Source organism: Pelodiscus sinensis, chromosome 31 (assembly GCF_049634645.1).
Source record: "Pelodiscus sinensis isolate JC-2024 chromosome 31, ASM4963464v1, whole genome shotgun sequence".
NCBI classification, from domain to species: Eukaryota; Metazoa; Chordata; order Testudines; family Trionychidae; genus Pelodiscus; species Pelodiscus sinensis.
In genome coordinates, this window is record NC_134741.1 from 4,669,929 (window position 1) to 4,738,387 (window position 68,459).

At 54.0% G+C, this 68,459-nt stretch overlaps 3 protein-coding genes, 1 long non-coding RNA gene and 1 pseudogene across 14 annotated transcripts; 2 read left to right on the forward strand and 3 right to left on the reverse strand.

Moving 5' to 3' along the window:
* The first annotated feature begins 1,045 nt into the window (after positions 1–1,045).
* LOC142821645 (uncharacterized) lies at positions 1,046–6,324 on the forward strand. The gene is made up of 3 exons (XR_012898332.1): positions 1,046–1,831; positions 2,468–4,398; positions 4,733–6,324. It is a non-coding gene; the product is annotated as an uncharacterized LOC142821645 (long non-coding RNA).
* A 167-nt stretch (positions 6,325–6,491) lies between these two features.
* Positions 6,492–16,261, reverse strand: LOC142821630 (zinc finger protein RFP-like). Of its 2 annotated transcripts, XM_075913194.1 has the most exons (7): positions 15,713–16,223; positions 12,413–12,508; positions 11,370–11,600; positions 11,042–11,064; positions 10,217–10,332; positions 9,215–9,274; positions 6,492–8,343 (listed from the first exon to the last, which is right to left on the reverse strand). In XM_075913194.1, exons 1-7 carry the CDS (start codon positions 16,127–16,129, stop codon positions 7,835–7,837), a joined length of 1,452 nt encoding a protein of 483 aa, XP_075769309.1. In that variant the 5' UTR covers positions 16,130–16,223; the 3' UTR covers positions 6,492–7,834. The 2 variants fall into 2 exon arrangements, with proteins under 2 accessions (XP_075769309.1, XP_075769308.1); XM_075913193.1 differs by lacking the exon at positions 12,413–12,508 and having other exon boundaries at positions 15,713–16,261.
* A 3,934-nt stretch (positions 16,262–20,195) lies between these two features.
* On the reverse strand, positions 20,196–21,264 carry LOC142821642 (butyrophilin subfamily 1 member A1 pseudogene; annotated as a pseudogene).
* A 6,697-nt stretch (positions 21,265–27,961) lies between these two features.
* On the forward strand, positions 27,962–47,771 carry LOC106731977 (uncharacterized). 7 transcript variants are annotated; one of them, XM_075913036.1, is made up of 10 exons: positions 27,962–28,457; positions 28,804–29,264; positions 29,790–29,885; positions 32,046–32,276; positions 32,587–32,609; positions 33,311–33,426; positions 33,981–34,040; positions 36,717–36,917; positions 39,602–39,715; positions 40,002–47,771. In XM_075913036.1, the coding sequence occupies exons 2-10, from the start codon at positions 28,893–28,895 to the stop codon at positions 41,327–41,329; spliced, it is 2,541 nt and encodes an 846-aa protein (XP_075769151.1). In that variant the 5' UTR covers positions 27,962–28,457; positions 28,804–28,892; the 3' UTR covers positions 41,330–47,771. The 7 variants fall into 7 exon arrangements, with proteins under 7 accessions (XP_075769151.1, XP_075769149.1, XP_075769152.1 ...); XM_075913034.1 differs by having other exon boundaries at positions 27,963–28,411; XM_075913035.1 differs by having other exon boundaries at positions 28,410–28,487.
* Positions 47,772–50,415: 2,644 nt separating this feature from the next.
* LOC142821596 (uncharacterized) lies at positions 50,416–64,171 on the reverse strand. Of its 4 annotated transcripts, none has more exons than XM_075913056.1 (9): positions 63,731–64,171; positions 60,376–60,471; positions 59,594–59,824; positions 59,265–59,287; positions 58,498–58,610; positions 57,877–57,936; positions 55,732–55,932; positions 54,404–54,517; positions 50,416–54,113 (listed from the first exon to the last, which is right to left on the reverse strand). In XM_075913056.1, exons 1-9 carry the CDS (start codon positions 64,100–64,102, stop codon positions 52,867–52,869), a joined length of 2,457 nt encoding a protein of 818 aa, XP_075769171.1. In that variant the 5' UTR covers positions 64,103–64,171; the 3' UTR covers positions 50,416–52,866. The 4 variants fall into 4 exon arrangements, with proteins under 4 accessions (XP_075769171.1, XP_075769170.1, XP_075769173.1 ...); XM_075913055.1 differs by having other exon boundaries at positions 50,416–54,116; XM_075913058.1 differs by having other exon boundaries at positions 50,416–54,116; positions 59,950–60,471; positions 63,731–63,779.
* Between the last annotated feature and the right edge of the window lie 4,288 nt (positions 64,172–68,459).

A 68,459-nucleotide genomic window follows, 5' to 3' on the forward strand; every position in this document is an offset into this window, starting at 1 on the left:
CCATCCCCTCCACCGCCACCCCCGCCCCTGTGACTATGTCCCCCCAGGGCACCCTGCTGCCTGGGTCAGAGGCTGGGCCAGGCATGGGGGGGGGGTCTGTGTGCACCGGCTTCCCAGGGATTCACTGCGTTTTGATCCGACTAACCCCCCCTCCCCAGTTTGCCCTTTTCTGTCCGACCAGTGTTCCTGCCCCCCCCCCCCCCCCAAGGGCGGCTGCTCCCTGTTGGGGGGGTTGATCCCTCGGCCCCAGAGCCCGCACTTCGCCCCCCCCCTTCTAAGGGCAGAAACCCCCTGGGGGCGGGGCCGCTGACGCAGCAGGAGAGGAGGGGGGGCGGGGCGGGGCGGACACAAACCCCCCCCCGCTCTGCTCCGCTCTCCCGCCCGGGGCTCAGCGCAGGGAAAGGCCCCGTCGGGCCGAACGCGCAGCAGCACGAGCCCCGCCCCCGGCAGCCCCTCTGGCCCCGCCCCCTCCCCGGCACGTGGGGACCCGCCCCCTGTTGTGACACGCGGTGCCCTGCCCCGCCCCCAACAGCTGCTGCAGCTCCCCGGCTTGGGGCGTCCAATCCCGCGGGGCGGGGGCGCGGCCAGGCAGCTCCGGGTCTGAGCGAAGCCCCGGCGCTGATCCGGGAGCGGAGTCACGGATGCGCTGCGCACGCGCGGTCTGACCCCGCCCACCCCCTTCCTCAGCGCCCCGGCCGGGTTTTCAATGCGTCTGTCCCCGCCCATCGCTCCCGGCCCCTGCCCAGGCCCCGCTGCGATTGGTCCCCGGGCGGAGCCCGCAGCAGCGTCTGACTCCGCGCGCGGGTAGAGAGGCGGCCGCCACTGCGCATGCGCCGTGCACTGCCCGGGGCGAGTGCTGGGGGAGCCGTTGGAGCCGTTACTCGCCGCGCTGCTGCGTCATCTCACACCCAGCCTGGCCAGCTCAGTGGGTGGAGCATGAGACTCTTGCTCTCAGGGTCACAGGTTCAAACCCCAGGCTGGGCGATGCCCTACTCAGCCTACAAACACTCCACTCTTGACAGACCTCGCTGCTCCAATCATTCCTCCTGGAGTGAGGTTTTAGGGGATGTCAGGATAGTGAGGCCGTAGGGTCGCTACTGTGGAATACTCCAGTATCTCCAAGGCGCTTTGCAGGGCAGACAGAGCCTAGGAGAGCGAACGAGGACTTTCTTCTCTTCAATTCTGTCCCCACCTGCCACCCAGGCAGTTAGGCTGGGCTCAGTTCCCAGCTTCTTCCCTTTCTCCTCTACCTGCAGTTGCTGTGCTGCAAAGCAGGGAGCAGGACTGTCAGACGGGGCAGGGCAGCACATGGGGCTCTGCAGTGCAATGGAAGCATGTTGCACTTCTAAGCTGTGGTGCTCAGTGAGAGGCAGATGAGTCAATCAAAGGTGGTGGGTTCACAGCCCACCAGAGTCACTTTAGCTGCTCCCTGATTTCCAGGGCAGCTTTCCCTGTATAGGCCACTCCTTGAAGGTGGCCAAACGGGTCTAGAAGAAGGGAAGAGAAACACGAAACGTGGCTGCCCACCAGAAGCTATAATGCTCCACACAACAGGCAGCTGTGCTTGCACCCCCCTACCCTACCACCAAACAGACAAGGCAGTGAAAAGTGGGAGGAGAAAGGGAAACCGAGCTGCTTCCTGGGGCTGCAGCTTTCCAGAAGTGTTATGGTGGAAAATGCTGCTGCCACTTTGCCACCTCTGCCTCTCCCTGACATTCATGGATGCCCTTTCTCTGTCTCGCCCCCTTCCCCTCCCCTGGTCCAGAGGGAGCCAATTCTGTGTATTTCCAGTCCAGCTCAATTTCCTGCTCCCAACCAGACAATGACACAGGTGAGCGGTGGCACAAAGAGCTGCCTCCCATCACAATTTGGTACCACTTAGTTTTTCTCACTCTCTGCCCAGAGCTCACTGGCTGGGCAGTGCTGGGTTCCTCCTCTCACCCCTTGCTGAGCTTCAGGAAGCTCCGTGTGAAATGGGGCCACAAGGACACCAATAGGATACAACATTTGAAAGTGTCTAATTCAGGGGTTGGCAACCCCTGGCACATGTGCCAAACGTGGCCAATTTTTCTTGGCATGTGAGGCAGGTGTTCAGCCCCGCCCCTCCTCTCCTGGCAGCCAGGGGCCAGGAGGGGGCGGGTGTTGCAGCTGCGGGAGTGTGAGTTGTTATCCGTCAGGAGTTGAATCCATGGGCTGGTTGAGAACCAGAGGGTGGTGTCAAAACTGTGGGCATGTTGGGGACTGGAGGGTGTGTGTGTGTGTTGCAGCTGCAGGCAACCTGGTGACCAGAGGGGAGGGATGTTGCAGCCAAGGGTGGGCAAGTTGCTGCCCCATCAGAGGTTAAAGCCGGGGACTGGATATGTGTTGCATATCCTGAAAAAAACTATTTGGTCTTTGCACATGCATAGTACTGACTGGAAAAAACTATTGATCTTTGACTGTCTCCTGCTTTTCCCACGTGCACTAGCCTCGTGTTACTCTGAGGCCGCTGAAGCCGGAGGGAGAGAAGAAGCGAAGCCATCCAAAGAGATCCTGACAGCAGGAAGAATCGATTCTCAGCAACTTATAGTGGTTCCTAAAAAAGCAAAGTGAGTTGTTCACTCATTTCAGCCTTCTTGGACTGATGAATACGGGTTTGTTCGACATACAGACTGTGCTGTTTGTGCTCTGCGTTGTGAGAGCGTTGCTTGCCGCACATCATGTGTCCTACGCATTTTCAGACCGAGCACGAGAAACACGTGAAGGATGAGGCAGACAAGGCTGAGTCAATGGAACAGGCCATCGCGAGGTATGAAAAGCAAAGCAGCATCTTCACTAACTTCCCTGTCAGTAAAAATCAAGCCAGTGAGAGAAGTTACAGCTCACACTTTGTGTTGTAAAACATGGAGAGTCATTTACAGAGGAAGATTATATAAAACAGGCTTTGCTCAGTGGTTTGGATGCTTTGTTCAATGGCTTGCCCCACAGAGACACAATCATCTCCAGAATAAAAGACTTGCCTTTGTCTGCCAGGCTCTGGTGAGGCACAAAGGCGAAACGGCAGGAAACACTAACAAACAGCAGGCAGTAGCATTAAAAGATGCAGCGGTATCAGTGTTGTGCTTGAGGAGCATGTGGACAAAAACGACGTACCACAGCTAGCAGTTCTTGCAAGATACTGGGCCTCAGACAAAGTCCGAGAAGAGCTGTGCTGCCTACAACCCATGCACGGCACTGCGACGGGACAATACAGTGAAGATGTTTGCTATTCATTTTGAGGAAAGAGGAACTGACATCACAAAAATATTTTCTGAGACACCTGACAGTGCCCTGCTATGGCGGGAAAATGGAAGGAATTTCTAAGTGTCATTGAGGAGCCCACTGGCCACCCGATGGTAAATTTTCATTATATTATTCACCAAGAATAATTGTATTTGTACCAAGATTTCTGACTCTGAGCTTAACAGTGGTACAGCTACAGCAGTGAAGACCCTGAATTTTCTTGTTGCTCGATCTGCCTTGATGCATTGGCAGTTCCAAGCCCTGCTTGAGGAGACGGAGAGTGCATAGAAGGACATTCCGCGTCCCAGCGGTGTTCGTGGATTATGCCGTGGGAAGGTTTGGACTCGCTTTATGGACTTTCTCAATGCAATCAAGATCTTTTTGCCAGAGAAAGGACAAAACTACCCCAAACTGGATGATGACAAATGGCTCGTGCGACTGATGTTTCTAGCTGACATCACCACGCATCTAAACAAACTCAACCGCCGTCTGTAGGGCACAGGCCAAACTTTTCAGGATCTTTTTGAAGCTGGGAAGGCGTTTGTTGCAAAACTTGCCATTTTTTCTTGGGACATTGGCACCTCGAGTTGCTGCTATATCCAACATTTGAAAGAACTATTGAAACATCGCCCTGTCAGCGTTGCTGAGATTAGAATGAACACGCAAGAACTCGCCTCAGAATTTTCTGTCAGATTTCAAGTTTTCTAACGTTTGGCCCAATGTTTTCCTTTCTAATCAAACCAGACAACTTTGTGGCCAGCAACATGGATTCAACAGTGCTTCGGTGGATGGTGCTGAGGATTTCGAAATGCAGCTCATTGAATTGCAATGCTTAGACTTAAGGGCCTTGAAGTTTATGGATCTGTGGTGCACACTTGAGACTACCGAAACAGATCATGGGGTCACTATCATGGCTGTTGGAATGCCCTGCCTGTGAAATGTGACTGTTTGAAGAAAGTGGCATTTTCACAGCTCTCAGCCTTTGGATCTACACACCTCTGTGAACAGACATTTTCACATATGTCCATCCCAGAGCCAGTTAACGACTGAACACTCAGAGGCTTGTGTGCTGCTTAAAGTATCAAACCATGAGCCCGAGACTGGAGAACTCAGCAAGGCCGAGGCTCACACTGAAAGGTAAGATTTGCATCTGAATTTATTTATTAATGACGCTGCTGTAAGCAGGACTTTAAAAGCATCACGGGCACTTGGACCCGTCCATACAGTTGAATAAGTCAAAGCTCTGCACTCCACCTCGGAAAGGTTGCTGACCCTGGTCTAGTTTGTAGCAAGGTACAGAAGCAAGAAGAGCTTCCTTTGCATTGCAAACTGGTTTTTCTTTTCTTTTTTAAAAATCAGAAAATAATCCCTGGGGATCTGTGACCTGGCCACACAAACATCACTTTTCCCTTTTCAAATCACAGTTTTTCCATCCCACTTTGTCACACGGAACCTCTTGTTTTTCTTCCAGTGCTGCGCACACAAGCTCTGAGCTCCTCGTTCCCGTACTGCTCCCTGCGGAGGTTTTGCACAGTAAGTGGATGTGAAGGAGAAAGAGAAAACCCCTCCTAGGACAAGGAGCCGCTCCCTTCTCTGACTCTCCTGAGGCTCCTTGGGCTTCCATGGAATGAAACTCCTGGGGGCTCAGGTGAGGGGGTGTCCCAGACATGCCCTTGGCTGCTAGCAGAGAATTCCTGCCGGCTCCATGTGTCCTGCTGGAAAACCCCCTAGAGGGGCAGGAGAAACAGCACAGAGCTTTGCTGTGAGGTAAATGAAAGCAGAGGATGATGGCTACTCCCAGGGGGTTGTTTGGGTTGGTCTTGTGACCCTGGTGGATGAATCTGGAGGTTAGTTGGAGTTTGTGTCAGTGGGTTTGGTTGGGCTCAGGCCCTTCCACTGGTCACCTCTTTGACCCAGACCTCTCTGAGCAGAGGGGGGATCCCTCACTCCCTGTTCTGACCCCTGCGGAAGTGGAGAATGGACCCGGCTTCATCAGGTTCTCCTGAGCTTCTAGTGAAGGGTAAAAGCCGGGATGGTCCCAGGAGTTTCCAGATACATGGGCCAGACTTTTCAAAACTCTCACTCCACCACGAGAGCCAGATTTTGTCCTTGCCTGGCAATGACAATGTTTTCCCTTGACCCCAGGGACAGGTCACAACCTCAGTTCCCTCCAGGGGGGCGCACAAAGAATTTGAATCCCGCCCCCCTCCTCAGCAGAACCACTGTGCAGCACCCCCCTCCCTTGGAAAGTAAGTTGGAGGTGGTGGGCTGGCTGGGAGCGTGGGGGCCAGGCCCACGTGGCGGCTGCTCCTGGGGCCAGGGCTGAGGCTTATTGTGCCTAACACACTTTCAAGTGATGGCTGGACAAGGGCTCTCATCTGTGTGTGTTTCACTGGCTTGGTTTTGTCCAAAGTACACGTAATCGGTTTGGTTTTGCTGCTCAACATCATTGCTTATTATAGATCTTCTCACACAACCGTAGCCACTGGCGTGTTCTCATGAGAGACGTAGGAGGAAAAGGGGCGGCCCACACCCAGGGACCATTGATGGTGTATTCACCGTTCAGTCTGGGCTCAGTACGAGACGTGTTCTAGCTGAGGAGAGTAAAAACCCCTCATGGATGGAGGACGTGGCTCAGCTGATTCTCAGGCATCTAGGAACAGGCTGTTTTTCTAACTCAGCATTTTTCTACTGTGTTGAAACAAACAAAAAACAGTTTCCCTCCAGCTCTACCTCAAAGAGCATTCTGAAGAAATGACCTCAGGCCCTGTAAATACCTTGCAAAACAAGCCAAGCTCCAGCAAGATGACCAGGCCACACCAGGTAACCATCATAATGGGCCCATCAAGATTTCCCTGTGGTGGAGTGTGGCCGTGCCCTCCTGCTACAGGAATCCAGTGGCGACATGCTACATTTCAGCCTTCAGCAAGTGTCACTTGTATAGTGCAACATTAACAGCATGTTGCTCTGCTCTCACCATGTATTGGAGGAGTTTTTGGATCACCATGAAGGGGTGGGGCGGTGCTGTTATATTTGTATGATAGAACTGTATTATGTAAAATTAAAAGTACTATTTTAAAGACACATTTCTGGACCACATTATAATCTCCTGTAAATATTTAGGGTGTGTCTATACAGGCAGTCCCCGGGTTACATGGATCCGACTTACATCGGATCCCTACTTACAAACGAGGTGAGGCAACCCCGCACTAGCTGCTTCCCCCCAGCAGACCAGGGAGACGTGAAGCGGCTTTTCTCAGCAGACACTTCAGCTTGAGAGTAAAGGACTGAGGGAAGTGAGGTGTGGGAGAATAAAACTGAGCTCTGGAGAAATGTTTGGCTAGAGTTTTCCCTACAATATGTACCAGTTCCGACTTACATACAAATTCAACTTAAGAACAAACCTACAGTCCCTATCTTGTACGTAACCCGGGGACTGCCTGTATAGCATCCTTAGCTTGAAATAAGCTATGCAATATGTGCTAAGCAAATTGTGTAGCTTATTTCAATGCTATTTCAGAATACCTCATTTCATAATTTGGTGCTATCTACACAGCACCAAATTTCGAAAGAACTCATTATTCGAAATGCCCCTTAATCCTTGTGGAACGAGGGTTACCGGGACATCAGAATAAGCCACCCCTTACTTGAAAATCTATTTAGAAATAACAGGCTGCTTCAATATACGCGGAATAGCTATTGTGGAATAGCTTTTTCAGGATACTTCCGATATCCCGCAAGAGCTCCACAGTGTAAACGTACCCTTAGATAGTGGCAAGAATTAAAGTCAGCCCTCAACAGGAGAGAGGAAACTGAGATGTGCACTTTGTGGTATATGTGGGGCTTGGTCAAAAGTGATTTGTTTTGTTTTGGAACATGCAATCGCTAATAGCAGTATTCTTCAAAGGAATGAAAACGCCCATATTAAGGGAAATACCCAGATGGACTCAGGCAGACAGGCTGAAAGAATTTTTCATATGCAATAGAATCAAATAACATTTATTCAAGTTATCTGTACAGAAGTAAGAAGTCTTATATTTAAATATGAATCTTCCTGGCACACGCCCAACAAGCCCTACGGACCTCAGTGTTGTTGCACGAGATCAAACTCACTCCGCTCAGGGAGGGAAAATCTTAGGGGAACATAGGTTACAAGTATTGCCGGCTGCCCCACAGTCACAGAGGAAGGTGACTTTGGCTCCTGTGGCTGGAGCTCTGCCTGCAGACCCCAGTGAGATCTCAGGACACAGACTGGTACAAATCGCTCCCTGCTGCTGCGCAGCTTCCAGCTTCCCCCCACCCCCCAAACCCTGATTGGTTAATTCTGTGTCCTGCCACCCCCACCTCTGCCTGTCCCCAGCCCGGCTGTTAGTTCTGCCCCTGCCCAGCCCCAGCCTCTGCCCATTTGCTCCTCCTGCAGTCCCAGGGGTTCTTCCCCCTCCCATCCCGGGGACTGCAGGGAGGGAGGGGGAGGAGCTTTCAGGCATCATAGAGATGAGGGGCCAGGGGCTGCGTAGAGGGGAGTCCTCCAGGCTCACACAGACTGGGCTGTGTGAGGCCAGAGAGGCTGATTTCAGGGGCACAGGCTGAGCTGGGATTCTGGCCACACCCTCAGCCAGGGTCGGATTCTCTCCCCAGGGAGGGAGCCCGGCGGGAAAGTGAAGATCGGGGCCTCAGAACCAGCATCAATAAATGTCACCTGCCCCCGGTCACAGTCCAGAGAAATCCGGATCCTTCTGGGGGGGCTCAGAAGTAGGGGGGTTTCAGGGGAGGTCAGAGCATGGAACTGACCCCGACCCCTCTGCTGCAAAGCCCAGATCTCCCCCTCAAGGCTGATCCCTCCCTTCCTACTCACAGATTCTCTGGCCACTCCCACGGCCCAGTACTGCCCATCCACCACCTCCACCTCCCAGCAATGTCTCCCCGAGGTGAATCCTTCATGGCCCAGCACACAGGGATCAGAGTCAAATCTCTCTGGGTTTTCAGGCAGTCGCCGCCGTGTGTATTCCCATCTCACACGTTTCCCATCCCCAGACAAGCCGAGGTCGGGATGAGCCGTGTCTGGATCCAGAGTCACCGTCACTGGGGAGAGAGAATCAGGGCGTGAGGGGCAGAGCTCAGCCCTGGGGGCGGCTGGGGCCATTTCTCACCCTCCCCAACAGCCCTGTTGTGGCTGGGACAGGCCTGGGCCCCAGGGAGCTGCCTCTGCCCTGGGCCCTGAGACTGAGCCGAGCTGTCACTGCAGTGCCTCAGCCTGGGCAATGGGACCCGCTTCATCAGCTTCTCATTTGTGTGCAGAGGCTGCAGCCTCCTGCCCCCAGCTTGGGCTGCTCCACCCCCAGGGTCAGGCCCAGAGCAGGAGGGTTCAGTGGGGGGGCAGAGGAGGCAGGTACCAGCTTTAACCCCCAGAGGGAAACTCCCTCCCCTGCTGCAGCCTCCACCCCCCGCCCAGGGCACAAAGGGGAGGGGGCAGTGCGGGGGAAGAGCTGCCTCACCCCAGAGAGCAGGGCCTGGGCATCAGTTGCCCCCCTGAGCAGAGCAGCCGGGCTCAATGGGGGAGCCCAGCTCTGGCTTCTGGCCTGGCCGGGGGCAGGGCTCTGGGAAAGGGGATCTAGGGTGGGGCCACTGGAAGGGGCAGCACAGGGCAGAGGCTGGTGCCCAAGGAGGGGCTGTACTGATCAGCTGCCCCGACACAAAGCGCAGCCCCTGCCTGCAAATCCCCCTGCCCACAAACTGCGCCCATAGTGAGAAGTGTGTGTGGGGGGGTCCGACCATCCCATTCCTTAAAGGGGGCAGGACATGGCCCCTCGTCCTTCTGATCCAGTGTCCCTGGGGCGCCTCCCCATTTAGTGGGCAGGTTTGGGGCTCTGCCTGTCGTGGTCACTGGGGGTTTGGTTGGTGACTTGAGCTACAAGCTCAGGAAGGTGTTTTCAGTCTCCACGTAAAACCTCACCCTGTCTGAAAGCTTCCAGGGACTTTCCTCTTGCTCTGTCCAGTGCAGAGGGCAGCGTGTCTGGTGGGGGAAGGGAGAAGAAAAGTGAGATTTCAGGAGTCCATATTGCCCACGACATCCCCAATCCTAACACACAGACCTGGGTTTTGTTATAGCAGAGACACACTTGGGTGCATCTACACTACAAAGAAGATCGAGGCTCCTGCTGTCAATCTCCCAGGGTTCGAATTAGCAGTCAAGTAAAGACAGCTAATCCAACTGAGGGGTGTTTCTGTCAGTGCTGGTAGCTCTCATTGCATGAGGAATAAGGGAAGTGGGAGGGAGAGTGCTTTTCCCTCCACTGCCTGCTGCGTGGACAGCGCCAACAGACAAGTTCAGCTACTTCAACTTCAACTATGGAATTAACACAATTAAAAAGGTTTGAAGCTCCTACTTTCTCTCTCACTCAGGCCTCTCCCAGCAATAGAACCCACATCCCTGCAGCTTCACAGCCACCCCAGGGCAATCTGTGAAGAGATTCGCTTTCTCCTCAACAACCCCTCCCACCCTGCAGACTCCGCTGGGTTTGATTCATTCACTTCCTGACATTTGTCACAACCCAGGCCCAGATTCTGCAAAGACTTTGGCCTCAAAGTAACTTCACCCACTTGGGTTCCTTTGACACAAGTGGGAGGTTCAGAGTTTGCGAACTCCTGGCTCTACCTGTGGGCCGTGGGGTCTGTGTACTCAGCGTCTCTACAGAGAGCAACACGGAGCTGGGCGTGTTTCTGTCTGTGTGTCGGCCATTTTGTGCTCTAACATCACTGTAATTACAAAGCGGCTTTTGGAACAAATAAGGTTCAATGAATCACCCTGAGTGTCTGGGATGGCAAGTGGGCGCCATTCTCACCTCACAATTCAACCAAAGCTTCATCTATCGAGGAAGCAAATGACCAGCATCGGTCTCTTTCCATGGCCTCAGATGCTTCGCTCACTCTCCCCTCCCCCGTCCCTTCTGGGTACCTGTGAATTCCCTCAGCGTCTCCGACAGCGCAGTCGTTTGCCGGGAGAAACCCCTGACTCGCTTGCCCAGTTCAGGAGAAATCTCCTCTGGTGGCTGGAACGGCCCCGTCTCACACCTGGGGAGAGACAACGTCACATGGGGACACTGCACCGAGTGACTCAGTTCTCCAGCTCTGGCCAGTGAGTCGCTGCTCTGCTGGGCCTGGAGTTCGAATCCTTCAGTTCTCCCAGCCCGAGAGCAGGGGCAGCGCAGCCCTTGGCCCTGCAACGTCCCCTCAAAGGTCCCATGAACAGTCTGCAGCTCTGGCCTGGGGAGACCAGCTGGGGGACGAAAGGGGAATTGAGTCTCCACGGCCAACTCACCCATTGGCCCCCAGGCGCTGAGGGGCAGGAGGTTCCCAGGGGAAGGGCTGTAGGAATCTGCCCACTAGGGACTAGACTGAGACACCAGCTCCCCCCTCCCCAGCCCCTTCCCACAGGTCTCCAAACAGCCCTCGGGTGGGACAGACTCTGGGTCCCTGCTGCCCTGGGCTGAATGTGCTCAGTGCCCAGCAGTGACAGGCCCATGTCCCACCCCATAGCCCTGAGGCAGCCAGTCCCCAGGGAGATGACAGCTCCAGGAAACACTTGAGCTCAGACTGTGCCCTGAATGGGGAATTCCAGAGTCTGCTGGGCCAGGGGAGAGCCGCAGGCTGACGCTGATCAGGGATTTTTGCTCAGCCTGTGACCTTCCCCTCACATCTGGCTGCAGGGGAGATGTGGTGCCAACATCAGCTCCAAGCTCTTGCCCTGAGCTGGGCAGTGAGGGGAGTGAGAGACACCTACCTGCTCAAGATGCTTCTCACGTCCTATAGAGGAAAGAGAAAAGAATCTCAACCCCATCACACACACACAGGACCCAGGGAAGGGATTTTGCAAACATGGGAAGAGAGGCCCTGCCCTGGCCCCAGGAACATGGATCCCCTGAGCAAATGGGGCTTTGCCATCTCTAGTAGCTCTGTGCCTGTGACTCTGCAAAGCACAATAGTCACTCACATGGCAGCAATGCACCCGCCGAGTTACACCCAGATCTGACAGCTGGACCCCAGCGCTTGTGATTCAGGAGCCTCCCTTCCCTGTGTGGGGAGCTGGGACGTTTCTCCCTCAGTCTCACCTGCAGGAATTCACTCGCTGGCTTCTGACACGTCCCCTCCAGCTCACCGATCCGCTCACTGAGATGGGAAATCTGCACGGAGAGTTTCCCGACAGTGTCAGTCTGGAGCCTCCCAATCTCCTCATCCAGCTTCTCCAGCTGGGCCAGCAGGAGTCGCTCTTGTTCCTCCAGGAACTGCCGCAGCTGCTGAAACTCGGCCACAATCTTCTGCCTCTCGACTTGTGTCTGTTTCTGTGTGAAAACAGGGAAAGGGCTGGTCAGGGGCATGAATGGAGCCCGGGTCCCTTTCATGGGGAGCTGAGTGTGCAGCAGAGAGAACCCTCAGATTTCTGGCATTCGACTCTGCTCTGTGGGTACTAGGCAGAGGCGTCTCTCCCAGCATCTCCTTTGGCCCCTGTGTTTCTCTTGAAGGAGCGGTTCCATGTCTGTCATGAGCACCATGTTCTGTTATTGATGGGCTCTGGGAATTCAGACCCCAAGCAGCAGGAGGCAGGACTTAGCCCCACCCTGACAGAGACACCATGGGAGAAAAAAGGAACAAAGATGTTAATGCAGGAAATGAGCAGACACTGATGTTCCCTTTAATCTTCTCCACCCTCGTGTGGAATACATTTCTCTGTGTGCACCAAGGTATGCGCATATGTGCACGACCAATAGAAACAAAATCTAAATCTGGGCATTCTGCTAATCAGCTGGGCATCATCTGAATCTCTCCCAGGCGCTCAGTTTACTGGAAATACTGCTCAGCCCCACCCTGACAGAGATACCAGGGGAGAAAAAAGAAACAAACAAGATAATGCAAAAAATGACCAAACCCAACAGCCAGGTCACTGGGGGAGGATTTCTGGGAAAGCCACAAGGGCTGGACATTAACTCATCCCCTGACATGGAAGCTCAGGGCCTGTCTGCACATGGATCTAACCCAGCAAGCCATGGTCATGGAGCAACTCGCCATCCCACCCTCCAAAGGCCACACAGGAGCCTGCCTCCAAACAGCCCCTCCCCCTGCCAGTCCCTGCTGGTCCATAGCCACAGGCACCTACCAGATACTCCTGGCTTCTCCCCTCTCCTGTCGCTTTCCATCCCAGCAGCTTTTCTCTCTTTCCTCTCAGAGTCTTCAAATGGGCCTGGATTTTTCCCTGAGGAAACAGAAATGAGCTGGGAGGTTTCATTGTGAGGCTTTTTCCCACCCACAGCCCCAGTGACTGTTGGTCCCAGTCGCTGTGTGACATCAGAGCCACCAAAGAGAGATCTCAGTTATCACCCTGCGGTACTGGGATTTATGCACTAACTAGTGGCACCATGTGTAACAGGCCGGGACTCACGGGGCAGGGGTGTGTGTGTGTGCGAATCAGCACATCTCTGTGTGAGAGTGTAGTAAAATATAGTCAAGACTATGTGTGCTTCTTCCCCCTTCCATTACTTAAGCTTGAAACAGCACATATCATTTAGCTAATTGCGCATGTTTTAGAAGCTGTAGTGAAAAGGGGAACTAGCCGTTTAGACCCATTTCTCAAGGACTGGATTACACGTATTACTTGAGTTAGGGAAATTTGCTAATTGCTATTGCTTAAGTAAGCTATACTGGTGGTTGTTACTGAGTGGAATAAAGTTGAAGTATGCTAACCAATAACGCTGCAACACGAAGCTAAGGTAACAAATCAAGACATGCCAAGTTAGATAAGAAAGTTAAAGAAAGTATAAAAAAGGATGCTTAGCCTACGCCCGAGGTCGGCTCTGCTTTGAACATTGAGTTCCTTAGCCGTACCTTGGTTGCAACCAATAAACTTGAGTTGGACCCAGCCTGAAAGTGTGACTCTCTTCTTGGGGTAAATCAGACTAGCCTCCAAGGGGACGAAACCAGCAATTTATGCAACAAGAGGATTTAAATAACAGAGTGATACCAACCCCAGAATTCATCAGGGCTTAAACAGGGGCTGGGAGTTCAGCCCTGAGGCCTGGGAGCTGCGCTGGTAGGACAGAGCTGGGCTAAGCACCAGCCCAAACCCCACTAGATAGAGGGAGGCTCAGAGGAGCAAGAGTGTCACTGGGCCACCACTGGGCAAAGTGGTTGGGGTTCAGGGGCTCCGCACTCCCTGGAGGGGCAGGGCCTCAAGTGGAAGGAGCAATTGAGGACAGTCGGCCCTCAACACTGCCTAGAGTGTGATTTGCCGTGTCCCCACAGCCCTCACTGCCACCCAGCGCACTGCAGCAGTGAGTTAAAGGGCCGGGAGTGATGGCTGCCTTGGCTGCCTCAGTAGCAGCTGCAGCCAGAACCTTGGGCCCTTATGAATCACTAGGTCCCGGGGCAGTTGCCCTTTTGTCTGTCCCCTCCCCCGTCTGAGGGCCTGCGGGGGGCTTTACGCTGCGCAGTCCCAGTTCTGTGGGGCTCTGTCCCTGCCTGGTGGGGACTCAGCCCTGGCCGTGGCTTTGTCCAGTGAGAAAGGGACAGGAGGAGACTGAGGCTGCAGCAGGGCACCTGTGAGGGCGGCACTTCCACGCAGAATGACGTAGGTGGGGATGGTCTGACAAGGCAGGGACAGGCCCACAGAGGCCGACCAAGCGTTGAGGGAGGGCCCAGCAGGCAGGCGTGGGCATGTCCTGTGCTCTGGGGATGGGTCAGTGACTCCCTAATTAAACAGGCTGATTTCTGTTCAGGATGGTTGGGGTTTGCCCCAGTCCCTGGTACAGCTCCCGGCAGCAGTGCATTCTGGGAGATTCCCACAGGCTGCCTGGTGGGACTAAGGGAGCCTCGCTGGCTGGTCCGTGCCCAGGTACCCACTGGCACAGGTCAGACCGGCACCGGGCAGCGCCAGCCTGGGGGGAATTTTGCTCCAGCCCAGTCTGATCCCAGTGGTACCCAGCATGGCCCTCCACTGCGTGGAGCCCTGTTGTGGGTGGACTCAAGGCGCTCGGGACCCCACACGGCATCCAGCCTAGTGATCTCTAGTGCCAACTGTGGCATCTGAGTTTATCCCCTCGTGGAGCAGCCCAGGAGTTCAGCAGCCCAGTGGGGAAACCTGCTGAGTCTTTATCAACATGTTTTTCCCTCCTAAGGGCCATAATTCATCACTGTGGGGCTGATGCTGAGGTAGCACCATGGCATATCAGGTAGGGATCTGGACTGACTTTAGGAAAACCTCAGTTTTAATCCCATTTTTACCAATGACCTACTGACTGACCCCGAGCAACTCTCTGTGCCTCAGTTTCCCTCCTCACCCTTTTTTGTCTTATTTAGGCTGTACCCTGCTCAGGACAAGACTTGTCCCCCGCTGTGTTTTGTGCAGGGCCCAGATCTCCTCTGGGGTCTCCAAGGCTACTGTGATGCAAATCAAGGCAACAACAACACATTCTGTTAGACAAATCCATAATGGCAACAAGAGCCTGGAACTTCCTCTTTCCCTATCTGAGGGCATCTGGCTCAGAGATGTCAGTCTCAGCTCTTCTGAGCCAAGCCTCCCTGAGAACGACCCAGCCTCCACTGGGAAAAAAGAGCTTTTAAACTAAGCTGAGTCCCAGAAGGACTCAGCATCTCTGGGCAAAGTTTCTCAAAGTCGGTAGCTTTAAAGAGTTGAGATTTTGCCTCTGTTGCCAGGGCGCTGATTTTATTATTAGAAGATTTACCCAACATTGCTGGGGTCCTCAATTCAATTTGTATAGTTTGGAGAATAAAATGAGACTCTCCAGGCTTCATTTCATTGCTCTGGGGTGGGGCTGAGGAAGAAGGGAAGCCTGCCCTGGGGAGAGAGCCCTACCCCAGCCCTCAGTCACTGCAGCAGCTTGGGCCAGATAAGCAGCCTCTCCATGGCCACTGCAGCTCCAGCGGGCCCAGCTGGGAGAGGGGTACATGCCCCCTGGCTCAGGCAGGCCCAGGTTCATCTGCCCCCTTCGCCCCCCAGCCAGAGTGAGGAATGCAGCAAACTGAGCACTTTCCCCTCACGCCCTGATGAAGGGGAGCAGCCACCAATGCCTACACATGAATGTTGGGGGGGGGGGCTTCAGCCCACGCTCCCTAAAGGGCCCCTGAGATGGGGAGAGGCTCGGGACGGGGGCAGTCCCAGACAGAGGTGGGTGCCCCCAACCAGCCCCTTTCACATCCCCACTGAGTCTGTCTCTTTTCTGTATGGTTTGATGAGAAGCAAACTCCCATCCCAGGTTCCTCCCATTGTCCTGGCAAAGCCAAACCCGTGTGTGGCTTTAAGTTATGATCAGAGGAAACCGCATGCTGAATGCCACGGCCCTGGCTCTCACTGCTCAGTGCTTGAACGAACAGGCGAACACACAGACACAGGCAGGCAAACTCTCAAATAGACAGTAGATTAAACGTGGCAGCAATTTCCTACCTGATATTCCTGGGCCGCTTCCTGTATGGGCACCACCCTGTGAGAGCAGTGAGCCTGAGACAGATGGCAAATCACACAGATCGGAGTCTGATCCTCATAGCAGAACAGCTTGAGAGCCTCCTGGTGCTCCCCGCACACCCCGTCCCCTCCTGCTCCTTTTGGTGCCTGCAAACTCAGCCGCTTGGCTATTTCCACCACGTTTGCCAGCTGCCTGTTGGGCCGGAGGGGGCCCTGCTGTACCGGGGCCCTGCACTGCGGGCAGGAGGAGGCTGGGCTGGGTCCCTCCAAGCACCGGCTGATGCAGGCCCGGCAGAAATTGTGCCCGCACTCCAGAGTGACAGGGGCTGTGAAATACTCCAGGCAGACGGGACATGTCGCTTCTTCCTGGAGACTTTCCAAGGTGCTCTCTGCAGCCATGGCTCCCTCTGGGCAGTGGAGCAAGATCAGTTTCACTTTCCTGAGCTCACACTGTGTGCCCCACCCACAGCAGCAATGGGGCGTTTCCCTTCCTGGAACTGACTCAGGCTGTTTCCTGAGTTTTTTTTTTTTACCTTTAAGAAATATAATTTACTTTCAACCCTGTACTGAACCAAGATGATCGGAAAGGCCTCAAAGGAAACAATTCAGGCCGGTAGGCTTTGGTGGAAAAGGTCCCACTAGGGCTCTGGTCCTAAAATTATCACCTAGAAGAGGTTGCAGAGCCTTGCTGATGTGCTGGAAAGGTTCTAGATGAGGACTGTAGGTATCGGCCAGGGGCCTTCTCTTGCTTTCTTGGTTGGGTCTGTCCTGTAGCAGGTAACTTCTGAGGTGCATAGACCCACTGCAAGCTCACTAGGGCAGGAGGATGCTGATGTCCCTGTAAAACCCAGTGACCCTTCCCCCCTCACTCCCCTGAGCACAGGGGTTGGAATGTTCCCCAGAGCCAGGTGCTGGGCCCAAGCAGCAAATGAGCAGAGCCCCCCGGACTTGGGAGTGAGCTGAGCAGAGACATGAGAACGTGTGTTTGTCCAGTTCTGTCCGTGGAGCCGTTTGCTGGAGCAGCCAGGCTGAAAAGCACGAACTGATCAGCATCAGGCAGCACTGGCAACACCCCGTCATCAGAGACCTTGAGGCTGGCTGCAGGAGAGACGCTTTTGTTCTGCACGTGACAGCCTGGGGGGTTCATTTCTTTCCAGGTGCACAGGAGTCACTCTGGTCACATTCCCAACCTGCCCTGCACAGCCAGGAGAACAAGAGAATGGCTGGGGTTAAGGCAGGCACTGAGATTGTCACGGAACCACAGGAGCCAGGCGCTGGGGTGTTAGGAGAAACACCAGCTGGTGACAGAGCACGTGTGAAACTTGCCAAGTCTGGGACAGCCCCAGGGGGATGCTTTGGGGATAGGAAACAGCTTCACTGTTAGGGACTGCTGGTCCTTATCTGGCCCCATCCCTGCCTGAGCCTCTCCCACCCACCAGTGAGCTCAGCCTCCCCATGCATCGGGGGAAAGCTTCCCCTCCCACCAACTTAGAAGCAGAGGGAGTCAGGCCCAGGTGGAATAAGCAACTTGTGTGAGTTCAGCCAGAGCAGGGACCTGAACCTGGCTCTGCTCAGGATAACTTAGCACTTTTCCCTCTCGCCCTCCCCCACAATCTCTGCTGGCTCCTATTCCCTGCCTGGTGGGAAACTAAGATAAAAACCAGCCCACGGGGCTGTGAGCAGGTAAATCTCCCCCTTCCCCAGAGCAATGACCCAGTGCCTCCCCCCCCCCCCCACAGACAGAACCTGACAGTCCATCTGGGGGCAGCTCCAGGGCTTGTGTGGAATGTGCCCGGATGTCAGCCTGGGCCTGAGAGGGGGAGGTGACCTCACTTCACCCAGCCCCACCCAGCTAGGCCTGCATTAATTTTCTTTTGTCAGTCCCAGCAGAGAGCAGGGCTCCATGGTGCAGGGACCAAGCTCCTGTCCCCAGGAGAGGGCTGGACCCAAAGGCAGCGGGTGGGAGGGGAGCTGGCAGTAGGGGCCTGCAGGTACCTGGTGTGGGACAAACACAGAGCTCTGAGGCCACTGGCAGAGGGTCTCACTGCTGGGGGGGAGGGGTTCACTGGGGAACATGTTGCCTGAGAATTGCAGTCACACTAGCTAGACACACACAGCAGGTAGTGATTTGTGGCCAGAGGAAGTGGCCCCTGGGAGCTATGAGGAGGAGGCTGGAGAGATGGATCCCTGAGCTCAGACCCCTTGCAGCTGCCCTCCACTCACCCCCACTGAGACCATTTGTATCTGCAGGCCCTTCCCAGCCCTGTAAGTGCCCCTGACTTCACAATCCCAGCCCTAGAGACAATCCAGTATTGGGCCCCTATGCAGCTGTTTACTCATAAATGAAGGGATGTTGCACAAGGGCACTGGGGGGACTAGACCCAGGGTCTCCAGCACAGACACCCCAGGCCTTAGCTGCTCAGCCCCACTGCCTTGGGGGGGGGGAGGGAAGGAAGCACCAAACCCCTGCTCATTGGTGCTTCTGTCCGTAACAGTCCCACCCCAGCAGAGCAGCCCTGGGCACAGATGTTCTACTGGTGCCTGGCAAAGCTACGTGGGGTGCCCTGGAGTGCGGGGGTTGAAGAGACGAATTCAAACCCTGCAGCAGGGCCAAGCAGTTCTGTGTGTTTTGTGTTTGTATTTCAGGTTGGTGATTGGGCTCCCCAAAACCTCTGCCAGTTGGTGGGAGGCGGGCACAGGCTGGGGGATGCTGTGGGCTCCCTGGTCCCCCTGCCTAGGGCAGGTGGAGAGTTTGGGGTTCCCATGGCAGGCTGGGCTGCCTGGGCAGCTCTTCCCACAGCCCAGCTCTAGCTTCCAACCTCGCTCCCCCTAGCCCCATGATCCCTCCCATTGCAGCCTGATCCCCCTGCAACGCCCCCCCCCAGTGCAACTCCTGCCCCCTCCCATCCATATGCCCTCAGTGCACACAGCGGCAGAGCAGCAGTCTCACCCCCTCCCAGAGCAGGAGACGCAGCCTGGGGAGCGGATTAACCCTTTAACTCCCGCAACCGCAAGCCCAGACTGGGGGAGGGGCAGCCCCAGGGACGCGGGGGCCAGCCCTGGAGAGCGGGGCGGGGGCAGGAAGCAGTGACTTCCCACGCCAGCCGCTGCTGGGGGTGGGGCTGGAGGCTCGGTCTCTCCGCCCGCACCCTGGGGCGGGGCTACCGCCTCTGTGGGGTGCCGGGCCCCGCCCAGCAACAGCCGGACCGAGCCCGGGGCAGCAGCACGCGGAGCCGCGTGTGCAGGGCCAGCTGCCCCCAGCGATCCAGCCCCTGCGCGCAGAGTGAGGGCAGCAGCCTCGGCCGCGGCTACTGTGCATGCTCCGCTCGGGGGCGCATGCTTAGGGCACCCTAAGGAATGAATTTTAACACCAGGTGCTTCTGCCACTGCAGCCCAATGCGTCACCAGTCACCTGCCCCTCCTAGCTCACATGTGCCCCGCACGCTGGTAACCAGCGCTGTCGCTTCCGCCTCCCTCAGCAAAGAAACCCAAAGACGCCCACGCCAGTGCAAACAGACAATTGTCAGTGCTGCCTGCCTGTCCCCTTCAATACACGTGTTGTCATCACAGGCACTCGCAGCTTCCTGCTGCCTCAGGCCTGGATTTAGCCCCTTGTTTGCCTTCCCGGGTAACCGAGCTCTTCCTGAGCAGGGAGATGGGTTACTTGGGGTTTCCAAAACAGCTAAGGGAGTTGGGAGCACAAATCTCACCAGAAGCCCAGGGAGCTGCTTATGCCCCCAAGACACTGGGGCTATGTCTACACTGGCACGATCTTGCACCAGAAATATGCAAATGAGGATAAGGGTGGAATATCGCCGAGCCTCATTTGCATATCTAATGAGACGCCATTTTTTTCAGAAGAGGCTCTTGCGCAATAAGGAGTGTCTACACTGCCCCTTCTTGTGCAAGAAAAACCCTCTTGTGCAATGCCGTTCTTCCTGAAAAGTAATAGGTGTAAAGGCATTGCACAAGAGGGTTTTTCTTGCACAAGAAGGGGCAGTGTAGACGCTCCTTCTTGCGCAAGAGCCTCTTCTGAAATAAATGGCGGCTCATTAGATATGCAAATGAGGCTCGGCGATATTCCACGCTTACCCTCATTTGCATATTTCTGGCGCAAGATCGCGCCAGTGTAGACATAGCCTGAGATGTTGATACACGACAGTTGCAAGGAAGCCAGATGGCATCAGTTCAGCTGGAGCCAGGGAACGGTGTGGTCATTGCAGCCTGGGCTCTCAAGTCCTCCAGAGCCCCAGGGTTGGCACTGGGTAGCTGGGGTCTCTGCCACGATGTTCAGTGCTGAATTTTAACAAGGAGCCTCTTTCTCCCAAGTGTTCATTTGGCACCAGAGTTTAATGTGCAGCCTACTCTGCACTGCTGCATGAGGGACACTGCTACAACCCAGGGCCTGCAGCAGTGGAAGAATTTGCTGGAGGCAAAGGGCTGCCTAGACCAGTGGGTTTCAAACTACAGGTCACAACCCACCCAGTACAGGGTCGCAGAATGTCAGGCATTGGGACTTGTTGCTTCAGGGTGATCAGTGGGGGAATAAGCCAGTTTCCTGCCTCTCCTGGCACTACAGCAGCGCTGCGCCCCAGATGTGCCCAGCAGCAGGCCCATCTTCTAGGTAAGTGCAGAGGGCGGCTGCAGGGAATCTGCCTGGCTCTTAGTTCTGTCCGTACCCAGCCCCCACCTCTGCCTGTCCCCACCCTGACGGGGGGAGGAGCTTTCAGGCATCATAGAGATGAGGAGCCAGGGGCTGGGTACAGGAGAGGTCTCCAGGGTCACTGAGACTGGGGTGGGTGAGGCTAGAGAGGCTGATTTCAGAGATACAGGTGGAGCTGAGTTTTTGTGCCCCCTACCCAGAGCCAGGGTCGGATTCTCTCCCCAGGGAGGGAGCCCGGCGGGAAAGTGAAGATCGGGGCCTTGGCACCAGCATCGATAAATGTCACCTGCCCCCGGTCACAGTCCAGACATACCCAGATCCTGCGGGGGGGGGGACTCAAGGGTAGGGGGGGTCTCAGGGGAGGTGAGAGCCCGGAACTGATGCCCCCACCACCCCACAGCCCAAATCCCCCCCTCAGGGCTAGAGCTCATCCCTCCCTTCCTGCTCACAGACTCTCTGGCCACCCCCACAGTCCAGTATCGCCCATCCACCACCTCCACCTCCCAGCAATGTCTCCCCGAGGTGAATCCCTCACGGCCCAGCACACAGGGCACAGAGTCAAATCTCTCTGGGTTGCTTGGCACTTGCTGCCGTGGTTCTGCCCATCTCACATGTTTCCCGTCCTCAGACAGGACGAGGTGGGGATTCGCCGTCTCTGGATCCAGAGTCACAGTCGCTGGGGAGAGAGAATCAGGGTGTGAGGGGCAGAGCTCAGCCCTGGGGGCTGCTGGGGCCATTTCTCACCCTCCCCAGCAGCCCTGTTGTGGCTGGGACAGGCCTGGGCCCCAGGGAGCTGCCTCTGCCCTGGGCCCTGAGACTGAGCCGAGCTGTCACTGCAGCGCCTCAGCCTGGGCAATGGGACCCGCTTCATCGGCTTCTCATTTGTGTGCAGAGGCTGCAGCCTCCTGCCCCCCAGCCCGGGCTGCTCCATCCCCAGGGCCAGGCCCAGAGCAGGAGGGTTCAGTGGGGGGGGGGGGGGGGGGGAGAGAGGAGGCAGGTTCCAGCTTTAACCCCCAGAGGGAAACTCCCTCCCCTGCTGCAGCCTCCACCCCCCGCCCAGGGCTCAGAGGGGAGGGGGCAGCGCAGGGGAAGAGCCACCTCACCCCAGAGAGCAGGGCCTGGGCATTAGTCACCCCCAGGGCAATGGAGGGTCCAGGGCTCCTCAGGGCAACCGGGCTCAATGGGGGGAGCCCAGCTCTGGCTTCTGGCCTGGCCGGGGACAGGGCTCTGGGGAAGGGGATCTGGGGTGGGGTCACTGGGAGGGGCCAGCACAGGGCAGAGGCTGGTGCCCAAGGAGGGGCTGCGCTGATCAGCTGCCCCGACACAAAGCGCAGCCCCTGCCTGCAAAGCCCCCTGCCTGCAAACTGTGCCCATAGTGAGAAGTGGGGGGGGGTTCGACCATCCCATTGCTTAAAGGGGGCAGGACACGGCCCCTCGTCCTTCTGATCCAGTGCCCCTGGGGCACCTCACCGCTCAGTGGGCAGGTTGGGGCTCTGCCTGTCGTGGTCACTGGGGGTTTGTTTGGTGACTTGAGCTACAAGCTCAGGAAAATATTTTCAGTCTCCATTTGAAACCTCACCCTGTTTAAAGCTCCCAGGGACTTTCCTCCTGCTCCCTCCAGTGCAGAGGGCAGCGTGTCTGGTGGGGGAAGGGAGAAGAAAGGGGAGATTTCAGGAGTCCATATTGCCCACGACATCCCCAATCCTAACACACAGACCTGGGTTTTCATTACAGCAGAGACACACTCCAGGTGTGTTTACACTGCAGGGAAGATCGAGGCTGCTGCTGTTGATTTCCCAGCTCACTCTCCCCTCCCCCATCCCTTCTAGGTACCTGTGAACTCCCTCAGAGTCTCCGACAGCGCAGTGGTTTTCCGGGAGAAACCCCTGACTTGTTCTTCCAGTTCAGTGTCAGTCTGGAGCCTCCCAGTCTCCTCGTCCAGCTTCTCCAGCTGGGCCAGCAGGAGTCGCTCTTGTTCCCCCAGGAACTGCCGCAGCTGCTGAAACTCGGCCACAATCTTCTGCCTCTCGGTTTCTGTCTGTTGCTGAATGAAAACAGGGAAAGGGCTGGTCGGGGACATGGATGGAGCCCGGGGCCCTTTCGTGGGGAGCTGAGTGCGCAGCAGGGAGAACTTGGCAAACCCACAGATTTCTGACATGTGGCTCCATCCTATGGGTACTAGGCTGAGGCATCTGTTTCCCCTTTGGGCCCTGTGTCCCTCTGAAAGGGATGTTTCCATGTCTGTCATGGGCAGCATGTTCTGTTATTCATGGGCTCTGGGAACAGCAGGAGGCAGGACTCAGCAGCCAGGTTCTCTTCAATGTGTTGAATTAATTTTTCTATGTGCACTGAGTCATGTGTAAATGTGCACCACCAGCTGAAACAACACCTAGCTGTGGACAGCTGGGCAGCATCTGGATCACTCCTGAGCTGCTGCCCAAGCACTCAGTGTACTGGGAACACTGCTCAGCCCCACACTGGTGCAGATACCCAGGGGCTACGTCTAGACTGGCATGATTTTCCGGAAGTGCTTTTAACAGAAAAGTTTTCTGTTAAAAGCATTTGCTGAAAAGAGCATCTAGATTGGTACGGACGCTTTTCCGCAAAAGCACTTTTTGCGGAAAAGCATCCGTGGCCAATCTAGACGCACTTTTGCGCAAAAAGAAATCTCAGCTGGCCCTTTTGCGCAAAAGGGACTTTTGCCCGAACGGGAGCAGCATAGTATTTCCACAAAAAGCACTGATTTCTTACAGTAGGAAGTCAGTGCTTTTGCAGAAATTCAAGCGGCCAGTGTAGACAGCTGCCAAGTTTTTCTGGAAAAGCGGCTGATTTTCTGGAAAAACTGGCCAGTCTAGACACAGCCAGGGAGTACACAGAAGCAAACCCGTTAGTGCAGGAAATGACAAACCCAGCAGACAGCCCTTGCCGGGGACATGCAGGTCATTGGGGGAGGATTTCTGGGAAAGCCACCAGGGCTGGACATTAACTCATCCCCTGATATGGAAGCTCAGGGCCTGTCCACACCCAAGATCATGGAGAAACTCAGGATGCTAACTAGTGGTTAATTCTCTAGTCGAGTAGTCGATGGAATTTCCCTTGACCACTCGATTAGTCAATAGGCACTTCTGCATTCCTCCTTTTAAATGTAAAGGAGCTCCCGCTGGGGTTCTAGTACGTTTCAAAGGAGGAATGCAGAACTCCGCATGCAGCCCAGGGCAAGTGGGAAGTCCCGCTGACTCCGGGCTGCAGGTGGGTGCCTGCTTTGAAATGCACAAGAGTCCCCAGTGGGAGTCAGAGTCCCCTGCTGACCCCGGGCTCCATGCTGCGCTGCTGCTTTGAAATGCCACGTGGAACTTGAGACCAGCTGTGGAGTCCCTAGCTGACCCCGGGCTCCACACGCGCAGCGATGCTCAGCTGAGCCTGGAATCAGCTGTGCAGCGCTGCCACTTTGAAACACCAAGCCAGGGGTCAGCTCAGCAGTGCTGCCCCTTTGAACGCTGCCTTGGCGTTTCAAAGCAGCAGTGTCACACAGCTGATCCCAGGCTCAGCTGTGCATCGCTGCCGCTTTCAAGTATCCACTTTTCCACTTTTCCGTTTCCACTTTGCTGCCTCTATCTGCTGTCTACACAGCTCCTTTTTGCGCAAAAGCCTCTTGCATAAAAGGGGATGCTAATTAATTATTCAAATGAAGCATGACGATATTCCACGCTGCGCTTCATTTGCATAAGCTTTTCCGGAAGAAGGCTACAGCGTAGCCGTAGCTCAGGGGACTGAGGCTGAGGATGGGGGCAGGAGAGGGCGGCACCTCCACATAGAATGACGTAGGTGGGGATGGTCTGACAGAGGCAGGGACAGGCCCACAGAGGCCGACCAATGCAGGTGGTGGGGGCCCGGCAGGCAGGCGTGGGCATGTCCTGTGCTCTGCGGATGGGTCTGTGACTCCCTTAATTAAACAGGTTGATTTCTGTTCAGGGTGGCTGGAATTTGCCCCAGCGCTGCCCTGCAGTGGTAATGCCCTTGGGGCAGGTACCCACTGCCCCAGTGCCTGGTACAGCTGCTGGCAGCAGTGCATTCTGGGAGATTCCCAAAGGCTGCCTGTCACAGGTCAGACTCACACCAGGCTGCTCCAACCTGGGGGTAGTTTTGGTCCAACCCAGTCTGATCCCAGTGGTGCCTGGCATGGCCCTGTGCTGCCTGGAGTCCTGTGGTGGGTGGACTCGAGGTTCCTGGGTCCCACACAGTGTTCAGCCCAGTGATCTCCTCTAGTGCCGGTCACAGCATCTGAGTTTAACCCCTCCTGGAGCAGCCCAGGAGTTCAGCATCTCAGTGGGAAACTGCCGCTCTCTGTTGGGCATCTTTCTCTCCTAACCAACATGTTTCAGCCCTGAGGCCAAGGTTGTGAACTGCATTTAGAGAAACTGGGGTTCTAAACTGCCTGCAGCCACTAACCACCTAGCTGATTCACCCTCCTTTCTCTGCCCTTTGTGCCTCAGTTTTCTTCCCAACTTTTGTTTCTCTAGACCAGTGGTCCCCAACCTTTTGAGGTTGTCGGGCGCCAGGGGGCGTGGCCATTCGCCCGCCGGGCGCCATGGGGCAGGGACACTTGCGCGCCTGGGGGCGCCCCCACCATAGCCGCATGCCCGGGGGTGGCCCCCCCATAGCCGCATGCCCGGGGCTGGGGTCCCCCCATAGCCGCTTGCCCGGGGCCGGGGCTCCCCCATAGCCACACGCCCGGGGCCGGGGCCCCCCCATAGCCGCGCGCCCGGGGCCGGCGCTCCTCCCCCTCCCCTCCTGCAAGCGCTGCGCGCCCGGGGCCGGCGCTCCCCCCCCCCCGCAAGCGCCGTGCGCCCAGGGCCAGCGCTTCCCCCCGCAAGCGCCACACACCTGGGGCCGGGGCCAGCGCTTCCCCCCCCCACAAGCGCCACGCGCCCGGGGCCGACGCTCCCCGCAAGCGCCGCGCCATGTGCCCGGGGCCACACCAGCCCGGAGCACCTGGCGGGCGCATGCAAATGCCCCCGCGGGCGCCATGGCGCCCGCGGGCACCGTGTTGGGGACCACGGCTCTAGATTGTAAACTGCTCAGGGCAGGGATTGTCCCTGGCTGGGTTTTGTGCAGAGCCTGGATCTCATGTGGGGTTCCTGAGGGTTACTGTGAAGCAAATACAAGTAATAACATTAAATTCTAGTCATCAAATCTGTAACACCAACAGCTTCTAACCTCCCTTCTCCCTTCTCCAGGCTGAGCCATTGGTCAGCCTGCCACTGATTCATACGCCTCCCATTCGGTAACGGGTCCTCATTTCCCCCAAGGGGGGCTGAGTACAGAAGGATTTCGCTGAGCATCTCAGAGAAGTTTCTCACATCTGGTATCTTTAAAGACTTGGAATTTGGCCTCTGTTGCCCCCCAGCTTCTCCCAAGACAGGCAGGCTTCAGCTGGTTGGTGAGTTGCACTGGACCAGAGAACAGTCAGGGAAATTAGCCAGTGACTAAAACTTAGAGTAATTCCCCGCAGATGGGCAGCACCATGTGCGCTTGGTGCACACAGGACTCTCGGCTTGATCCTCCTCACAGAACAGCTTCAGCGCTTCCTAGTGCTCCCCACATATCCCACCTGTGCCCGCTCCCTTCATTACCTGAAAACGGAGCTGCCTGACTAGCTCCACCATGTTTGCCAGCTGCCTGTTGGGCTGGAGGGATCCCTGCTGCACAGGGTCCCTGCACAGCGGGCAGGGGATGGCTGGGTCGGGTCTTTCCCAGCACCGTCTGAGGCAGGTGCAGCAGAAATTATGCCCGCAGGCTGTGATCACCGGGTCCATGAAATACTCCAGGCAGACAGGACAAGTTACTTCCATTCTGAGACTTTCCACTGTGCTCGCTGCGGCCATGGCTACCTCTGGGCTGGGGAAGAGGATCAGTTTCAATTTCCTGAGCTCAGGCTCTACCTGCCACCAGCAAAAATGGGCTGTTCCCCTCCCTGGAGCTGACTCAGGCTGTTTCCTGGAAGGGGAAGAGCCAGCAGGAGACATCTCAGCTCTGGAGGCTTTGGTGATCAATGTCCCACACTCGGGCTCTGGCACCTGCCCCTGGGCTGGTGTGGCGAGTCTCTGGGGCGTCACATGTTCCCCAGAATCCACCAGGCTGGGCTGCTCAGCTCCCAGAACTGTGCCTATAAAGAGTGAGAGTCAATCTTGTGCAGAATTCATTGTGTTTGATGTGTGATGTTGACAGATAAAGTAACAGTTGAGTATTTATATGGATCTAGTTACATGCTTTCAGTTGCAGTTTTACCATGTTCAATTTTCACAGCAGTGGGAAATGCTAGGGGGAGGGGCAGGCAGTACTTGGCTCAGACAGTAACTATTCAGTGACAGACACTGAGATTCAAACAGGAAAATCTTTATTATTAAACCACAAATTGTTAATGTGACTCTCAAAACAGATCAAGTCAAAGTCCTTCAAGGATAAGAAGTTCTCAAGCAGCCTGGCTCTTTCTGGGCCTGTGTGGAACTTTCAGGTACTATGAAGGGAAAGATTTTTCCCCTCGGTTTGTGAGCGGAGAGTGAAATCGAGGTTCGCTGGCATCTGCTCCCTCCAAGCCCAGTGACATTCAATTCTCAGGCCAAACACTTATTCCAGCTGGAATCCATGTTTCCGGGGCCTGATTCTGACGTGCGCTCAGGCTGCTCTGGCTCGTTCTAAAGGAGCCTCAGTGTCACTAGCGCTGCCAAAATTAATGGGTCCCATGCACGCAGGAGCAGCCAGGCTGGGTCAGACAAAGGCCCCCCCAGCCCAGTGTCCTGTCTGCCCAGTGCGGGTGCCCCAGGGGGAGGGAACAGAACAGGGATCCCCAAATGACCCGCCCCCCGCGGCCCGTTCCCAGCGTCCTGCAAACAGAGCCCAGGGGCACTTCAGAGCGGGGCTTTGCAGGATATCGGGGTGTCTGCCAAAGCCCCGGGGGATGAAGAGGAAGGTTCGGGGGGGGGGCGGGCTCGCAGGAAGGGCTGTGAGGGGCTCGCAGGGGGATTGTCACGGTCACCGAGGGGGGGGCGCCTGCCCAGGGCGAGGACCCGGCCCCCCCCCCCCCCGCAGGTGACACGTTCCGGGGCCCGAGCCCGGCCGAGTCCGCGCGCTCCCGCCCCAGTGGCCCGAGAGGCGGGTCCGTGTCTCGGCCGGAGGGGGAGGCGGCAGCAGGCGGGTCACTGGGCTCCGCGCTCTCATTGGTTCGTGGAGCCCCGGCCCCGCCCCCTTCCGAATCCCTGCCCCGCCGAGTCTCTGGGCAGCCCCGTCGCTCCCGGCCTGACAGCTGGGCCAGAGGAATCCCCGTCACCCGGGCGGGAGAGCAAGGGGCGGGGCAATTACGTCACTGATGATGCAGCCACGGGGGCGGGCAATTGTACGTCACTGGGGCGTGACAGCCCGGGAAACCCTTGTCAATCGGAGGGAGAGCAAGGGGCGGAGCAATCAACGTCACAGTGGGGGGAGGGGTCCGTTGGGCTCCTGCTCTCATTGGTTCGTGGAGCCCCGGCCCCGCCCCCATCGTCTCTGGGCAGCCCCGTCACTCCCGGCGTGACAGCAGGGCCAGAGGAATCCCCGTCACCCGGGCGGGAGAGCAAGGGGCGGGGCAATTTACGTCACTGATGATGCGGCCACGGAGGCGTGACAGCCCGGGGAACCCTTGTCAATCGGAGCGAGAGCAAGGGGCGGAGCAAGCAACGTCACAGTGGGGGGCGGGGGCCGTCGGGCTCCCGCTGCGGCCAGTGGCTGCCACGCCGAGTGCTGGGGCGCCGGAGGGACAGGGGCTGCACTGCGGCGCTGGGGGCGTGGCCGGGCAGCTCGCGGGCTGAGCTAAACCCCGGGCGCTGGACTCTGAGCGGGGTCACTAGCCCGCTGCGCATGCGCGGTCTGACCGCGCCCGCCCCGTTCTACACCCCGCAGTCGGCAGTTTAGTGCGTCCCCGCCCGTCACTCCCCGCCCGCCCCGCGGCGGCCGCAGTAACGTCACGCGCCGCGCGCCCTGAGGTGGGAGCCGTTGCGAGGGGCCGTTGGCGCCGTTACTCGCTGCGGGGTTGGCCCAGCGCGGAGGGGGCGGCCCGGCGTGAGGGGGCTGGGGGAGGAGGCGGTGTTAGGTATCGGGGCGCCCCCCCCCCCCCCCGCGGTCCCTCCGTCGGGCTTCCTGATTCTCCCGCCGCGCAGGGTGTCTGGGCGGGCCGGGGGCGCACAGAGGGGCTGTGGGGGGGGGGATATTAACACGGGGTGAGGAGGGGCCCTGCTCTGAGGGGCGCAGAGACGGGCGGGGGTCTGGCTGGGGCAGGTGGCTGAGGGGCCCAGGGGAGGATCTGGCTGGGGCAGCGGTGAGTGAAGATTTGGGGGCTTTTTCGTTTTTTAATTTTGATTTTTTTTTTTATTCTCAGTGCTGGTGCCCTCAGGCCCCTGGACCTGCCCGGCTATTGCTGAGCTCCAGGAAGTGACACGGCCTCTGCTCCCCAGCCCAGAGGCAGCCATGGCTGCAGAGAACCATGTGCAAACTTTCCGGGAGGAAGCGCCGTGTCCCGTCTGCCTGGAGGATTTCACAGCCCCTGTCCCTCTGGAGTGTGGGCACAATTCCTGCCAGGCCCCCCTCAGCCCTCAGGGCCGAGACACTGAGCAGCAGGGACCCCTCCGGCCCAACCGGCAGCTGGCAAACGTGGTGGAACTAGCCAAGCCGCTGAGTTTCCAGGCAGCACAGAGAGCAAGATGGGACGGGGTGTGTGGGGAGCACCAGGAGGCTCTGAAGCTGTTCTGTGAAGAGACTCAAACTCCCATCTGTGTGGTGTGTGACAGATCCCAGGCTCCCAGGGTGCTGCCCATAAAGGAAGCTGCCCAGGAGTACAAGGTACAGAGTGGCTGTCCAGTGCATTTTAATTATCAGTGCTAGTTACTGGTTAAATTCCCCACTGCCCCACCAGTGCCTGCTTCCCTCTGGTAGCTAATGTCAGTCTGCAGCTGCTGGGAGTTCCCATCAGCCAGCAGTCCTTGTGGCCACCCCAGGCAGACCTCGAGAGAGATCCCTGGCCCAGGAGAGCCCATTTCCACTATCAGCCCTACCTGTCAGCAGGTTAAAAAATACTGTCATTGATAAAATTGTAATCTGTTAATGATTAGTATTGTTAACCATTTTTTACCTCCCTAATCCCCACGTGCATCATTCTTTTTAAAGGTGCTACCACTGATCCTTCCCCCGCCCTCGCAGGTGTCGTGCTGCATCCGCAGTCTCCTTCTACGGACAAAACCATGTCCAGGGCTAAGTCCTTGGTGAACAGGGGCAGAACTCCACAAAACAGGGACTCTCTTAAAGGCAGACAGATGGGCTCCCAACATCTGATGGGGTTTGCTCTCATGCTTATATCTGTTTCTTCAGGAAAAATTGGAGGCCCATTTGAAGACTCTGAGGGAAGAGAGAGAGCAGGTGCTGGGAAGGAAAACAACAGCAGAAGGGAAATGCCAGGAGTATCTGGTAGGTGCCTGCGGCTATGGACCAGCAAGGACTGGTATTGGGAGGGCTGTGTTAGGACGCAGACTCCTGTGTGGCCTTGGTGAGGTTGGGCTTGTTTGTGTTTCTCCTGGATCGTGGATTGCAGGGTGAGATCCATGTGTAGAAAGGCCTTGAGCATCCATGTCAGTGCATGAGTCCAGGGCCAACTTATTCATTAGGCACAGTGCCTAGGGTCCACAATACTTTTAGGGGCCCACAAAAATGTTTTAATTTCTTTTAAAATCAGAAGAAAAAAATGAACTTTTAGGGTCGAAGAAAATGTTTTAATTTTTTCTCACATCAGAAAAAAAATGAATCTTTTAGGGCCCACGAAAATGTATTAAATTTTGCCTAAAAAAGAAAAAAAATAAAATGTTGAAGTAGTTAAAGTTATATCAAAAATAATTTTTAATATTGATATTATTATGGTGGGAGGGGCCCACGAAGGCATAAGTACCTTGTGTCCACGAAATTTTTAGGGCTCAGAAAAATGTTTATTAAAATACAAAAAAAATCACAGTATTTAAAAATGTAATTGTTTATATTATATTATTAATTGCAATAATTCAAATCGAAAGTTGGAGCTCAACTCAACAATCGGATATTACACCATAACGGAATTTCCATCAGTAATACACATTTGCATTTTTACCGAATACTTTCTTGCACATGTATACATATAATAATTTTATGGAACTACTTATCAATTCTGAACTAAGGTGAGTATATTTGAGATGTAACGGTTTTTTTCAAATGTTATAATTAAGCACCCAATATAAACACAATAAAATATACATGTGCACTTCATTCCATTCAAATTTATTCACACGTATTTAGTGAATAACAATCCCGTATTTGCAAAATTAATAAATTATATAAGGTAATCACTAACCTAAAGAGATAACTTACTGATGAAATTAATTATAATACATACCTTTTAAGTAAACAAAACGGAGAACACTTTGATATATGCACTATTATTTTGTACTATAGTGAGAAGCTTAGTGACTGTAAATTGTATTGCCAATATGGCTTCGGCCATAGGCGCCAATTGAATGATGGCGGATAGGAGGCCAACTTTGCCTCAGCGCAGTCGAAGTATCTGATACTTCGACTGCGTTGGTATAAAGACGAATATAATCCAGGCTGGCTTAGATTCGTCTTTATACCAACGCAGTCGTAAAATATCATTTTTAATATATTTTTTTTTTATGGAAGAAAGGGCCCATGAAGGTAAAAGTGCCTAGGGCCCACGAAAGTCATAATGCGGCCCTGCATGAGTCCAGCCTTTGTGGCTTTCCCAGACATCCTCCCCAAAGGAGCTGAGTGTCCCCCTGAAGGGCTCTCTGCTCACTTGGTACATTAACATGTTTCCTTCTTTTTCCTCCCAGGGTATCTCTGTCAGGGTGGTGCTGAGTCCTGCCTCATGCTGCTCAGGGTCTGAATTTCCAGAGCCCATGAATAACAAAAGATGCTACGGTGGCGGCACATCGGGGTCCCCCGCCTCCTGCACCCCTGTAGTGGCACGAACAGACTCCACTAGCCAGTAGAATAGAGGGAGTTTATTGCTTCTCCAGGATACAGCACAGCACAGATGTAATCTGGTTTCAGGAACTGGGCTAGGAGGCCGCAGTGCCCCCCCTTGAGATAGGGGGTGACTGGGCCCTACAATCCCAGCCCCCTCCCTAGCTCCTTCTCCCCTGCTTCCTAGGCCGACACTAAAAAAAGTCCCTTCCAACCCTACCCCCCAGGCAGTGGCGGCATTCCACCTTCCTTTGTTCCTCTCCCTGGGAGGTAACTGGTCGAACAGGTTACCTCCCTGACCATCAGCTACTCTGCTGGGCCGTGGTACAGACAGTAACCAGTGGGGGTCACCCACAGCCCAAGCCCAGCAACCAGCAAGGTACCAACAGTACGTCATAGCTGCCCATGACAGACATGGGAAAATTCCTTTCAGGGGGACACAGGGGCCAAAGGAGATGCTGGGAGAGCCACCTCTGCCTACTAACCACAAAGTAGAGTCAAATGTCACACATTTTAGGGTTTTCCAAGAAATTCTCCCTGCTGCACACTCAGCTCTCCATGAAAGGGCCCTGGGCTCCTTTCATGCCCTTGACCAGCCCTTTCCCTGTTTTCATACAGAAATGGTCCCAAGCCGAGAGGCAGATGATTGTGGCTGAGTTTCAGCAGCTGCGGCAGTTCCTGGAGGAACAAGAGCGACTCCTGCTGGCCCAGCTGGAGAAGCTGGATGAGGAGATTGGGAGGCTCCAGAATGACACTGTCAGGAAACTCTCTGCTCAGATTTCCCATCTCAGCGAGCGGATCAGTGAGCTGGAGGGGACATGTCAGAAGCCAGCAAATGAACTCCTGAAGGTGAGACTGCGGGAGAAACATCCCAGCTCCCCACACAGGGAAGGGAGGCTCCTGAATCACAAGTGCTGAGGTCCAGTTGTCAGATCTGGGTGTAACTCCATGTGCATTGCTGCCATGTGAGTAATTGCTGTGCTTTGTAAAGTTACAGGCACAGAGCTACTAGAGATTGTAAAGTCCCATTCGCTCAGGGGATCCATTTTCCTGGGGCCAGGGCAGGGCCTCTCTTCCCATGTTTGCAAAATCCCTTCCCTGATGTCCCCTGTGTGTGTCCAATGGGGCTGAGAGTCTTTTCTGTGTCTTTTTTTTCTAGGACATCAGAAGCACCCTGATTAGGTATGTGGCTCTCACTCCCCTCACGCTGCACAGCACAGGGAAAGAGCTTGGAGCTGATGTTAGCACCACATCTCCACAGGGCTCTACAGCCAGATGTTAGATACGAATATTTTTCATTTATTTAATTCTGCGGGTCACACTCTCGCACAGCAGACTCTGGAATTCCCCATTCAGGGCACAGTCTGACCTCAAGTGTTTCCTGGAGCTGTCACCTCCCTGTGGATTGGCTACCTCCGAACTGTGGGGTGGAACATGGGCCTGTCAATGCTGGGCACTGGGCACAGTCAGCCCGGGGCAGCAAGGACCAAGAGTCCGTCCCACCTGAGGGCTGTTTGGGGACCTGTGTGGGAGGAGCTGGGGGAGGGTGGAGCTGGTGTCTTAGTCTAGTCCCTATTGGACAGATTCCTTCAGTCCTTCACCTGGGAACCTCTTGTGTTTCAGTGCCTGAAGGCCAAGGAGTGAGTTGGCCATGAAGACTCAATTCCCCTTTTGTCCTCCAGCCAGTCTCCTCAGGCCAGACATGAAGAACAGCAATGGGGCCTTTCAGGGGAAATTTGCATGGCCATGGACTGTGTTGTCCCTGCTCTCAGATTGGGGAAATTGGAGGAATTCTAACTCCAGGCCTGTTAGAGCTGAGACTTACTAGCCAGAAGTTATCAGCAGTAAACGACATACAATCACATTGAATTGTTTCTGTCCAGGTGTGAGATGGGGCAATTCCAGCTGCCAGAGGAGAGTTCCCCTGAACTGGAAGAACAAGTCAGCAGTTTTTCTCAGAAAACGATTGCTCTGTCAGAGACTCTGAGGGAGTTCAAAGGTACCTGGAAGGGATGGATGAGGGGAAAGTGGTTAAATTATCTGAGACCATTGAATCTGGCCTCTGAAGCCAATATTCCTCTGCCTCAATTCCCACGTGGAGAATGACGGCCCCATCACTCTGCTGTCCTTAGAGACACTGATTGAACAGACCCAGCTACTTGGAGATAGAGCCAGGGGTTTGCAAACTCTGGACCTCCCATTCAGAGATCAAAATGGTTAAAGTTACTGTGTTGGCCACGTGTCCCACCACCACAGCTCCAGGTTATGACAAGCAGTAATTGAATGAGAAACCAAGTGGGAGAGAGTGAGGAGGGAAAAGTAAATCTCACTTACAGCTTGTCTCTCCTGGGACAGGTTGCGGGGATGTTGGCTCCATTGCTGGGAGGTGCCCGAGTGAGAGAGGAAATGAAAGTTTCAGACTCTTTCATACTCCATTCCTGAGTGTGTCTCTGTCTGGTCTCTGATACAATTGAAATGCAGAGTTCAGAGAGGGGACATTGTTATAAAGAGGAGTGCCTGGAGTCTCACCTCCCTTATCCCTTCCCCCACCAGAGACGCTGCCCTCTACACTGGAGAGAGCAAGAGGAAAATCCCTGGGAGCTTTCAGACAGGGTGAGTTTGCAGGTGGAGAGTCTTTAAATGATGAGAAAATTCCAGTGAAAACATCCTCATGGGATTGTCATTGAAGTTATCAACCAGACCCAGTGACCACGGTGCACACAGCCTTATTTCTCACGCACTGATCAGTGAGGAGACCCAGGGGCACTGCATGGGGACCTGTGAACACTTGGAGAAACACTGGTCTATGGGTTTGTGATGCTAAAGGGGTGAAGTTAAAGCGCACAGTGGACAACACCTTCAAGCTCAGATTTCACTGCTCAGTTTCAATATGGGGTTGGTTTCAAACAATAAATAGGCAGTGAGCTGCCTGGCTTCCACTATATCAGTTCGTTCAAGGCAAGAAACTTCTGGATCCCCAAAGGCTGTTATGTCTAGTGCAGGCCTGGGCAAAATACAGCCCATGGGTCGGATCCACCCCGCCAAGCCATCGGATCCAGCCCACAGATGCCACTCCCCATCTACAAGTCCCTCAGAAAGCAACTGTGAGCCTGGAGGGGAGGGGGGAAGGCTTCAGGTGCTGTTTCCACCCCCCAGGACAATCTCATTGGCTGGTTTCTGGCCAGAAACAAAGCACCGCGCTCCCTCCCCTCTGGGTCATAATTATTCACACATGCACATGGCCCTGCAGCCTGTGAGAGGGTCGGGCAGGCTCCCTGCCTTCCTGAGGTGCTTGGCCTCTGGCCAGGAGTCACTCAGATAAATCTCCTGTCCAGGACTTGCCTTTGCCACCCCAACCTCTCCCTTCCCCTCCTAATCTCTGCTCCGCACTCCTGCCCCACACTCACCATGCCCAAACTCTGTACTCCTCCTGCATCTATATATGCAAGAGCTCTCTGTGGTCAGAAACCCACAACCCCTTATTAGTCCACTCAGCCACTTACCTAAATTGAAGTTACTTTAAATATCTAATGAGTAGTTGGCGAATCCAGTGTCCTAAATCACAGCCTGCCTCCTTCACCCAAACTCCCTCCTAGACCCCCTCTATCTGTCCTGCATCCCAAACCCTTACCTCAAGCTTGCTTCCTTCTCCCAACGTTCATCCCAGACCCTGCATTAATGTCATGGAAGAGTGCAGCTCTCAGCCACATTCCATTTGGCCCCCCATCAAAATGTATTGCCCACGCCGTTGACTGGATAAGGCTCAGTGAGAGCCAAGTAAGTGAAAGCTGAAGCCAGACTATTTTAGGCTGGAGAAAAGGCAAAAATGTTCGACAGGGAAGAGGATTAGCTACTGAAACAAAGGAGCAAAAAGCTGGTGGATTCTCCATCTCCTGATGTCTTCAAATCACTGGGGGACTTTCTAGAAAGCACTGGCTATGTCTAGACTGGCATGATTTTCCGCAAATGCTTTTAACGGAAAAGTTTTCCATTAAAAGCATTTGCGGAAAAGAGTGTCTAGACTGGTACGGCCGCTTTTCCGCAAAAGCACTTTTGGCGGAAAAGCGTCCTTGCCAATCTAGACGCGCTTTTGCGTAAAAAAGCCCCGATTGCCATTTTTGCAATCGGGGCTTTTTTGTGCAAAACAAATCTCTGCTGTCTACACTGGCCCTCTTGCGCAAAAGGACTTTTGCCTGAACGGGAGCAGCATAGTATTTCTACAAGAAGCATTGATTTCTTACATGAGATCGTCTGTTCTTGCAGAAATTCAAGCGGCCAGTGTAGACAGCTGGCAAGTTTTTCAGCAAAAGCAGCTTCTTTTGTGGAAAAACTTGCCAGTCTAGACACAGCTACTGTGGGGAAACAGAGCTTTGTGCCTGGGTAACTGGACTAAGTGCAATGGCTTGTGCCACTGAGGGGGTCAGACTGCATGACTGAGAATATCTTCTTTAATTTTAAGATCTCATCCTGCTAACACTCAGCACACATGTTTAATAATAAACATCTGAATGGTGGTGTTAATTTCACTGACTCTGTTGTGGAAAGAGTTTATAACGTCTTTCAGATGAGAGAGAAAAGTTTGTGCTGCAAATCAGTGAATGAAGACTAAGGGTTTTAAATACAGCAGCCTACATTTAACCTACGTCCATGGTCAGGCAGATGAATATGTGGCTTATCAGAAACACTGGGTGCTGAGAACTAAATCCCATTGTTACAGACTCAGTAATGTTGTAACACAAGCCAGGTACAGGCAGTCCCCGGGTTACATGGATCCGACTTACATTGGATCCCTACTTACAAACGGGGTGAGGCAACCCCGCACTAGCTGCTTCCCCCCAGCAGACCAAGGAGACGCGAAGCTAGCGCCCCCTCCCCCAGCAGACCAGGGAGATGCAGAGCGGCTTTTCACAGCAGACACCTCAGCTTGAGAATAAAGGACTGAGGGAAGTGGGGTGTGGGAGAATAAAACTGAGCTCTGGAGAAATGTTTGGCTAGAGTTTCCCCTACAATATGTACCAGTTCCAACTTACATACAAATTCAACTTAAGAACAAACCTACAGTCCCTATCTTGTACGTAACCCGGGGACTGCCTGTACAGACAGAAATGAATGTGTATTTGGGATCTAACTCCTGTGCGCTGTTTATGGAATATCTAGACTAAAACTTTTGCCCACAATGGCAGAGTCTAGCGTGTGTGTCACCACGGACAGAGTCTGGGAAGAATGGGGGCTTGGAAAGGATTAAAGCCTCTTCTGAAATGTCTCCAATTCCTCTTCTCCCCCTGCCAGGCTGCAGAACACCCATGTCTGACTCCAGCTCAGCCCCTGGCCTGCAGAGCCAGGGAAAGGAAATGGCCATGGCAGAGCCTGTGAGCTTCGAGGAGGTGGCTGTGTATTTCTCTGAGGAGGAATGGGCTCTGCTGGACCTGGGCCAGAGAGCCCTCTACTGGGATGTGATGCAGGAAAATTATGAGGCTGTGAGCTGGCTGAGTAAGGATTCCTGCCTCCTTGGGTAACAGCAGCTGGGTGGGCTCTGGAGCATCTGGGTTGGGTTTGGTTCAGGGTTATTCATTGCCTCTGCCCCCAATGTCAGGAGTATCTGCCATAATAATCCTGGCTCTTGTGTGAAAGACTGTCCCCTCCGTGCCCACTCCCAGGGAAAGCAGGTTCAGGGATGTAACAATGGTGTGGCTCTTCCCACACCTAAGGTCTCACTGCGCTTCTGCCCCCCATCTTGCCCATCTTGTGCCTTGACCAGAGGTGTGAATGGAAGGGCTCAGGCAGGAACAGCAGGTACTAGAGGTCTGGGTCTGGCTGCTGTTAGTGGCTGCAGGGTCCCCATGTGGCAGTGTGCTCAGCCACTGGAAGAAGGGTGTGGTTCCCAGAGTCCTTCCCTGCTTCTAGCTAATCTGTGTGACATGCTGTTCTTACCAGTGGGAGGGGCTGGATACTGGGGCTGAGGGAGGGTGGATGAGGCAGTTCACGCTCTGTGAGTATTTTGTCCGAGGTAGCTCTGTAGTAGAGAAACGTGAGCAGAGCTCTCCTTGCATTTCAGACACAGGCTGGGTTTCCTTTCAAAACTTCAGCTTCATTCTCTCTGGGGCTCACTTGCCTCTGTGTGCAGTAGAGATAAATCACGTCATCTGTGTTGTGTTTTTAGAGTGAAATATCTTTGGGTAGGGACTTTTTCTTCCTGTGTGAATGTCTGGCTTTATCTTCAGGAGACCTGTGTTCAGTTCTCTGCTCATCACAATCTTCCTGTGTGACCTTGATCAAGTCTCTTAGATGCTCTGTGTGGTCATTTATCTCTTTACTAGCTTTTATAGTGTGTCCCTGTTTCTCAGGGCTGGGAAGGATACCTACACTAAAGAGGGGTGATGCTTAGCTCCATATGAGCACTGTGATAGCATAATGGGGTCCTGATTTACATCAGAGTTCCCAGGTGCTGCTGTGATTGATAATTTTGCTTCCCTCAGCAACTGCAGTGCCATTAGAATTGCTACTAGTGCCACAGAGCGTTGATATGGCTTATTCAGTGCGGCTCTTTCTGGAGCCTTGATGCCAGTGGCACTGGCAGAGCGTGCAGCACACCACAGGGTTGCCGCTAAGAAAGACCTAAGCTCCATTCGGAGGCTAAAGCACTCGGCCAGGTTTATTGTGAAAGGAGCAGGGTGCTAGTGTCCCAGCTCCTCAGGCACAGGTATAACGAGACTTGTCCCAACCCAATAATGGTACCAGCTCAGTTAGCAGCTAGAACACTGCCCCTCAGCCAGTATCAACATGCCCCTCCTGTGGCTTTGCCCCTCCTCTCACATTGACACAAACAAAATGCATGTTGCGTTCCATGTGTTGCTACCCCCTTTGGCCTTCTGCCTGTTTGTTTGAGAAAAACATCCATATCCATTATCCCCTCATCCTGTTCATGTGCACAAGGGTCAGTGAGCTATTTGTGAGGACTGTGTGTTTGCAGTTCCTGCAGAGAGCGTTGAGTTGATTGCCCTCATCCTGCTCAGGAATGTGATTTCTTGGTTAGTTGGTACCCAGTGCTCCACCATTCTGCCAAAACCTGGCTTGTTTTAGTTACAAAATAATGGACATAAACAAGATAATCATAGTCATCAGATCAGAATTTTCCCATTGACTCGGCACACAGCACACTTCGCACAAGGTTTCTTGCGATTGTGTAACAGTGGTAGCACAATGATCTCCATGGTGACATCACAGGTGGCTCTTCCAAACACTAAATGCAGGTCCAAGAAGGGGTGGAGGCAAAGCTCAGGGGAAGGCGCTTACAAGGTGCAAATGTGGTAGATTCTGTGCCTCCCAAATCAAAGGCCAGGCTCGCCGGAAGAGGCAGACTGGGAAACCACACAAAGACTTCTGCTGGCAAAGTAGAACCAAGGCTACAGACGAGGAGCTGAGTAACAGCCCCAAGCATCAGAGAAGCAGCACGACCCAGCTTCACCCTGGCTGGTCGCTGGAGAAGCCTAGCGCCACCCTGGGCAGCCGTGGGAATGGCAGCTGTTGTGGGCAGCTAGCAGGGCCCACCCAGACACAGGTAGTCGGGGTTAGGAGCATAGGCAGGGCCTGAAGCAGCCTGCCAAGGATTCACTTAGCTGCTTCGACAACCTCCTCTGCCTCCTTCTGGCCCAAGTAGAACATCTGAGCCAAAGAGCAGGGGGAGCCCAGCCCACCAGCCAGGAGCTTTGTGGACAGATCCTTGGGAAGCAAGAGCTAGTCCTTCCTCTCCAAGTCCTAGTGACCTGGCATGTGGTCACTACAGTCTGAGCCCTGTCTGGGGGCCTTGGTGTCAGACCTGCCAGCCCTCCCTAGAGCTCCCCTTCTGAGCAGTGTGTTCCTGTCCTGCCCAGAGATACTGGGGATGGGGGGATGGAATGGGCTTTGAGGGGGACTGAGTTGTACCCTAGAGAGTGCAGCAGAGTGCTCAGCTCCCCCTGGGAAAGAGCTGGGCCATTCTCAAGGTGGGGGGGGGGGGGGTGCACCTTTACTGCAGGTGTGTGTGTCCTGGGCTCTTGTATCAGCCAGATCCCATTCTCTGCAAGGTGGGGAAAGGAGCCTCTCTGGATGGGTGACTCCGATCCTGACTCTGGAAGCAGTAATGGCAGAGACCTTAATGAACAAGATTAGCACTTGATTAATTGCTCTCCAAACAGGATTTCCACTCTCTGAAGCTCATGTGATCTCCTGGGTGGAGCGAGAGGAGGAGTTGCAGGTCCCAGATCACCAGAGCTATAAGGAAGGGGAGATCATCAGTGGCACCCACACAGGTGAGCAATCATTTAAATTGCCTCAGAAACCAGCTTATAGCAGGTGTAACTTGTGTGTTTTCATGTAGTCTATCTCACTTTTCAGTCTGTCTTCAACTTGAGCCAGAGTGTGGTGGGTGGGGAGAGGCTGGGATCTCTCCTCTGTGGAAGAGTTGTGAAGGGGGCTAAGCTCATGATAATTCAGTCATTATTTTAGCGTGTCCCCTTTTCCTTTCCTCTTTCAGAGTTTTCTTTCAGCTCATCATAGACAATAACTCCAATCTGGATTATTTATCTATCACAACAGGTGATGGGATGCTGACTGAGAACCATGATCTTGTTCAGCAGGATGGATCGGAGCAAGTGTCTCCATGTGAGATGTTACTGGGAAGACCTGAAGGGCATGTTTCCCACATACATGAGCAGGGAGAGACTTGCGAGAGTCAGCATAGCCCAGAAAGGCAGCATGGAAACCATCCAGGAGAGGGACAGGGTAAATACAGTCACAGAAGCAGAGGGGAGAAAAGTAACACGGAAACTGTTCAACAGAAAATCTCCCATCAACAGTCACCCTGCATTTGTAGTGATTGTGAAACTCTTATTGAACATCAAAGAGCCCGTATGAGAGAGAAGCCCTTGAAGTGCTCTCACTCTGGGAAAAGCCTCAGTCAGCACTCTCACTTTACGAACCATCAGAAAATACATACAAGAGAGACACCCCATAACTACTCTGACTGTGGGAAAAGCTTCAGTAGAAGTGATCACCTTGTAAGACATAGGAGGACCCACACAGAAGACAAACCTTTCAATTGCTCTGACTGTGGGAAAAGCTTTCTGAGCAGCTCACACCTTGTTACACATAGGAGAGCCCATACAGGGGAGAAACCCTTCAACTGCTCTGACTGCGGGAAAAGCTTCCGTCAGATTTCACACCTTATTAACCATAGGAGGACCCACTCAGGAGACAAACCTTTCCATTGCTCTGACTGTGGGAAAAGCTTCAGTCGCAGCTCATACCTTGTTAACCATAGGAGGACCCACACAGGAGACAAACCTTTCCATTGCTCTGACTGTGGGAAAAGCTTCAGTCGCAGCTCATACCTTGTTAGACATAGAAGAAACCACACAGGAGAGAAATCATTCAGCTGCTCTGACTGTGGGAAAAGCTTCAATCAGAGGTCGCACCTTGTTAGACATAGGAGGACCCACACAGGAGAGAAACCTTTCCATTGCTTTGACTGCCAGAAAAGCTATAGTACAAGTTCAGAGTTTGTTATCCATAGGAGGACCCACACAGGGGAGAAACCTTTCAATTGCTCTGACTGTGGGAAAAGCTTCAGGAAGAACTCAAACCTCATTAGACATAGGAGAACCCACACAGGAGAGAAACCTTTCAATTGCTCTGACTGTGGGAAAAGCTTTATGGAGAGATCAGACCTTGTTAAACATAGGAGAACTCACACAGGAGAGAAACCTTTCAATTGCTTTGACTGCGGGAGACGCTTCAGTCAGAAATCAGTGCTTGGTAGACATAGAAGAACCCACATAGGAGAGAAACCCTTTACCTGCTCTGACTGTGGGAAAAGCTTCAGTAGAAGCTCACACCTTGTTATACATAGGAGAACCCACACATGAGAGAGACCCTTCACCTGCTCTGACTGCAGGGAAAGATTTAGTTGGTGCTCCAGCCCTACTAACCATCAGATAAAACATACAAGAGAGTCTCCTCATAACAGCTCTGATTGCAGAAAAGGCTTCAAACACAGGTCTAACTTTAACATAAAAACAGCCATACTGGGTCAGACCAAAGGTCCACCTAGCCTAGTATCCTTTTTTTCGACAGTGGCCAGTACCAGGTGCCCCAGAGGGGGTAGACCAAAGATCATAATGAGGCAATTTGTCTCCTAGCCTTTGACAAACAGAGGCCAGGGGCACCATTCCTTACCCCCTGCATTAGAGTAATTGGCTACTGCCAATGTGTATTGGCAAGATTTTGCGCAAATACTCTTTTACATGAGTTTTTGCATTAGTGTATTTGAGCAAGAGAACATCTACACTGGCATGTGCCTTTGTGTAAAAGATGTGCCATTTTATCCATGGGGCTTCTTGCGCAAGAAATTCATGTTGCCTGTCCACACTGGCCTTTTGTGCAAGAAAAGTTTCGGAAAGCTGATTGGTGTGGAGATGCATGTGAATCGGAGGGAGACTTCTCTTAGAGGAGAATCCATTGATAGAGACTCTCTAAGTTGTAGTCAGAGAGAGAAGAGAGGAGAGGGCAAACCATGGGCCAGAGTAGACAAATAACCACATACAAAAGAATCCAGTGCATCAGGGAAGGGCAAACAAATATGCAGTGGCAAATTTTTAAAGTGCTTGTACACAAATGCTAGGAGTCTGACTAATAAGATGGGTGAACTAGAGTACCTTGTATTAAAGGAGGAGATTGACATAATAGGCATCACTGAAACCTGGTGGAATGAGGAAAATCTGTGGGACACAATCATACTGGGATATAAAATATGTAGAAAGGATAGAGCAGTCCAGGTGGGTGGCGGAGTGGCAATATATGTGAAAGATAATGTAGAATCAAATGAAATAAAAATATTAAGTGAATGAACATGTTGAATAGAATCGCTATGGATAGTAATTCCATGCTCCAATAATAAGAAATTAGCAGTAGGGATATATTACCGACCAATTGACCAGGACAGCGATACTGACATTGAAATGCTGAGGGAGATTAGAGAGGCTACCAAAATAAAGAACTCTATAATAATGGGAGATTTTAACTACCCCCATATTGACTGGATACATGTCACCTCAGGAAGAGAAGCAGAGAGAAAATTTCTCAATGGCTTAAATGACTGCTCCTTGGAGCAGCTGGTGCAGGAACCCACAAGGGGAGAGGCAATTCACGATTTAGTCCTGAGTGGAGTGCAGGATCAGGTCCAGGAAATAACCGTTACAGGACCGCTTGGGAATAGTGACCATAATATAATAACATTCAACTTTCCTGTGGTGGGAAAAACACCTCAGCAGTCCAGCACCCCGGCATTTAATTTCAAAATGGGGAATTACACAAAAATGAGGAGGTTAGTTAAACAGAAATTAAAAGGCACAGTGACTAGAGCCAAATCCCTGAAAGCTGCATGGAAACTTTTTAAAGACACCATAATAGAGGCCCAACTTAAATGTATATCCCAAATTAAAAAACATAGCAAGAGACCTAAAAAAGTGTCACCATGGCTTAACCACCATGTAAAAGAAGCAGTGAGGGACAAAAAGGTATATTTTCAGAAGTGAAAGTTCAATCCTAGTGAGATAAATAGAAAGGAACATAAACACTATCAAATCAAAGGTAAAAATGTAATAAGAAAAGCAAAAAAAGATTTTGAGGAACAGCTAGCCAAAAACTCAAAAAGAAATAAAATGTTTTTTAAGTACATTGGAAGCAGGAAGCCTGCTATAAAACCTGTGGGTCCCCTAGATGATCGAGCTAAAAAAGGAGCAATCAAGGACGATAAAGCCATTGCAGAGAAACTAAATGATTTCTTTGCTTCAGTCTTCACGGCTGAGGACATTGGGGAGATTCCTGAATCTGCACCTTCCTTTGGGGGTGATGAATCAGAGGAACTGTCCCGGATTGAAGTGTCATTAGAGGAGGTTTTGGAACAAATAGAAAAATTTAATGTTAACAAATCTCCGGGACCGGATGGCATTCATCCAAGGGTTCTAAAAGAACTCAAATGGGAAATTGCTGAGCTATTATCTGTGGATACTAACTTATCCTTTAAATCGGCTTCCGTACCTAATGACTGGAAGGTAGCCAACGTGACACCAATATTTTAAAAAGGCTCTAGAGGCAATCCTGGCAATTACAAACCGGTAAGTCTAACTTCAGTACTGGGCAAATTAGTCGAAACAATAGTGAAGAATAAAATTGTGAAGCACGTACAAGAACATAATTTGTTGGACAAAAGTCAACATGCTTTCTGTAAAGGGAAATCCTGTTTTACTAATCTATTAGAGTTCTTTGAAGGGGTTAACAAACATGCAGACAAGGGGGATCCAGTAGATATACTATACTTTGATTTTCAGAAAGCCTTTGACAAGGTCCCTCATCAAAGGCTCTTGTGTAAATTACATAGCCATGGGATAAGAGGGAAGGTCCTTTCTTGGATTGAGAACTGGTTAAAAGACAGGAAACAAAGGGTAGGAATAAATGGTAAATTTTCAGATTGGAGAGGGGTAACTAGTGGTGTCCCCTAAGGGTCAGTCCTGGGACCAGTCCTTTTCAACTTATTCATAAATGATCTGGAGAAAGGGGTAAGCAGTGAGGTAGTAAAGTTTGGAGATGATACAAAACTGTTTAGGATAGTCAAGACAGAAGCAGACTGTGAGGGACTCCAAGAAGATCTCACCAAACTGAGTGATTGGGCAACAAAATGGCAAATGAAATTTAATGTGGATAAGTGTAAAGTAATGCACATCGGGAAAAATAACCCCAACTATACGTACAGTATGTTGGGGGCTAATTTGGTTATGACAAATCAGGAAAGAGATCTTGGAGTTATCGTGGACAGTTCTCTGAAAACTTCCATGCAGTGTGCAGCAGCGGGCAAATGCTAGGAATTATTAGGAACGGGATAGAAAATAAGACCCTGAATATCTTACTGCCCCTGTATGAAACTATGGGCCGCCCACATCTTGAATACTGTGTACAGATGTGGTCTCCTCACCTCAAAAAAGATATTTTGGCCTTGGAAAGGGTTCAGAAAAGGGCAACTAAAATGATTAGGGGTTTGGAACGGGTCCCATATGAGGAGAGGTTAAAGCGACTGGGACTTTTCAGTTTAGAAAAGAGGAGACTGAGGGGTGATATGATAGAGGTCTATAAAATCATGAGTGGTGTGGAGAGGGCAGACAAAGAAAAGTTATTTATTAGTTCCGTAAATAGCAGAACTAGAGGACACCAAATGAAATTAATGGGTAGCAGGTTTAAAACTAATAAAAGAAAGTTCTTCTTTACACAGCATGTAGTAAACCTGTGGAACTCCTTGCCAGAGGAGGCTGTGAAGGCTAGGACTATAGTAGAGTTTAAAGAGAAGCTGGATAAATTCATGGAGGTTAGGTCCATAAAAGGCTATTAGCCAGGGGATAAAATGGTGTCCTTGGCCTCTGGAGAGGGATGGCAGGAGACAAATCGCTTGATCATTGTCTTCAGTCCACCCTCTCTGGGGCACCTGGTGCTGGCCACTGTCGGCAGACAGGATACTGGGCTAGATGGACCTTTGGTCTGACCCAGTACGGCCGTTCTTATGTTCTTATCTTAGCCAAACAGCCAAGAAACAAGGCTTTATGGCAAAAAATATGAAGACAGCTGTTGGTCCTTATCCCTGGGCCACACAGCGTGTCCAGCAGCCACTTCCCTGTCTCTCCCTTTGCTGCTCTTGAACCCAGCCCAAGAGCTGAGAATCTGTACTCACCCACCCAGAAACCTCTGGGACTCCTCTGCCACCCAATTCCTCACACCACAGAGAATACAGAGCTGCTACTACCCCAACATCACCACTCCTGATCTTTGCCAATCGGGCAAGAAGTTATGCTTTACCCAGACCACACGGGCACCCTTTTGCCTCCAGCATGTCATGGCAGACATGGACTTCCCTCACTAATTTTCACAGCCATGCTAAGCACAGGGATTGGTGGTATAGGGGTGAGCACAGTTGCCTTCCAAGCAGTTAACCTGGGTTTGATTCCCAGCTAATATAATGTGGGGAGGTATATGCTGTCTCTCACTACTTTTCATCCTTTCCAAGACATGGGAAGTGCTTGATCTTAGCCAAATGGCTGAGAAGCAACACTTTAAAGCAAGAAACACAAGGACAGCTCTTGGTACAGTTCCTGGGGCCATGCAGAGTGTCTGGCAGCCACTTCCCCTCCTCTCCCTTTGCTGCTCTTGAACTTCTCAACAGCCAAGAAGCTGCACTCTCCCACCCAAAAACCTCTGCAACTACTCTTCCCCCACCTTCTTTGTGAACCCTCACTCACGGGTTTCTAGGTGGGAGCTTCTAGGAACTAGCATTCCCATCTGTAGGGTGGATCTGGGAGCCCCCAGCCTTTGGATCCATGTGAGACATGATCCCAGGGGAGCCATCTCTTGGAGCTTCTCCCTGTCCCATGGAGCTCAGGGTAGGAGGATACTGGGACGATGTCTGTACAGTGGCAACGTGTGTAACACATGGCAACATTTCTCCTTCCTCTGCTGGAGAGGGAGCCAGATAGTTCCCATGAGGCCACATACAGATGGGGCAGGGTCTGGAGAGGTGAAACAGCTGAATGGAAAAAAAGGGAGATCAGAGGATCAGATGCCAGCTGAGAAACTCATGTATGTAACAGAGTGATGGTCCTATGGCGTAAGGGGGCAGCAGTCAGGACTTTGAATCCTACAAGCTGAGTTCAAATCTCTGTGGGATCTGCTGGTGAGATGTTGGTTTGTTGGAAAACCTTGAGAACTGATCTTCTTGCCCCCTTTGCTTCAATTCCACTTTGTGCTTCTTGACTTTCACAATCTGAGGACTTTGGAGAAAGTGCTCCAGTGGTGCAATGGGTCAGTGTCCAGTACCTATAAAGTAATAGTCATAGAAAACAGGCTGAGCTTGTGAGTTCAAACTTCACCTAGAGCAGTGGTTTTCAGGCCCTACCAGGCTGTACCCTTCTAGTGAACCCTGTGGGAGTTGGGATTGCAGCTGAGAGACGGGGACTAGTCAAAACTCCCTCTCGCATATTATGGCCTCATCAGAGTGAATGCTGGGGTGGCCAGGATTCCAGGCAGACTGGTACAGAGAGGTTTGGACCCTTTACCCCTCTTGCTTCCAGAGTCTTGTTGCCCATCTTCTTCCCTGCCAGCAGCAGCGGCAGTCCCTTTCAGCCCCTCGGTCAGCTCAGCTGGGAAAGAGAGGCAAGAAAGGGGCCGAGAAGCCAGACAAGCTGAGGGAGGCAGGAAACTTCTGCTCTCTGCATCTCCCCTGGGTGAGGGTGTTCGGTTTAATTGTTCTACCTCATTAAAAAGCAATGTTATAACCGTGTTTAGGTTACGTTATGACAGAGCCACTAAATGGAGTGAGGGTCGTCAGCATTTCATATCTACATCAGGTTATCACCCCATTTCTCCCTCTGCTTGAGGGAGCCTGGCACAGCGGCAGATGCGTAAGAAAGGAGGGTGGATTTTTGAGGAGAGAAGACATAAAGGAGCATTTTAACTGCTCCCTTCCTCACTGGCCTCTGGGCTGGGACTCCAGCTTTATAAGTTAATTGTAAAGATAAAGCAAGTATAAATCACTGTTTTAGAGTAGGATTGAACACAAAACACCAGTACTTCACTTGAGTGTATTGCCCTTAAATACTGTCTGCCAAACAGCTGGGTGACTAGTAATAGCTCTGTGGTTTGCCAATGGGCATCCAGATCTCTCCCTTGTGGAATGGACGGAAACAGAAACCAAACACACAGCGGGTTTGAACTGGTTCCAGCTGAGGGCTGGGTTTGCCTGGTTTATATGCATTGGCGCAGGAACACATTAGGGGTTTGTGGTCATTTTAAGAATCCCTGTTTAATAGAAATCCAAAATGTGACACAAATGGAGATGCAAATGTTTAATTAAAAATAATCCACTATGTAAGGGGGCACTTGCTACACCCCCATAGCAACCATGCGTTTGCATCCAGTGTTGGGAACTGGGCCAGGAACAAGAGACTTTTGTGTAACACACATTTCATGCGGGATGGATCCTCATGGACCCCAGAGTGTGACTGGTTCTAACAAGGGAATTGTCCTGAAAGCAGCAGTCCTGAGAGATGAAGCAGCTGGCGGGAAGCCAGGAAAACAGAGGCCAGCCTGAGAACTAAGAGTACTAGCTGCCCAGGTCCAATGGTGTAAGGGGCAGCACTCAGGGCTCTGAATCCTGTAATCTGAGCTCAGATCTGAGTGGGACTTGCTGGGGTTGGGTTGGGTACTGTGAAATCTTGGTGCTTTGTCTTCCATGCACTGAGGTTTTAAAAACATGGTTTTTTTCCTCTTGCTGGGTGTCTGAGGCCCACTGGAGCACTGTTGCCAGACAAAGCGGGTGGGTGGGAGGGGTCTGATGATATTACAGTTGCAAGGCAGGTCACCCACCTGGCCCCTGAGCTTAGCCCATGCTGGAGGCAGCCAGACAGTGTGAGCAGGTCAGAGGGGGGGATTTGTGTATTTGGGGAAGGGCCCTGAGTCCTGGCTCCCAGCCATGTACCTTGGCACAAAAACCAATGGCCCCTGCACAAAGTGCATTGTGGGAATAAGAGTTGGGGCAGCAGGAAAGGGGCCGGTCCCTCAGCACCAAGGCGCAGGCAGGAGAAGATGGGAGTGAATCCTGCTACCTCTGGCCTGTAAAGGCAGCACTTCTCCAGTTAAGTTTATTGTGCTCCACCTGCAACCTTCCTTCAGTCAGTACTCCTGCCAGCAGCTTTTCACTCCAGCTTTGTGGGAGGTCAAGTAGGAAGGAGCCACTGGAGGATCATATCCCCCTGGCCTGCTGTGTCTGTGGAAAGGGGGGAGAGGACAGGACACATACTTGTCACTGGGGAACAGGGTGCATGGATCCCACTCGTTCCTGCAGAAAATGAAACAGGTTGGACATTTTGCAGAGAACAGGCCAGAGCCCTGCTGGGAGACTCTGGGGCCCTTCTCTCACTGGAGAGATGAAAATGAGGCTGTTCCTTGTGGGGAAAGAAGTGCGTGTGTCAGGAGTGGGGTTTGAGCTCGCACCTCCCCACAGACCAGAAACCCACATTATGAGCAAGAAAGAGCCTTGAGTCAGGCAGTTGAGACTACTTGGCTCCTGCTACACTGTGCTTGGCTATGAGAAGGCCACTTGCACACTTTTTAGCTAGCTCAGTGGCTAGAGCATGAGGCTCTTAATCTCAGGGTCATGGGTTCAAGCCCCATGCTGGTTGATGCCCTTCCTTAACTCACATTCTCAGACTATAAGCAATTCACCCTCAGCTTTCACCAGGGTTTTAGAAAGAAATAGTCTAGTCCTGGGGTCCAACTTCAGTAGAACCAAAGAGAGGAGAAGCTGCAGTTCCTATCCCCTGAGAAGGGAAGAGGATTTTCTTCTCCTCAGTTCTAGCCACATCAGCCCCAGCGAGGGGAAAAAATAACCCTCTGCCAGCTGATTGTCCCATCAGCTTCTGTAGTTTCACCTCCTTCCACAGCTGCTCCAGCTTTGAGCTACAAATCTCAAGGGACTGGTGAGGAAAAGAGGAGCTCACAGCTCAGGTTAGTGGCTTCCATGAGAACAAGAGGTGGAGTGTTCACAAGGTGCATTCCCCTCCCCTGCAGAGCAAGGTGTTGGAAAGAGCTAGGAACAGAATAGTCAGCCAATTTCCACCAGCAAGATGTGCTTCTCTGGTGTAGTGGTTATCACTTTTGCCTAACATGCAAAAGATCCCTGATTCAAAGCCAGGCAGAAACACAGACTGGTGCCCAGGTAAGTGCAGATTCTGCTACCTGGCCCTCTCCCTGGGATAAGCCCAACTCTTATGTGATTCGGGGGGTGACATCAGATGAGAATGCACTTTTGTGCCAGCCTAGGGAAGTAAGATGGTTAGGCCAGGAACCTGCTGGAGGCTTGTAGCTTCGCCTCCCCTGCCCTGGGAGGTTGGTGCATGGGGCTGGTTCCTCTTGCTGCCTTCCTTGTATGATTTGCCTAAGGAGGAAGCAAGGCAGAAATGGGGAGGAGGGGGGAAGCCAAGCTGAGGGGGGCAGGACAAAAGCTCAGCATTTCAGTGGGACTCAGTGGGGTGAGCAGAGCCCCCGCCCCTTTGTTCTGCCAAGTCCTGTGGGGTGGGGCTGGCTGCGGGGAGGCAGAGTCCTGTGTTTGTCTCTGGGCATCCCAGGGAGGCTCCTTGCAGCCCAGGAGAAGAAGGGGGTCCTGGGTGGAAGGAAAACAAGCAAAGCTGGTCCCAGTAGGTATGGTCCCGGGCTCCAATCTGGCCCAGCTGAGTCACAGGTGTCTTGCGTAGATCCTGTGGTGTAAGGGGCAGCACTCAGGACTCTGAATCCTGCAATCTGAGGTCACATCTCAGGGGGACCTGATGAGGCTAGACTGGTTGCTACAAACCCCTCAAAATCCATCTTCTTTGGCTTCCTTTCCTGCAGGCTCCCTAGAGAGAAATTTGTGCCCTCTACTGATGCAGCACTGCCTGCAGGCTACCTTCTAGGCTCTGCAGGAACCCAATGCCCAGGGCTTCTTGGAGACCTTCCTCAGGTATGTTGGAGAGTGATTACAGGACCTGGACATTGTCCGCAGCACTGCAGGAAGCTACATGGCGCACACACACAGCACTAGTCTAGTGCAGATTCAGGTTGGCACATTTTTGTTTCCACCCTAGAGCCTAAGGAGAGCCACAAAATCCACTAACTCTGGAACCCCAGGAAAGTAACTCTGGACTATGAGAAGCCCGGAACCTCAGCACTCCCTGTCTCTTCCCCTCACCCTGTGAATGCCAGAAGAGTGAGGTGTCTTAGTTGGGGGCCACATCATTGAGGGCTGGGGCTTTGGGGAGGAGTTTTTTGCTTCTCACTTGTGTGTTCGCCAACTGATTTTTCTGTGGGTTAGTGGCCCCCAATGCAAAAAAGGTTCTCCAACACTGCAATAAATAAAAACATTGATTTTCTTCGTATGTATTGGACATAAATATTTTACTTAATTTACAATAAAGTTTGATCAACTAACATGAGAAATTTAAAAGATTTAATCTCTTTAATAATTTACATGCAACTTTCCAGATGCAGCCCTAGCAAAATGGCTTGACTAATTATGTAATTAACAGTGAGTTTCCATTAGCAACGATAGCCTACAGAAGGTTTAGAGAGGGCAGGGCTATGATGGGCTGGGCAGGGCAAGGCCTGGGCACTGCTGAGGGAATCCACTCAGGGCAAATTGCTCAAAACCTGGACTGCTGACAGCCCTTGACTGGAGATCTTTCCAAAACAGGCCACAAACCAGTCATACTGAGCACTTCATCTGCCAGTCCAGCCTGCAGGAAGCCTCATGAGTAAAACCCCTCAGATACCCCAGCTCTTCCTTTGCCACAGTCAGCCCTGGGCTTACACACAGGTGCGGGGTTATAGAGCCCAATCTCTCCAACCCAGAACAGATCCACCTGGTTCCAAAGAACCAGCCATGAATTCCTGGTCAATTTATACTTTAGATCTTACCCACAAGATCACAGTGGACCAATCCTTTAGAATCTAAACATTTATTAATAAAAGAAAGAAAAGGTTGAGAGTAAGGTTGATAAGGAGAATACATTATGTACATCAATCAGTAAATACTTGATGCAGGATCTTAGTGGAGATGTTACAGACTGCTAGCATAAAAGTCTTTGGCGTACACCGTATGTCATGATGAGGCAGCAATCCTTCCTGTGTCTCTGTCCTTAGCAAGGCTGCATCTGGGATAAGAAGCAAGACTGAAGACAAGATGGAGCCCCCCCCCATGGCATTTGATATTCATTTCTGGTGTCTCCCAAGCTGGAGATAATCATATGGTCAAGTGACCTGTCTGTTTCATATGCCAGCAGCTACTGGGGCATGCCTGCTTTGCAACTTTCCACATGTATTCCTCAGGTGTGTATTGGCCACCTGGAGAGCCATTGTCCTTGGAGCCATACTGACTAGCATAATCACTCATTGGACATTCCTTCCTTATGACAGGCAATCCATACATAGCATCAGCAGAGCCCATAGTCATAACTCCCCATACAAACTCCAAACAAGTACAGGCAGTCCCCGGGTTGCATACAAGATAGGGACTGTAGGTTTGTTCTTAAGTTGAATTTGTATGTAAGTTGGAACTGGTACTTATTGTAGGGGAAACTCTAGCCAAACATTTCTCCAGAGCTCAGTTTTATTCTCTCACACCTCACTTCCCTCAGTCCTTTATTCTCAAGCTGAGGTGTCTACTGAGAAAAGCCACTCCGCGTCTCCCTGGTCAGCTGGGGGCAGGTGCTAGCTTCGCATCTCCCTGGTCTGCTGGGGGGAAGCAGCTAGTGTGAGGTTGCCTCACCCCATTTGTAAGTAGGGATCCAATGTCAGTCGGATCCATGTAACCCGGGGACTGCCTGTACACGAATACCATACATAGAATCAGCAAAATATCAACTTTTGTTTGACACCTCACATGGCCCACTTTGTACCAAATTTGGGGCAAACAGTTCACTGTGATCACACCAGTGATCTGCATGCTCACCTTAAAATCCAATAATGTGACAGGGGCCTCAAGAAAGGGTTGGAGTCTGAGGAAGGATCTGGGATGCAGAAAGAGGCAGGAGTCTGGCCAGGAGTAAGGTGCAGTATGTGGCCAGGAGAGAGGGTACAAGAAAAAAGGAGGCTGTCAGAGCAAGCTGGGGGTGCTGGCTGCTGGGGGAAAGGGAATTGAGGAGATTGGGAGGGGGTGTCTAGGGGATGACAGCAAATATTACCTGGCTTTGGGCCCCCTTACAGCAAAATCTCCAGCCACACAGTCCTGGTCACCCCGGAGGAAGGCTCTGCTCCTGCAGCAGCCACAGAGACCAAGACCGGCCCCGGACACTGGAGGCACCACTGCTGCACCCATTCAGTCCAGGACTGGAGGTGCTGCTGCTGTAGCCATGCAGCCCAGGACCAGCCCCAGAGGCACCCCTGACATGGCCATGTGTCCCTGGAGGCCAGCAGTGCAGTGACAGTAGTGCCTCTACTGTTGGCCTCAGGTTGTGTTTCAAAAACTCAGCCTAGCGCTGCCTAGCGCTGCCTCCTCTCTAGTGGCTACACAGCATGAAGAGGGGGTGGAGCTAAGCTCCTTCTCCCTCAGCACATGCTCATTTGGAGGTGGGGCCTGGTACTGCCTTGTGGACAGAATCAAAGCCTTAGGTAGGCTGGATTGTGCCAACAGAGAAAATTTTGTTCACCACCACTATAGGGTTTCTCACCTGCGTGGGTTCAACTATAAGCAACAAGACTTGAACTCTTTCTATAGCATTTCCCAAAGTCAGAGCAGTTGAAGGATTTCTCTCCTGTAGAAGTTCTCTTATGGATAACAAGGTGTAACCTCTGATAGTAGCATTTCCTACAGTCAGAACAGCTGAATGGTTTCTCACATGTGGGTTTTCGTATGTCTAATAAGGTGTGACCTGTGACTGAAGCTTTTCCCACAGTCAGAGCAGCTGAAGGGTTTCTCTCCTGTGTGGGCTCTCCTATGGATAACAAGGTATGACCTCTGACTGAAGCTTTTCCCACAGTCCGAGCAGCTGAAGGGTTTCTCTCCTGTGTGGACTCTCCTATGTCTAACAAGGTATGACCTGTGACCGAAGCTTTTCCCACAGTCAGAGCAGCTGAAGGGTTTCTCTCCTGTATGGTCTCTCCTATGGATAACAAGGTATGACCTCTGACTGAAGCTTTTCCCACAGTCAGAGCAGCTGAAGGGTGTTTCTCCTGTGTGGGCTCTCCTATGACTAACAAGGTATGACCTCCGACTGAAGCTTTTCCCACAGTCAGAGCAGCTGAAGGGTGTTTCTCCTGTGTGCGCTCTCCTATGGGTCACAAGGTGTGACCTCCGACTGAAGCTTTTCCCACAGTCAGAGCAGCTGAAGGGTTTTTCTCCTGTGTGGGCTCTCCTATGACTAACAAGGTGTGACCTATGACTGAAGCTTTTCCCACAGTCAGAGCAGCTGAAGGGTTTCTCTCCTGTGTGGACTCTCCTATGACTAACAAGGTATGACCTCCGACTGAAGCTTTTCCCACAGTCAGAGCAGCTGAAGGGTTTCTCTCCTGTGTGGGCTCTCCTATGGGTCACAAGGTGTGACCTCCGACTGAAGCTTTTCCCACAGTCAGAGCAGCTGAAGGGTTTCTCTCCGGTATGGTCTCTCCTATGGATAACAAGGTATGACCTCTGACTGAAGCTTTTCCCACAGTTAGAGCAGCTGAAGGGTTTCTCTCCGGTATGGTCTCTCCTATGGGTCACAAGGTATGACCTCCGACTGAAGCTTTTCTCACAGTCAGAGCAGCTGAAGGGTCTCTTTCCTGTTTGGGCTTTTTCATGTTTAATAAGTGTTGCACAGTCACTGCAAGCACAAGGTAAATGTTGATGAGGGATTTTCTTTTGAACAGTTTCTGTGTTTGTTTTCAACCTTCTGCTCCTGTGACTGGATTTACCCTGTCCCACTCCTGGATGGTTTCCCTGCTGCCTTTGTAGGCTATGCTGACTCATACAGGTTTCCTCTTGCTCAGGACTCTGAGAAACATGCCCTTCAGATCTTCCCACTAACACCCCACATGCAGCCATTCGCTCAGGTCCTTCCTCCTGAAGATTCCTCTCACTGTTCTCATTCAGCATCCCATCACCTGCTGGGATAGACAGAGAAACCACACAGGAGTCATTCCCTGTGCTGAGCTGAAAGAAAAATTCTGAATGGTGAACAGAAAATGGGGGAGACACCCAAAGAATGGCTGGAAAGATACAATAATCCTAAACTGAGTTCACCCTGCTCCCCCATAACTCTTTCCCCACCCAGCACTCTCAGATTGGAGTTGAAGACAGGCTGAAGGGCCAGTCAGACTTGATGAAAACACACAATAAACATCTGCTATGAGAACACAGACATTGGTTTGAGTCAGTTTAGCTGATTTCTCACCTGTGTGGGTGTCACTGATGATCTCCCCTTCCTCACAGCCTTGGAGATCCGGGATCTGCAGCTCTTCGCTTTGCTCCACCCAAGAGAGCACATGAGCTTTGAAGCCTGGAAATCCTATTCAGGGAAGCAATTAACCAAGTGCTGATCTTGTTCATTAAGGTCTGTGCCATTCCTGCTTCCAAAGCCAGGATCTGAGTCTCCTACCCAGACAGGCTCCTTCTTAACCTTCCAGAGACTGTTCTCTGGCTGGTTCAAGATTCCAGGACACCCTAATTCCATCCTCCCCCGACTCCACCACCATATTGGGAATAGCCCAGCTGACTCCCATGGGGAACTGAGCGCTCTGCCTCACTCTGCAGGATACAACTCAGTCTCCCTTAGGGCCTGTTCCATACTTGGGCAGGACTGCTCATATGGGGAAAGCTCTGGGACTTTCAGGCCTGACAGACACCCCTAGCCAGGACTCATATTTGAGCTGCCACAGGTAAGGTCACTAGGGCTGGGAGAGAAAGGATCCAGCAGAGCTCTAGAGCCCTATGGGCTCTACCCACAGAGCTCTTGGGCCTTGGGGCTGGACTTGCCCTGCTCTTGGGCTCAGATGCTCTACTTGAGCCAGGAGGAGGCAAGAGAAGTTGTTTGATCAGGAAAATGAATCCTTGGCTGACCACTTCAGGCCCTGCCTATGCTCCATATTCCTGATCCTGACTGACTGTGCCTGGGTGCTCACAACAGCTGTCATTCCTGCAGACAGCCAGGGCAGTGCCGGGCTATTCTTGTGGCCAGCCAAGGTGGAGACAAGCTGGGCTGCTTCTCTGCTGCTCCTAGATGCTCCTGCAGCTCAGCTCCCCTTCTACAGCCTTGGTTCGACTCTGCCAGCAGCAGCAGCCCTCCTTTTGTGGCCAGTCAGGCCTGCCATTTGGTGCCCCTCTGGCTTGCACAGAATCTACCAGAGGCAGGGAAGGACTGAGTTGACACCTTCCTTCCTGGGGCTCAGAACAATAGCACAAGGGGACCCTGCAGACACTAAGAGCAGCTGCACCCAGCCCCACAACTCTGGTACCTGCCGTTCCTGCATAGGCCCTTCCACTAACACCTCCGGCCAAGCCATGACATGGATAAGATGGTGGGAACAATAATGAAACCTTGGCTAAGGGAAGAGCAGCACCCCTATTATGTCACTGAACCTCCTCTCACACAGGAGCCAGGATTACTGGGGCCAATACTGCTGATATTGGGGGTTCAGGCAATGAGGGACCCTGAACCAAACCCAACCCAGCTGCTCCAGAGCCCACCTAGCTTCTGTTACACAAGGGGACAGGAATCCTCACCCAGCCAGCTCACAGCCTCGTAATTCTCCTGCATCACATCCCTGAAGAGGGCTCTTTGGCCCGGGTCCAGCAAAGCCCACTCCTCCTCAGAGAAATACACAGCCACCTCCTCGAAGCTCACCAGCTCCGCCACGGATATTTCCTGTCCCTGGCTCTGCAGGCCGGGGGCTGAGCTGGAGTCAGACATGGGTGTTCTGCAGCCTGGCGGGGAGAAGGGGAATCAGAGATATTTCAGAAGGGGCTTTAATCCTTTCCACACCATAATTCTGTCCAGACTCTGTCCCTGGTGAAAAACATGCTGGACTCTGCAGTTTTGGGTAAACATTGAGTCTAGCTATTCCATAAACACCACACAGAAGTTAGATCTGAAAACTGTATTTATTTCTCTCAATACCTGGCTGGAGTTACATTACTTTGCTTGCAACAATGGGATTCAGTTCTCAGCACCCAGTGTTTCTGCTAACAAGCCACATATTCATCTGCCTGAACATGGACATAGGTTTAATTTAATTTGGGCTGCTGTATTTATAATCCTTAGTCTTCATAGATTGATTTGCAGCCCAAACTTGGTATCTCTTATCTGACAGAGACTTTATAAATCCTCTCCATAACAGAGAGGAAGGGAAGTTCATATGAGCATTCAAATGCATATTATTGAACATGTGCCGAGAGTGTTTGCAGGATGAGGCCTTAAAATTCATGGATTCCTGGCATCAGAAGATATCTTGAGCCATGCAGTCTGTCCCCTCTGCGGCACAAGCCATTACACTTAGCCCAGCTACCCAGGCACAAAGCTGTTTCCCCACAGCACGTTTTCTAGAAAGTCGCCTACTGTTGATTGGAAGACATAAAGCGATGGAGAATTTTGCTCATTTGTTTCAGCATCTAATCCTCTTACCCATCAAATAGTTGTGCCTTCTCTCTAGCCTGAAATTCTCCGGCTGCAGCTTTCAGTTACTGGCTCTCATTGAACTATATCCACTAGACCAGGTGTGGGCAATTCATTTTGATTGGGGGAGGGGCAGGGGGAAGGCACACCAAGATTTTGGAAAGTGGTTGAGAGCTGCACTCTTCCAAGACATTAAGCAGGAAATAGAGAGTATGAGATGGACATTGCGAGAAGAAGGGAGCTTTGCGTAAGGGGTTGGGATGCAGGAGGGAAAGAGGGATCTGGGAAGGAGTTTGGGTGAAGGAGGCAGGTGTGATTTACGGCACTGGATTAGCAACTACTCATGAGATATTTAAAGTAAAGTTAATTTAGAGAAGCGGCTAAGTGGACAAATAAAGAGACGAGGGTTACTTGGAGGCAGGAAAAGAACCAAGAGTTTGGGTATGTGGAGTGGGAGCCAGGAGGGGGCAGAGAATTAGACGGGGAAAGGAGAAGTTGGGGTGCCAGAGGCAGGCTTTGGCCAGGAGACTTACCTGAGTGACTCCTGACCAGCAGCCAAGCACCTCTCTGAGGCAGGCAGGGAGCCTGCTCAACCCTCACACCGGCTGTGGGGCCATGTGGGTGAGTGAATAACTGAGCCACAGGGGAACGAGCACAGTGCTTCCTTTCTGGCCAGAAACCAGCCAATGAGATTGTCCTGGGGGTGGAAGCAGGGCCTGTAGCCTTCCCACTTCACCTCTGGTGAAGTGGCTTGCATGTGGGAAATGGCAAGCTTGGAACTAGCCCATGGCTCGCCAAGCATCAGTGGGCTGCATCCTATGACCTGGCGAGCTAGATAGGCTGTATTTTGCCCAGGCCTGCACTAGACTGAAGAGCCCTTGCGTATCCAGCAGTTTCTCGCCATAAGCAAACTGATACCAAGGAAGCCAGTCAGCTCTCAGCCTTTCAGCCTATTTATTGTTTGAAACCAACCCCAGATTGAAACTGACTGAGCAGTGAAATCTGAGCCTGATGGTGCCGTCCGTTTTGTGCTTTAACTTCACCCCTTTAGCACCACACCTTGTAGATCAGTGTTTCTCAAAGTGTCTGCAGGTCCCCATGCAGTGCCCCTGGGGCTCCTCACTGATCAGTGTATGAGATTTAGGGCTGTGTGCACCATGGTCACTGGGTTTGGTTGGTAACTTTAATAACAATCACATGAAGATGTTTTCAGAGGAATTTCTCATCATTTAAAGAATCTCCACCAGCACACTCACCTTGTCTGAAAGATCCCAGAGATTTTAATCTTCCTCTCTCCAGTGCAGAGGGCAGAGTGTCTGGTGGGGGAAGGAATAAGAGAGTGAGATTCCAGGTTCTCTTATTTATAACAATGTTCCCACTTTGAACTCTGCATTTCAATTGTATCAGAGACCAGATACACACACACTCAGGTTTTTAGTATGAAAGTCTGAAACTTTCATTTCCTCTCTCACTCGGGCACCTCCCAGCAAAGGAGCCAATATCCCTGCAGCCTCACACCTGTCCCAGGAGAGACAAGCTGTAAATGAGATTTACTCTTCCCTCCTCACCCCCTCCCACTTGGTTTCTCATTCACTTACTGCCTCTTATCATAAACTGGAGCTGTGGTGACAGAACATGTGGCCATCACAGTAACTTTAGCCATTTTGATCTCAGAATGGGAGGTTCAGAGTTTGCAAACCCCTGGCTCTCTCTGCAAGCAGTTGGGTCTGTTTGCTCAGTGTCTCTAAAGAGAGCAGTGTGATGGGGCCGTCATTCTCCATGTGGGAACTGAGGCAGGGGAAGGTTGGCTTCAGAGGCCAGATTCAATAGTCTCAGATACTTGAACCACTTTCCCCTCATCCCTCCCTTCCAGGTACCTTTGAACTGCCTCAGAGTCTCTGACAATGCAATCGTTTTCTGGGAGAAACCTCGGACTTGTTCTTCCAGTTCAGGGGAAATCTCTGGCAGCTGGAATTGCCCCGTCTCACACCTGGACAGAAACAATTCCATGTGATTGTATTTAGTTTACTGTTGATAAGTTCTGGCTAGTAAGTCTCAGCTCTAACAGGCCTGGAGTTAGAATTCCTCCAATTCTCCCAGCCTGAGAGCAGGGACAACACATCCCATGGCCATGCAACCTTCCCCTCAAAGGTCCCACTGCTGTTCTTCACTTCTGGTCTGGGGAGACTGGCTGGGGGACTAAAGGGGAATTGAGCCTCTGTAGCCAACTTACTCCTTGGCCCAGGCACCGAGGGACAGAAGGTTCCCAGGTGAAGGGCTGAAAGAATCTGTCCACTAGGGACTAGACTGAGACACCAGCTCCCCCCTCCCCAGCTCCTTCCACACAGGTCTCCAAACAGCCCTCAGGTGGGACAGACTCTTGGTCCCTGCTGCTCTGGGCTGAATGTGCCCAGCAGTGACAGGCCCATGTTCCACCCCAGTCCTGAACAGCCAGTCCCCAGGGAGGTGACAGCTCTAGGAAACACCTGAGGTCAGACTGTGCCCTGAATGGGGAATTCCAAAGTCTAAAGTGCGAGGATGAGACCCTCAGAATTAAACGAGTCAGAGAGCCCTGGGGAGATGTGGTGCTAACATCAGTTCCAAGCCCTTTCCCTGCGCTGTGAGGGAAGTGAGAACCACGTACCTACTCAGGATGCTTCTGACGTCCTAGAAAAAAGAAAGAGAAAAGAATCTCAGCCCCATTGGACACACACAGGGGACCTCACAGAAGGGATTTTGCAAACATGGGAAGAGGCCCTGCCCTGGTCCCAGGAACATGGATCCACTGAGTGAATGGGACTTTGCCATCTTTAATAGATCTGTGCCTGCAACTCTACAAAGCACAAGAGTCACTCACATGGCAGCAATGCTCAAGGTATTATACTGAGATCTGACGGCTGGACCCCAGCACCTGTGATTCAGGAGCCTCCCTTCCCTGTGTGGGGAGCTGGGACGTTTCTCCCTCAGTCTAACCTGCAGGAATTCACTTGCTGGCTTCTGACACGTCCTCTCCAGCTCACCGATCCGCTCGCTGAGGCGGGAAATCTGCATGGAGAGGTTCCTGATAGTGTCAGTCTGGAACCTCCCAATCTCCTCATCTAACTTCTCCAGCTGGGCCAGCAGGAGTCGCTCTTGTTCCTCCAGGAACTGCTGCAGCTGCTGAAACTCAGCCACAATCATCTGCCTCTTGGCTTGGGTCCATTTCTGTGTGAAAACAGGGAAAGGGCTGGTGAGGAGCATGGACAGAGCCCAGGGCTCTTTCATGGGGAACAGCGCGCAGCAGCAAGAATTTCTTGGAAAAACCTAAAATGTGTGACATTTGACTCTACTTTGTGGTTACTCGGCAGAGGCGTCTCTCCCAGCGTCTCCTTTGACCCATGTCCCTCAGTCATGGGCAACATCTTCTGTCATTCATGGCCTCTGGGAATTCAGACCCAGAGCAGCAGGAGGCAGGACTCAGCACCAGCCTGACAGAGATACCCAGGGAGGAAAAAGAAGCAAACATGTTAATGCACCAAGTGAGCAGACAGCCCTTCAGGGGACATTCAGCTCACTTGGGAAAGCCACAAAGGCTGGACATGAACTCATGCTGACATGGATGTTCAGGGCCTGTCTACACATGGATCTCAGCCAGCAATCCATAATCCTGGAGAAACACAAACAAGCCCAACCTCACCAAGGCCACGCAGGAGTCTGCCTCTGAACACAGCTCTCCCTCTGCCAGTCCCTGCTGGTCCATAGCCACAAGCACTTACCAGATACTCCTGGCTTTTCCCTTCTGCTGTTGTTTTCCTTCTCAGCAGCTTTTCTCTCTTTTCCCTCAGAGCCTTCAAATGGGCCTCCAATTTTTCCTGAAGAAACAGATATATGCATGAGGGCAAACCCCATCGGATGTTGGGAGCCCATTTATCTGCCTTTGAGTCCCAATTTTGTGGAACTCTGCCCTTGTCCAGCAGGGACTCAGCCCTGGACGTGGGTTTGTCCATAGAAAAAGAGACAGGAGAAGACTGAGGGTATGTCTACACAGCAAAGTTAATTTGGAATCACAGCCTGGAAGGAGCCTGCCGTGCGACCTGGCACCCAGAGCCATCTCAGCAAGCTTGTCGCCAGTGTCGTCCGAGGCCAGGGAGGCTCGACATGTGAGTGCCATCACTGTCCCCTTCTGTGTGTGTGTGTGGGGGGAAACCTAGGGACTGCGCATGTGGTCCTTGCTGACCACAGATCATGCAGCAACCTGTGCATGTGCCACACAGGGGCCCTGGCCTGTTACCCACACGCATGTATGTATGAAGGCACATGACATGCTCCTGACCCCGGGGAGAGACACTGCACAATGCCCTCTCTCCAGAAGCTCCCTCTATGCAGAAGCAGGGCACATCTCCCCTCCTCCCCCCACACAATATACAGCACAGGGGCATGGGTGCAGTCCTGGGCCAGCTCACACTCCCAGGGATAGCAGGACATGATGGTGCGGAGACCTGCCGTCTTCAGCTTGCAGAGCAGGGCAGGGTTTCACCCACCGTGTCCCCAGGGATAACTGAGCAGGTCTCTTGTTTCTCCACAGCTGCACCAGCTGCGAGTGCAGGGCGCAGCACCCCGCCCAAGACAGCCTCCCGCACCCAGGCCAGCAGAATGACCCGGCACCTGTAGGAGTATCACTGGCAGCACCTGGCACTATATGTCAGGCAGGTCTGCTGCCAGGAGCGCTGGGTGGAGGAAGACCTGCAGCAGGAGGGCTTGCAGGAGCTGCTGGAGCAGGGCCGTGCCATCCACGACAACCTGTAGACTCTGGTGCAGAGACTGGTGCCGGCTGCCGCTCCAGCCCCTGTGGCTGCCCCAGCTATCACTCCTCCTCTGACTCCTGCTCCCCCTCCCCGCTTCTTCTTCCTCCCCCGCCACCTGTTCCCCCTCCCGCCCCCTCGGGGACGCCAAGGCCCCCCCACACGCAGTGCTGGGAGACAGGAGGGCCGGGAAGACCCCCCAACCCTGAGGTTCTCCTCCCCCTTCTTCCCCTTGCCTTCCCCTTCCAGATCCTTCCTCCCAGGTGTCCCTCTCCCTCCTCCCCTCTCCAGCCTCCTTTCCCAACTCTCACCAGGGTTTCATCCCCCCCAGTTTTGTTAAATAAAGAGTTTTTGTTCATGAAAATACAGGTATTTTATTGGACATCAGGAAGGGGGGTTAAGGAGGGGTAAGCGGAAGGACATGAGGGAGGAATGAGGCACAAGCCCCCAGTGAGGCAGACCAGGGAGGCTGAGTGCTCCTCAGGGTGGACGCTCTCCTGCAGGGCCTCCTGGATACTGACAGCCCTCCAATGGATGTCCTGGATGGCAGCCTGCAGCAGGTGCAGCCAGGCTGACAGCAACGCATCCACAAGACGCACCCGAGTGCCCAGGGGCTGCTCTGGCTCCATGTTGCAGAGTGCCAGGGTGTCTTGAGTGAGAGCAACCAGAGCACTCCGAGACACAAATGCTTTGCTGTCCCGCAGCAAGGCAGGAAATCAAGCAGGGACACTGGAGCATTGGCTGCCTGGGGAGAGGGGGAAGGGGGGGAGGGAAGGGGGGTTATGTTTGTGTCCCCTTAAGCACAAGCCTCAGCCTCAGGCAACAGCCACACAAAGATACCCCTGACCTGGTTCCAGCCGGCCTTAAATCCGATTCTGTGTTCACTCAGCGTGGATGCAGTAGTTCAAATTAGCAAAACGCTAATTCAAACTGCATTTTGTGTGTACACGCGTTAATTCGAGTTAGTTAATGTGGTGTAGACATACTCTGAGGATGCAGGAGGACACCTGCAAAGGTTGAGAACAGATCGGTGGTGGCACCTTCCTAAAGAACAATGCAGGTGGGGATTAGGGAGGTAAAAATGTTTAACAATACTAATCACCACCTTGTCATCTCCAGCCTGATTCTGGCCTGCATATTTCTACCTGCCTCTGAAAATTTCCACTACATGCATCTGACGAAGTGGGTCTTTGCCCATGAAAGCTTATGCTCCTACACTTCAGTTAGTCAATAAGGACTCCGTGCCGCTTTTGCAGATTCAGACTAACATGGCTACCCCCCGATACTGAATAATAATCATGTAACCGATTACAATTTTATCAATGACAGTATTTTTTACCCTGCTGACAGGCAGGGCTGGTAGTGTAAATAGGCTCTCCTGGTATCGGGGATCTCTCACAAGGTCTGCTGGGGACAGCCACAATAACTGCTGGCCAATAGGAACTCCCAGCAGCTGCAGACTGACAGTAGCTGCCAGAGGCAAGCGGGCACTGCTGGGACAGTGGGAAGTTTAACCAGTAACTGGCACCAATAACCATTAGCTCATCAGTTAACCAGTTTGAACTCTTGCTACAATCCAGTTGAATCCCAGTTCTGCCTGGCATAGACCTGTGCTTCCTGAAACCCTGCTATGGGTGGAGTGAAGGCACTGGGGGCCCCACACAGCATCCAGTCCAGCAACCTCATCTAGTGCCAGCTGCCGAATCAGAGTTTAACCCCTCATGGAGGAGCCCAGGAGTTCAGCATCTTAGTGGGAAACCTCCTCTCCCTGCTGGGCCTGGGGCTTTATCAAGCATCTTTCCTTCATAAGGGGCACACTTCATCACTGTTCAGTGATGCTGAGGGGCAGGGAGCTAGGTCCCTACCAGTTAGGGCAGGGATTTTCCCTTGCTGGGTGTTGTGCAGGGCCCAGATGCCACTGCGGGTCTATAAGGCAAATGCCAGATTATTAGTCCTGTTCCTCCAATCAGTAACAGCGTGTAACCTCCTCTTCTCCAGTCCCAAGGCAGCTCACTGACCGAGTGGCCTGTTGCTTCTGTGATCTAAACCTCTCTGATTGTTAACTTCCCTTGTGCAAACACCCCTTCTGCCACCAGTGAGGGCTGGGTTTCAGGATTCAGAGCCTCAGAGAAACATTTCCCACATCAGGTATCTGTAAAGACTTGATGTAAGTTGCCACAAAGCCAGAACATTTACTTTTTACAGCATCACTTGTACCATGAAGGCGTTACAGAGCTGTGCCACACCTGGGCCCGGTAACCGTCAGTGAAATGAGCCTGTAATTAAAACCCAATGTTATTTCCCATCACACTGGACAGTAACTCTGTACCTTGTACTCCTGGGCAGCTTCCTGTACAGGCGCCATCCTTAGATCCCAGGATCTGTCACACACCACACAGATGGGAGTTTGATCCTCTTCACAGAACAGCATCAGAGCCTCCTGGTGCTCCCCACACACCCCGTCCCATCTTGCTCTCTGTGCTGCCTGGAAACTCAGCGGCTTGGCTAGTTCCACCACGTTTGCCAGCTGCAGGTTGGGCCGGAGGGGTCCCTGCTGCTCAGTGTCTCTGCCCTGAGGGCTGAGGGGGGCCTGGCAGGAATTGTGCCCACACTCCAGAGTGACAGGGGCTGTGAAATCCTCCAGGCAGACGGGACGCGGCGCTTCCTCCCGGACACTTTCCAGGGAGCGCTCTGCAGCCATGGCTGCCTCTGGGCTGGGCAGCCACTTCCCTGAGCTCAGCAGTGGGGAGGGCAGGCCGGGGGGGGGGGGGGGGGGATCTGAGGCACCAGCACTGAGGATACAAAAAATCAAAATTAACCAAAAAAGCCCCAAAAGCTTCACTCACCCCCCCCCCCCCGGGGCCTCTCAGCCCCCTGCCCAGCCAGACCCGCCTCCGCGCTCCTCATGCCAGGGCCCCCCCTCTCCGCAGCCCCCCCCCCAACCCGCCCGGCGGGAGCATCAGGAGGCGGCAGAGCCCGGGGGGGGGGGGGGGGGGGGGGACACGCGCTGGGTGTTTGTGACGCGACCGCAGAGCCGCCCCCCCAGCGCCGGACCCACCCGCAGCGCAGGACGAGGAGTCGCAGCCCCTCGCGCTGCGCTGCGGCCAGCCCCTCAGCGAGTAACGGCACCAACGGCCCCTCCCAACGGCTCCCGCCTCAGGGCGCGCGGCGCGGGGCCTGAGCAGGGCCGAGAACGCGGGGAATGGGGAGGGCGCGGTCAGACCGCGCATGCGCAGCGGGTCAATGACTCCGATGAGAATCCAGCGCCAGGGCTTAGCTCAGACCGAGGGGCTCCCCTCAGTGACGTGGCTCGCTCCGCCCCTTGCTCTGAAGCCCGAGTGACAAGCGAACCCCCGGCTGTCAGGCCCGAGTGACGTGCGATTTCCCCACCCCCGTATGGCGTCATCAATGACGTTAATTCCCCGCCCCTTGCTCTCCCGCCCGGGTGACGGGGATTCCCCTGCCCAGCTGCCGCGCCGGGAGTAACGGGCTGCGCCAGAGACACTGAGGGCGGGGGGCGAGGGATTCGGGAGGGGGCCGGATCCGGGGCTCCATGAACCAATCAGAGCGCGGAGCCACAGCGACGTCACGGGCCACGCCTCCTGGCGCGTGACACGGACCCGCCGCTCGGGACCCTGCGGCGGGAGCGCGCGAGCTCGGGCCCCGCCCAGACCCGGAGCCAGGGCCCAGAACGTGTCACCCCGGCTGGGCCGAGACAAGCGGCACGTGCGGGGGGGGGCTGGGCCGGGACAGGGAGCTCCTGGGACCCCCCCCCGCAACCACCCCTGCGACCGTGACACCCCCTGCGAGCCCCCCGCAACCTCCCCTGCGACCGTGACACCCCCCTGCGAGCCCCCCGCAACCTCCCCTGCGACCGTGACACACCCCTGCGAGCCCCCCGCAACCTCCCCTGCGACCGTGACACCCCCCTGCGAGCCCCCCGCAACCTCCCCTGCGACCGTGACACCCCCTGCGAGCCCCCCGCAACCTCCCCTGCGACCGTGACACCCCCTGCGAGCCCCCCCACAACCTCCCCTGCAATCGTGACACCCCCTGCGAGCCCCCCCACAACCTCCCCTGCGACCCTGACACCCCCTGCGAGCCCCCCGCAACCTCCCCTGCGACCGTGACACCCCCTGCGAGCCCCCCACAACCTCCCCTGCGACCCTGACACCCCCTGCGAGCCCCCCGCAACCTCCCCTGCGACCGTGACACCCCCCTGCGAGCCCCCCGCAACCTCCCCTGCGACCCTGACACCCCCCTGCGAGCCCCCCGCAACCTCCCCTGCGACCCTGACACCCCCCTGCGAGCCCCCCGCAACCTCCCCTGCGACCGTGACACCCCCCTGCGAGCCCCCCACAACCTCCCCTGCGACCCTGACACCCCCCTGCGAGCCCCCCGCAACCTTCCCTGCGACCGTGACACCCCCTGCGAGCCCCCCGCAACCTCCCCTGCGACCGTGACACCCCCCTGCGAGCCCCCCGCAACCTCCCCTGCGACCGTGACACCCCCTGCGAGCCCCCCCGCAACCTCCCCTGCGACCGTGACACCCCCCTGCGAGCCCCCCGCAACCTCCTCTGCGACCGTGACACCCCCTGCGAGCCCCCCGCAACCTCCCCTGCAATCGTGACACCCCCTGCGAGCCCCCCCACAACCTCCCCTGCGACCGTGACACCCCCTGCGAGCCCCCCGCAACCTCCCCTGCAATCGTGACACCCCCCTGTGAGCCCCCCGCAACCTCCCCTGCGACCGTGACACCCCCTGCGAGCCCCCCGCAACCTCCCCTGCGACCGTGACACCCCCCTGCGAGCCCCCCACAACCTCCCCTGTGACCGTGACACCCCCCTGCGAGCCCCCCACAACCTCCCCTGCAACCGTGAAACCCCCTGCGAGCCCCCCACAACCTCCCCTGCGACCGTGAAACCCCCTGCGAGCCCCCCACAACCTCCCCTGCGACCGTGACACCCCCTGCGAGCCCCCCACAACCTCCCCTGCGACCGTGACACTCCCCTGCGAGCCCCCCGCAACCTCCTCTGCGACCGTGACACCCCCTGCGAGCCCCCCGCAACCTCCCCTGCGACCGTGACACCCCCTGCGAGCCCCCCGCAACCTCCCCTGCGACCGTGACACCCCCTGCGAGCCCCCCGCAACCTCCCCTGCAATCGTGACACCCCCTGCGAGCCCCCCCACAACCTCCCCTGCGACCGTGACACCCCCTGCGAGCCCCCCGCAACCTCCCCTGCGACCGTGACACCCCCCTGCGAGCCCCCCACAACCTCCCCTGTGACCGTGACACCCCCCTGCGAGCCCCCCACAACCTCCCCTGCAACCGTGAAACCCCCTGCGAGCCCCCCACAACCTCCCCTGCGACCGTGAAACCCCCTGCGAGCCCCCCACAACCTCCCCTGCGACCGTGACACCCCCTGCGAGCCCCCCACAACCTCCCCTGCGACCGTGACACTCCCCTGCGAGCCCCCCGCAACCTCCTCTGCGACCGTGACACCCCCTGCGAGCCCCCCGCAACCTCCCCTGCGACCGTGACACCCCCTGCGAGCCCCCTGCAACCTCCCCTGCGACCGTGACACCCCCTGCGAGCCCCCCGCAACCTCCCCTGCAATCGTGACACCCCCTGCGAGCCCCCCCACAACCTCCCCTGCGACCGTGACACCCCCTGCGAGCCCCCCGCAACCTCCCCTGCGACCGTGACACCCCCTGCGAGCCCCCCGCAACCTCCCCTGCGACCGTGACACCCCCTGCGAGCCCCCCGCAACCTCCCCTGCGACCGTGACACCCCCTGCGAGCCCCCCGCAACCTCCCCTGCGACCGTGACACCCCCTGCGAGCCCCCCGCAACCTCCCCTGCGACCGTGACACCCCCTGCGAGCCCCCCACAACCTCCCCTGCAATCGTGACACCCCCTGCGAGCCCCCCCACAACCTCCCCTGCGACCGTGACACTCCCCTGCGAGCCCCCCACAACCTCCCCTGCGACCGTGACACCCCCTGCGAGCCCCCCGCAACCTCCCCTGCGACCGTGACACACCCCTGCGAGCCCCCCGCAACCTCCCCTGCAATCGTGACACCCCCTGCGAGCCCCCCCACAACCTCCCCTGCGACCGTGACACCCCCCTGCGAGCCCCCCACAACCTCCCCTGCGACCGTGACACCCCCTGCGAGCCCCCCGCAACCTCCCCTGCGACCGTGACACCCCCCTGCGAGCCCCCCACAACCTCCCCTGCGACCGTAACACCCCCCTGCGAGCCCCCCACAACCTCCCCTGCGACCGTGACACCCCCTGCGAGCCCCCCGCAACCTCCCCTGCGACCGTGACACCCCCCTGCGAGCCCCCCACAACCTCCCCTGCGACCGTGACACCCCCTGCGAGCCCCCCGCAACCTCCCCTGCAATCGTGACACCCCCCTGTGAGCCCCCCGCAACCTCCCCTGCGACCGTGACACCCCCTGTGAGCCCCCCGCAACCTCCCCTGCGACCGTGACACCCCCTGCGAGCCCCCCGCAACCTCCCCTGCGACCGTGACACCCCCTGCGAGCCCCCCGCAACCTCCCCTGCGACCGTGACACCCCCTGCGAGCCCCCCACAACCTCCCCTGCAATCGTGACACCCCCTGCGAGCCCCCCCACAACCTCCCCTGCGACCGTGACACTCCCCTGCGAGCCCCCCACAACCTCCCCTGCGACCGTGACACCCCCTGCGAGCTCCCCGCAACCTCCCCTGCGACCGTGACACACCCCTGCGAGCCCCCCGCAACCTCCCCTGCAATCGTGACACCCCCTGCGAGCCCCCCCACAACCTCCCCTGCGACCGTGACACCCCCCTGCGAGCCCCCCACAACCTCCCCTGCGACCGTGACACCCCCTGCGAGCCCCCCGCAACCTCCCCTGCGACCGTGACACCCCCCTGCGAGCCCCCCACAACCTCCCCTGCGACCTTGACACCCCCCTGCGAGCCCCCCGCAACCTCCCCTGCGACCGTGACACACCCCTGCGAGCCCCCCGCAACCTCCCCTGCAATCGTGACACCCCCTGCGAGCCCCCCACAA

Excerpts from the sequence above, each read along its gene's own strand:
- LOC142821630 (XM_075913194.1), bottom strand. The coding sequence starts at position 16,129 with ATGGCTGCAGAGAGCACCTTGGAAAGTCTCCAGGAAGAAGCGACATGT. Across the intron at positions 11,601-12,412 it reads GGAGAAGCCAGGAGTATCTG|AAACAGACACAAGTCGAGAG; the intron begins GTAGGTGCCTGT and ends GTTTTCACACAG. Across the intron at positions 9,275-10,216 it reads GACGCTGAGGGAATTCACAG|ACACGCTGCCCTCTGCACTG; the intron begins GTACCCAGAAGG and ends TTCCCCCACCAG.
- LOC106731977 (XM_075913036.1), top strand. The coding sequence starts at position 28,893 with ATGGCTGCAGAGAACCATGTGCAAACTTTCCGGGAGGAAGCGCCGTGT. Across the intron at positions 29,265-29,789 it reads AAGCTGCCCAGGAGTACAAG|GAAAAATTGGAGGCCCATTT; the intron begins GTACAGAGTGGC and ends CTGTTTCTTCAG. Across the intron at positions 34,041-36,716 it reads CCTGGGAGCTTTCAGACAGG|GCTGCAGAACACCCATGTCT; the intron begins GTGAGTTTGCAG and ends TCCCCCTGCCAG.
- LOC142821596 (XM_075913055.1), bottom strand. The coding sequence starts at position 64,102 with ATGGCTGCAGAGCGCTCCCTGGAAAGTGTCCGGGAGGAAGCGCCGCGT. Across the intron at positions 59,825-60,375 it reads GGAAAAGCCAGGAGTATCTG|AAATGGACCCAAGCCAAGAG; the intron begins GTAAGTGCTTGT and ends GTTTTCACACAG. Across the intron at positions 55,933-57,876 it reads TCTGGGATCTTTCAGACAAG|GCTGCAGAACACCCATGTCT; the intron begins GTGAGTGTGCTG and ends TCTCCCCGCCAG.